This window comes from Peromyscus leucopus, chromosome 5 (assembly GCF_004664715.2).
Source record: "Peromyscus leucopus breed LL Stock chromosome 5, UCI_PerLeu_2.1, whole genome shotgun sequence".
Classification (NCBI taxonomy): Eukaryota; Metazoa; Chordata; class Mammalia; order Rodentia; family Cricetidae; genus Peromyscus; species Peromyscus leucopus.
Window position 1 is genome coordinate 128,902,807 of NC_051067.1, and position 69,008 is coordinate 128,971,814.

Consider the following 69,008-nt stretch of genomic DNA (forward strand, 5'->3'; position numbering starts at 1 on the left):
AACATGAAAATAATGCCACCATTACCTAGCACAGATGGAGGGCTGTGGTTTGGACAGTTCAGTGAATGCTGGAAGCGACCCCTGGGCGAGACACTGCTGCTCTGCCATGTTAGAGAGGGAGGGATTGAAGACCAAAGATGAGGTTTCATAGGGCACTCACTGACCAAGCCAGGACGGGACCCTGGTCTGCTATCAGACCCCACTGCTCACCATAATGCTGTGTCTCCACTCATGATGGGTCATATTAAATTATAGCACACAGATGAAACCACACACACACACACTGGGTCTCGGGCTGTCCATATATCCATAAATAAGCTAAGATAGACTCTTTCTGGCAGTTAGATAAAAGCCAGCATTCCTCAGGAACCTGTGAAACAGGTTTTGAGTCCCCAGGAAGGAGTCCATTCCCTGATCTCTGGCAGAAGGGACATATGGCTCTCCGACATGACATATACCTGTAGTATCTATCAGTGTATCAAAACCCACGCTGGCCTCCAGGCTCCCTCAGTATCACAAGTACCTGCTATACATTTCAGAATCCATACTAGCATACTAGCTGACCTCACCTCCTCTTCTACGACCTCCTCCCCCCAGCTACTAGTTCTCTGTATAATCTGCCTAACTGTCCATGGGATGGACTTTCTCTCTCTCTCTCTCTCCTCTCTGTCCCCCCTCTCTCCCTCTCTTGCTATCCCCCCTCTCTCCATTTCTCAATCTCCCCCTCACTGTGCTATAGTCTCTGTCTCTTGCTCTCTCTCTATCTTCCCTCTTCTCTCCCACTTCCCAAGGCCTGACCAAGTCCAGTCTGCTTTCTTTTCTCTCTGCTCTGGACTCTTCCAGATGCCTCCAGATATTTCCTTTCTCTTATTCACAGTAGAAAAAACTCCCCACTAATAATGGAGAGTTCATGTCAATAGTTATTTTATTTTGCTCCCTGGCATACAGCACACACACACACACACACATACACACACACACACACACACACACACACACACACACACACACACACACTATTCCAAGATGGGATCCAGGGCGGGCAATGACAGCTGATGTTTCTGAATTCTGAAGCTCTCTGTCAACATTCCTTCTGTCTTGACGTTAGCCATAGGACCCAGCAAAGGCAATCCCACTAAACTGTCGCCTTTCTGCAACTCTGTTTTCTGAACAGAAATATAAAAGGAAAGATGGGTGCTGTACATAAGTAAACATTGAGGAAAGCATTTTTCTATTCCTAGCATCTTTTTTTCCAGATTAAAATTTTAAATTACATTTGGGGTACATGTGTGTATCCATTCAAATATGCACATGCACCGTGTACACTTGTGGAGGTCAACTTGAGGGATCAGTTTCGTCTTCCACCGTGTAGACCCTGTGGATTAAACGCAGGTCATTATGCTGAGCCATCTCACCGGCCCATCCCCTCTCCCCCCCCCCCAGATTTTAAAACACTTCCTTGTAACAGGAATTGCTATGTTTAACATAGTGGCTGTTCTGTTTCCTGACCCCCAGATAAGTTTATTGGGATGCACAATGTACCAACCACACTCCCCCTGCCCCCAGGTCTTGAGAAAATACTTTCCTTACTCTTCGGCCTCTCTGGCTTCTAGTCTCTCCGAAATTCGAATGCAGACTCAGCCTTAAGATCATCTGTGCTCTAGTTTCCTCCTCGGCTCTTCTCAGGCAAGCTTCGGTCCCTGTCATCGAGGGGCATCAGGGTTGGCCACAGCAGGTTTCCGGGTTGCCTCTGTTCGGGTTCTCTTTTCGTCTCTCATCCACCCTACGCCTTATCTTTGGAGTTATTTCCTCAGGCCTGTGTTGACCCTCTCAGATCTCAAAGTCAAGGACAATGACTTTTCACTGTCTCCATTTCCTCACCCCTGCAGTTCTTGGTTTGTGATTTTGAGACCAAGTCTCTTCGTGTAGCCTACACTAGCCCGGAACTCATGATCCTCCTGCCCCTACCTCCTAAGGGCTGGGACTGAGGTGTGTGCCTCCAGGACCAGTTCATCTCTTGTGTATTTGGTTTCTTTCCCCCATAACACTACACTCCTTCCACACTACAGAAGCAGGTTTTTATTCTTATCTTTAATATTTATTTATGTTCATGCCTGTGTGCCTAAGTGTATATGCACCATGTGCATGCAGTACCCATGGAGACCATAAGAAGACATCAGATCCCTAGAACTGGAGCTACAGGCTTTTGTGAGCCGCCATGGGAGTGTTGGGAAACCAACTCACATTCTCTGGAAGAGCAGCCAGCATTCTTAACTGCTGAACCATCTTCCCAACCCCACAGAAGCTGAGATTTTAGACGTTAAGCTCTCCCTCCACTGGCAACATTCCCTCCTCTTCCTCTGCAGGACCCTGGCTCCTCTCTGAGTAGCATGAGTGTCCATGACAGAGAAGCTCTTAGCTGTAATGACCCATGGAGTTCCTATCAGACCAGAAACTGAAGCAGAAGCAGGCTGCAGAGGAGGGTGAAGCCACTTTGTAGCCTGCACCCCTAAGTCTTTTCATGGAAGTCTTTGCCATCAGGCTTCTGTCCTGGTGATTTTGTTTTATCCTTGTGCCAATGGAGTTTCCACAAATCCTTTTCTTTTAGGGTGATTCACTCTCAGCTTCATCACATGACTCTTGACTTCACCACTTGGAGCTGAAAATCCACATTGTTTGTCAGAGGCAGAGGCAGAAGGCAACTGCAGTGTGAATATTAGAAAAGCAGAAAAGTTAGGGCTGAAGAGATGGCGCAGTGGGTAAAAGCACTTGTCACAAAAGCAGGAAGATTGAGTTTGAATTCCCAGGACCAAATAAAATGCCTGGTGTAGCCATCTCTGTAACACCAGTGCATCATGGGGCAATGAGAGCATCCCTGGGACTCACTGACTGTCAATTTAGCTCCAGGTTCAGTGAGAGGTTTTATCTCCCAGGCATAGGATGGAGAAAGGTGATCTCAAATGTCTTCTTCCAGTCTCTGTACCTGGGCACACAAGTGCACCACACACACACACACACACACACACACAGAGAGAGAGAGAGAGAGAGAGAGAGAGAGAGAGAGAGAGAGAGAGAGAGAGAGAAAGAGAGAGAGAGTCTAAAAAGTATATTCATAAAAATAATAGAAAAGCTAGAAAATGTGTTTGTGAAGGGGGTCCTGGCAGACATCTGCTTGCTCTATTAGGAAATGCTGAGCTTGGCTGCCGGCTCACACCCATAACCTCAGCATTCAGGAGGCTGAGGCTGGAGCATGGCTGTGAGTCCCAGGCCAACCTGTGTTCTAAAGTGTGTACAAGGCCAGAAGGGGCTATGTATAAAACCTTGCCTCAAAAAAAGAAGTATTAGTATTGGTACCAAGCACTATTTGAGAATTACTATGCAGTAAGCACCCTCCAGGTTCTTCACAGCCACCCCATGAGGAAAACACCACCCATTGCCTTTAACATTTTACAGATGAGCAAATTCAGACACCAAAAACAAACAAGCAGACAAACCAAACCAAACAGGAAGCAGCAGAAACAATACAAAACCTCCTTGTAAGGAGGCTTATAAGGCTTTAGTATTAAGGCTCATCCTTCTTTGTCACTGGTCGGGAAGCCCTGTCTTAGTATATTCTGTTGATTTCCTGGGACGATTTTGTAGCTGCATTCTCTATTTGTTTTAAGCTTCATCGGTTGCAGCGCCCTGGCAACCAGTAGCTCACAGGGGCCGCAAAGGCAGCTGAATGAAAAAAAAAAAAAAAAAAAAAAAAAAAAAAGATAAAAAGGAAAGGACATACATGACGGCTCCTAGGTATGGTGGAGGAGAAAGTTTATTGTAGATACGCGGGAGAGCATAGTCAGAGGCAGAGACATGTGGGAGAGTCCAGAATGGACATGGCCAGACTGAACTGGGCCGCGTGGGCGAGGGGAAAGGATAGGGGAGAGAGGGAACCACGTGCAGAAGCCGGGAGGTCAAAGGTACAACAGTGTGGGTAACCAAAATGTCCGGACTATGTAGGGAAGAGTAGCCACATGCCTGGGCTAGAGAGTTCAGGGTAGGAGATGGGGTAGCCAAGTCAGGAGGACCCTGTAGTAGGTAGAGACTGAGGGACACCCAGAAAACCTGGCTGCTAGTGTCCGCTTTGACATGTTAAATAGGCAACTCAGCAGCTCTTCTCGGGTGTGAAATTTAACAGTAGCCTACATCGGAGCCGGTGGGTGCACCCCGGCTAGGTGCGACCTGGAGATCCATGACACCGGAGCGCTGCAGGCACAGGGATGCTTCAGCTTTTGGGGTTATGCGACTGTGGCTCGCCGCACTCGGGCATCTGGAGACTTTCCATGCTTGCAGCCTGGTGAGACCAAGCATTCCTGGCCCGGAGACGAGCATCTGTTTCTAGGATGATCTGTCACTTTACATCTGGAGCGCAAGGATCCTCTTCTCTTTATCTTCCTCTTTTCACAGCGGAGCCCATCCATTCTTATGCATCAAGATCTCTTTAAATCTCCGGAAAGCTCTAAGAGGTTCCAGGCTTGCTCCGCCCTCCGGGCCACGTGAGCGCGGCTTTCCTAGGCCCTGGAGCGCGGCGAGGAGGGCGGGTTCAGAGTAAGACACAAATGGACGTGAAAAGATTGACAGTCTGGGGGGCGGGGTCAGAATGGACTTAGAAAGCAGGTGCGGACCTTGAAGGGCGGTAGAGGGGACCGAGTGATCTAGAGGACCGTAATAGATTTGGAGCGGGTTGGTCAGATCCTGGAGACAAGCGCTCGCCGGCCATGTCCAGACTCCTAAAGGACCTGTAGAGGGAGGCTCCGGGGTGAAGATTCAGGGTTACTCTTGAACTCAGAGTGGAGGGAAGAGCCGAGAAGGCAGGCACCAGGGCGAGGTAAATGAACCTTGAGGTGTGGCTCCAGGAGCACCAATGAACTTGGAGAATGAACTTGGGAAGGGTGGGCACCAGGGAGGGGCTAATGACCTGGAGGGGTGGATCCAGGGGCACCAATGAACTTGGAGAATGAAATTGGAAAGGAAGGGCGGGCACCAGGGGTGGAACCAGGGAAGCTTGGAGGGAGGACCCGGTCCCGGAGAGCAGAATTGCAGGGACAGAAGTGTTCACTTGGCGGAATGGATATATAGGGGGCGTGTCAGGTCCAGAAGGCGGGTTCAGGTCAGGCTCCTGAGCTAGTTCCAGGGGCTAAAGAACCCGGAGGGCGGGACGGGCACTAGGGCGGGACTAATGGACCTGGAGGGTGGATACCAGGGGTGACGAACTTGGCGGAGACAGGGCTGGTGCCAGGGGGAACCTGGAGGACCGAGTCGCTAAAGGAGGCGGGGCTGGGGGGCGTCTACTGGGGAGCGCGCGGGAGTCCACGGCAGGCCCAGCACCGCCACCCGGCATCTGCGCCAGCGGCAGAAGGAAAGAGCTAGCCAAACAAGGGGCAGAGCTGAGGCCAAAGCCCTCGGGCAGTGGGCGTGACCTCTGTTGTCCCGCTCAATCCCTGCACCCCTTCCCTGTTGGCTTGGACCGATGAAGCGCACCGTTGGAGGCCAGGGAAGCTGAGGTGGTGGCTAGGGCTCTTGGACCACCAGCGACCTCTCAATCGCCCCTATGGCACTACCTGGAGCCGAGGGCACGGCAGACACGCCACGGTCCCCAGGCCGGGGCGACTCGGGGTGCTCCTCCTCCGGGATGTGGGCCGCACTTTATGACTACGATGCGCGCGGCGAGGACGAGCTGAGCCTGAGGCGCGGCCAGCTGGTGGAGGTGCTGTCCCAGGACGCGGCAGTGTCAGGCGACGAGGGCTGGTGGGCCGGCCAAGTGCAGAGACGTCTGGGCATCTTTCCCGCCAGCTACGTGGCGCCGTGTGGCCCGGTGCCGCCGCCTGCGCCGCCCCTGCCGCAGCCCTACTCACCGGTGCATGTGGACTTCGAGCGCCTGGAGCTCAAGGAGCTGATCGGCGCCGGCGGCTTCGGCCAGGTGTACCGAGCCACTTGGCAGGGCCAGGAGGTGGCGGTGAAGGCGGCACGCCGGGACCCTGAGCAGGACGCGGCGGCGGCGGCCGAGAGCGTACGGCGCGAGGCGCGGCTCTTTGCCATGCTGCGGCACCCTAACATCATCCAGCTGCGGGGTGTGTGCCTACAGCAGCCGCACCTCTGCCTGGTGCTGGAGTTCGCGCGCGGCGGGGCACTCAACCGCGCGCTGGCAGCCGCCGCACCGGATCCCCGAGCTCCAGGCCCCCGCCGCGCACGCCGCATCCCCCCTCACGTGCTGGTCAACTGGGCGGTGCAGATTGCCCGCGGTATGCTCTACCTGCACGAGGAGGCTGTGGTGCCTATTCTGCACCGCGACCTCAAGTCCAGCAACAGTAAGTGAGGCTAGACCCAAGGGAAGGGGGTGCCAGGAGCCAAGAGAGGGGTCTGGTCTGCCCAGGACTCTGAGAGCTGGAAGACAGGCCCTGATTAACTTGTTTTAGGTCGGTTTGTGCTCACCCTGGCGTTATTACCCTTGGGCATCTTTTTAAAAGACAGGGACCGGCTTGGTGGTAGGTAAATTCTTGTTACTCTCTGGACCCGCAGGAAACCCCAGGGAGTGTTTATATGTCTGTATAGGTCTCCCAATTCGTTTGCACAGGACTTCGCCGGCCCTGACCTTAAGCCGAGTATGTCTAGCCTGCTCTCCATCATCAACCCCCACCTCCCCATTTCCTTCCACTTTACAAGTTTCTAACGCCTTTTTCTGGTACACACTGCAAACACAGGACTTAATGCATTCCAAGCAGGCACTCCCTTGGGGTGCTTTGCCCCCATATCATCTCACTGTGAACATGGGTTCTTGTCCTTTGGGCTTCCCCAAAACTTTACCATTCAGATGTCTGTATATGAAACATGACCTTACTGTTGTTTGGAGGAATCTTTCCTGCAAATTGGAAGTGCCCATCTGGGCTGAGAACAAGTGCATGGATCCTGTACTCTACTGGAAACCTGAAATATCTGATTGGTGTTAGTTACCTTATCTATAAGTCAGAGTGGATTTCCCAGATATTAGCAGAGAGCTGGCATGTGATCTAAACACAAACTCTACTAAGATTTGCTGTGTAAGCGAGCTAGAGGATTGCTGTTTGAGGTTGCTTTTTCCCTAATGAAGAGCCTTCCCCTCCTAGAGTGAAATGGAGTCTCTTGCAAGACTAAAGGATTCAACCAGAGGTGGTGCTGACCAGCCAGTGTTGCATGTCCATCAGACCTCTGAAACCTGTTGGGACAGGTGCTAGCTGGAAGGACATCAGTGTCTTCTGCAGAAAGACAGTAGTCAGGGGAATGAATGGTACTTTCTTTTATATGCTAGCATGGATTTTCTTTTGCTATCAAATCCTTCAGTATAGAAATGTATTTGAGAGTTACAAACATACTCTTCTCCATTATGCAAATTATAAATAAGTTGAATGTTGTAGCTACGCATGAGCATTGAATGGCCCTCAATCTCTTCTCCCAGCCTATCTAATTTAGATCTCAGCTGTTCCAGTGATGAGTAGGGAGTCTAAGGAAGCATGTCGTGAAGAAGTGATGGTGGTCATTGCGTGTGTCAGCTGACTGAATGAAGGTCCCTGAAGTGGTTTGCTTTAAGAACTGTGTCATACTATTGTGCAACATGTTTTTCTCTCATGTGTATGTAGTTATGCATGTCCAGGTGCACATGTGTGAGGGGGGTGCATGTGTGTGCTCCTGCATGTGAAGGCCTGAAGTAAACCTTGAGTGTCCTTTCTTCAAGTGCCTTACACCTTTTTACTGGGATAGAATCTCTCATGTCCCTGGAATTCACAAGATTTGGCAAGGCTGGCTGACCCATTGAGCCCCATGAATTCTGCCGTCTAGGCCTCCCCGCTGCTGGGGTCATAAGCGTGTGCTGCCACACTCTTGTGGGTTCTGAAGATGGAACTCAGGTCCTGTCCTTGCACTTACACAGCAGACACTTTACTAAGCTGTTCTCCTGCACACAGCATGATCTTCAAGGAGCTTTATTTATATACATACCTCATAGTTACTACCATCAACGGTTCTTAGTTCCTGAAGTATGTTGTCATTGAGAGCAGTATGTATGTAGCCTGCTGCCACAGAACAAGGTAAGACCCCAGCCTGACTCTGGAGGGCCTCTGTAGAACAATGTTAGTGCATCATACTATCCCCTCCTCTGCAGGAGCTCCATGATAACCCAGAACCTGGTATTCTGCAAGTTAATTCTGTCCAAATTAGTGCTCAAGATGCATTAATCCTCACCCCGAAGGGACAAGGCTGTAGCTACTGCTTTTGCATTGTACCCAGTCTGGTTTGGTGGATGGTTCTTTATTTGAGTATGCAGTTGCAAGCACACGCATGTGGAGACCAGAGGACAGCCTCGGGACTTTTTTCATTCCTCCAGTACCTTTTACCTTTTGACTGAGACAGGATTTCTGACCTAGAAACTCGCTTATACTAGACTAGGCTGACTGGCTAGTGAGCCTCAAGATTCCATCCGTTTCTTTCCCTGTGCTGGGATTACAGGAATCCACCGGCACTCCCAGCTTTTTGCACATGGGCTCTCAGACTCTCTCTTAGGCACACATGATCACAAGCAAGTGCTTTACAGTCTGGGCTATGTTGCTAGTCCTGGCTCGGGGCATCTTGAGGGCCATACCACATGTTCACCAGCAGCTTATCACAAGCAGTTTATGTCTGTCAGGTGTGATTAAAGCACAGGAGGGCATGGGAAGCCTTGCTTACACTCTCTCACATAAACGGTGAACTTTTAAAGAATTCCTAATACTTTGAAATCGTTCTAAAATAAGTTAAATGGTTTCTGTTGACACCAGCCAACATGAGGCTGCTGCATGTCTGGGAGACACTTTGTACTTCGGAGGCAGTTCCTTCCTAACTTAGCTTTTGGAAATCTTTTGCCCTTAGAACAAACAGCTCCACACCCTAGGGTGTTTTTAATCTCTTCAAAGACAGACAAGGCTTCCTTTATTTTAAAATGTTGCCTTTGTAAGCAGCAGATAGAGCTCAGTTCCTAGAGTGCTTTCTTAGCATGAGGCTCCATCTCCAGCACCCCAGAAACTGGGCATGTGGCAAATTCTTGTGATTACTGTACTCAGAAGGTGGAGGCTGGAGGTTCAGAAGTTCAAGGTTATCCTAAGATACATGCTGAGTTTGACACCAGCTTGGGCTATATAAGACCTTGTCTCAAAACACTGAAAAACTTTAAATAAAAAAAGCACTTTAAATGGATTAGTTGGCCAGACTCTAGCTTGGCCAAGGATTTGTTGTGATATCACCATAATTGTAATTACTTAATTAGAATGAAAAGAGATATTTGAATGTGGCCTGCAGTGTCCAAATGACGATGAGGCGCACAGGGCTCTGTCCTTGATGTCTGTTTTATCTGTTTAGTGGACAAATGAGGTATTTTAGAATTCCCTCCTGTGTAGGAGGCTTTCCCTTCTCACTCTGACTGTGGAGTGTAGCAACATGGCTTCGGCAGACTGTGTTTGACTGTATTGTTTGCTGACGGTGGTAGTGAGTTACTGACTGCACACAGGGCCTTGAGTCAATATTGAGCTTTGCTTCGCTCTGCAGTCAACCCTCGTGACTGAACAGTAGGAGAGGGCTCACACCCCACTCGGTGGGGGAATTACTGCTTAAACAAAGGTTCGAATTCGTTGGAAGAGTACACGCTTTTTTTCTTTTTTTCTTTCTTTCTTGGTTTTTTTTTTTTGAGACAAGGTTTCTCTGCAGAACAACCCTGGCTGTCCTGGATCTCACTCTATAGACCAGGCTGGCCTTGAACTCACAGAGTTCTACCTGTGTCTACCACCCGAGTACTGGTATTAAAGGCATGGGCCACCCTAACCAGCAATTCTATACCTTTTGACAGATTTTCTTTTCTAGTGTGTTTTAAGTCTTGGGGACTTGTCTGTGGTGAAGCATCAATGACATGGACAACGTTTGCCTTTTTTAACTGATGTTTACAAACTGAAAGTTGAGCCGAAGCTGCAGGTGTGTGTGTGTGTGTGTGTGTGTGTGTGTGTGTCTGTATGTATGTGTGTGTGTATGTCTGTGTGTGTGTGTGTGTGTGTGTGATGTCTGTGTGTGTGTATGTGTGTATGTGTGTGTGTGTATGTGTGTATGCCTGTGTGTATGTCTGTGTGTGTGTATGTGTGTGAGTATGTCTGTGTGTGTATGTGTGTGTGTGTATGTGTGTGTGTGTGTATGTGTGTGTATGTCTGTGTGTGTATGTGTGTGTGTGCGTGTGTGTGTGCATATGTGTGTGTGTGTGTGCGTATGTGTGTGTACGTGTGTGTATGTGTGTGTGTGTGTGCGCGCGCGCGCACGGAGGCCAGAGGAGTCAGCCTTAGGTGTCATTCCTCTGGACGCTGTACCTTGTATTTTGAGACAAAGTCTTCCCAAATTGGCTAGGCTTGCTGGTCGCTGGCCCCAGGGGTCCGGCTGTCTCCACTGCCCCAGCACTGGATTATAAGTAAGGGCCACCATGCCTGGCGTTTTCATTCGGGTTCTGGGAGATCAAATCTGGTCCTCATGTCTGCACAGCAAGTCTTTTACCCACTGAACCACGCCCCCTGCAACCCTAAAGTAGCGGCAGGTTTGAACTTCACAGTGGCAAAGAGACACTGGGCCCCGGACTCCTAGGGAGCACAGCACGGAGCAAGCGTGGCTGGCTGAGCTGTCTGTCTGTCTGTCTGCCCTTGTGCCCTGCTGGAGAATGAAACAAGGCAGTTCTGAGAAACCATGGAAACTGCCCCCTGCCCCACAGGGATGGAGCCCGGGGTCTCCCGAGAAATTCCTCAGTCACTCCCTTAGCTGCATCCTCAGACCTCCTTCTGTTTTTATTCTGACACATGGTCTGGCCATGGAGTGCTAGCTGGCCTTGCAAGAATTCTGTAGCCCAGGCAAACCTTGCACTTTCAAATCCAGCCTTCTGAGCAGCTGGAATGATAGATCTGAGCCAGCAGAGCCAGCAGGCTTTACGTACACATCCGGAGAAGAGGCAAAAACAACACCTTGTGCTCCAGGACACATTTAAACCTCCTTGGCCCTTTCTGGGTCACGGGGACACTGTGGCAAGGCAAGGGACAGTGACAGTGTCTCTGCCATCAGAGTCCAATGTAAGGCCTGGCAGTCACGCTGGGTCAGTGTTAGCATGTCTGCCGGGTAACAATCAAGCTGGTGAGAGGGGGTGGGGGTGGAGGAGAGGGAACCATCCCAGAGCAGGGCCGCAGGAAGCAGCCTGGGGTGGAGAGCTTGAGGCCAGGTACACATGGTCAGACCTGTGGGCTCATGGAGCTCTGATGCCTCTGCCTGGGAGCCTGGGAGTGAGCACATTGTGCCCAGAACTGGTGTGATCTGACTTGTGTTGCTTACTTGTTTATTTATCGTCTGTGTGTATTTTCCTTGCTGGGTGGCACACAGGGCTAGTGTGTGCTAGGCAAGTGTGTGCTATACACGTGCTCTACCGCTGGGCTGTATCCCCAGCCCTGACTCCTCATGTTTTTAATGACCAGCCAATGAGCAGAAGGGATCAAGGTAGGTGTGAGGTGAGTGAAGGCTGTCATTGCTGTCCCATGAAGATGGCTTCCAGGAATCTAAGGGCAAGGCCTGAGACCCACAGTGTAGTCCTTGCTTGCTCACGCTAACCCGTGAATGCTTAACATTTCCGGACTCTTCAAGAGTCAGAGCGTTCACTTAAGGTCACTCAGGTCTGAATTTGTTTTCTTTTGTTTTGAGAGAGAGTCTGATGTATAACAGGTTGGCGTCACCTCTGTACGCAGACAGGCATGACCTTGGACTTCTGATCCTTCTGCCTCTACTTCCTGACTGCTGGGATGGAATCCAGGGCTTGCTGCATGCTAGCCAAGCACCCCACCAACTGAGCCACGTCCCCAATCCTGGATTTGAATATATCAGTGTCATCTCCTGGTGGCTGTGTGACCACGGTCAAGTTACAGAACATCCTGATTTGTGGCATTGTGTACAGAAACCCTCTCTTGGAGTCTGACTCAAGTCCTGCGGGAAAAATCTGTCCCCTGGTTCAAAGGCAGTTGGGTAAACATTGCCATGGGGGTGAACGGCACTATAAGGAACAGTAGCAGTTACAGGTGTGCCTGGATGGAGAGGCCGGGATGGGGCTTGTGGAAGGAAATGCTTCCAATGTGGCCAGGCACCGAGCCTTGATGCCATGCAAGGGTGTGTGTGTGCACAGTGTGTGTAACTTAGGAACAAGATGCCATTGTCTGCTTTATGATGGTGCAGTCAGAGATTGCCCGATAGCAGCAGTGCAAGGAAAGTGACCCTCGGACATCAGCTTCACACACATGGTTGATAATTTATGAACAAAGCACGGTATGCTTCGACTTTCGATTCCCTGGAGACTTGGAGTATATTCATTTGGTTCACTGCCTGGTTGAAATTTTTCTTTTCTTTTTAAAAATCTCCTTTCTTTCTTTTTTATTTTATGTGTATGGGTATTTTGCCTGCATGTATATCTGTTCACCAGGTGCATGCCTGGTGCCCACTAAAGGCATGAGAGGTTACCAAGCCCAATAAAACCGGAGGTACAGGTGGTCTTGAGTCACCCTGTAGATGCTGGAATCAAACCTGAGTCCTCTGGAAGAGCAGCCAGTGCTCTTAAGCCCTGAGCCATCTCTCCAGCCCTCATTTTCTTGTGTGTGTGTGTGTGTGTGTGTGTGTGTGTGTGTGTGTGGTCTGAGCATCTGTCCACCTTGGTTTTAGTTTTTGAGGGTCTCTCATCCACAGGTACTTCACTGATGGAGCTGCCTCTTTAGCCCCCAGCCTGCTTTCTATAGGTGCTTCCACTGTTAACGTGCTGAGCTGATAAAAATGTCCATATAAAGTTCTCATGCCATGAGCCATGAACAGTTTTCCATGATGACAGAATACTGTTGCAAAGGCTTGTCTCGTGCATTTGGTTTGTGAGTGATGTGGGGGGTCTATTTTAGTTAACTGTATCTGGATTTTCTTTGCAGAAGTCTGTCTTCTTGTACTTAGTAAGCAAATTCATTCGTGTACACACACACACACACACACACACACTGGTTATTTATTGACTGTATATTAGGTGTCAGGAATCTTTCCAGGCTCTTGGCTCTCCGTAGTAGACAAAGGGGAAACAATTTCTTCCCCCTAGTGTGTGAGACAGACATTAAATCAGTTGGTTGCTTAGTCTAAGGTCTTAGGTTGGAAGGGAGTTGACAGTCAGGTATGGTGAGCTCATGTTTGGAATACTAGGATTTGGGAGGATGAGGCAGGAGAATTGCTACAATGGTGCTACAATGGTGAGTTCTGGGTCAGCCTGGGCTACACAGTATAAGACTCTCTGTCAAAACAAAACAACAGCAAGAAAGCTGGGCATGCTAGCATAGGCAGGAGAGCCAGCCTGGGCTACAAAGTGAGACCATGTCTCAAGGAAAGCACAGAGAATGTGCTTTTGCCAGGGTGGCCGCAATGCTCTAGACTGTCCTCCCAAAGAGTGGCTTTTAGGAAAATCCCACATCTTGAATTGTGTTCTCGTGGGAGGGGAGGGAAGCTGTGTCGAGGTTCTTAGCAGGAAGTTGGCATGGAGGGAGGGAGTGAAAGGGAGAGACGAGAAGGCTTGTCTGAACCCTCGGGGTCTGCAAAGCTTTGACTTGTCTCAGGAGTCAAAGGTGTGTGGTCTCGTGTTGTCTTGGGTATGTTTTCGGTTCTTTGGATGTCACGGGCAACAGTGTGAGAGCAGATGCAGAGGGCCCTGTTGGAGTGAAAACTCCGTGGGTCAGAATGAGGGAAGGGAGGGAGTCAGGGGAGCCAGGGGAAGAGAGGACACAAGCAGGAATAGCTTGCAGGCGAAGCAAGGCGGGGAAGGGGTTCTCTGAGGCCAGCGGAGGTGGGGCTGGGGCAGACTTCTGGGAGCAGTGCGCTCTGAGGACACCTGCTTGGCTGTGATTATTTTTACAGCCTCTTCCTTTATGACTGGGTTGTGATCCTTTCTCAGGAGGGCAGAGGTGAGTGCTTTTACACTTGGCAGGTGATATAAGGTGACAGAGCTTATGATAATTTCCCTTCCTCCCAACCATTCCTCACGTACAGTCTTGGTTATTTGGTTACCCATTCAGCCAACAAAGACACAACAAAATACATGAACATGCCAGGTCCAGGTGCTGTGTTCCCAGCACGCACAAGGTGGCTCCACTTCCAGGGGGTCTGACTCCCTGTTCTGGCCTCTGAGGGCACTGGGGAGGTACATGGTGCACATACACACATGTGGACAGAACATTGACACATACAATAAAAATTAATTGTTAGAAGAGAGGAACCTTCCATCAAGTTAGGGGGAAGGCACCAGGAAAGGGCTCTTTTTTTATTTGTTTGTTTTTGTTTTTGTTTTTCGAGACAGGGTTTCTCTGTGTAGTTGTGGTGCTTGTACTGGATCTTGCTCCGTAGACCAGGCTGGCCTCGAACTCACAGAGATCTGCTTGGCTCCACCTTCCCAGTGCTGGGATTAAAGGCATGCTCCACCATCGCCCAGCTGAAAGGGCTCTTTATAAATTCTTCAATGCTGAGGGATCCAGTCGGGATCCCAAAGATGAGGAGTTCAGAGAGCCTGGCTTATTGGAGGGTTTTCACACAGTGAGCAGGTGCTGGGAGGTGGGGACATGGAGACGATGCTGTGGTTTTTTTATTTTGTTTTAAAATTTGCAATGACTTTGGATACCAGAATTGTCAGAACGTGGGGTTTGTGTGGGGAATACAAGAAAGAGCTGGAAAGATCATGTCAAAGGATGGCAGATAGACTTGAAAGCCAGGTCAGACTCAGGCCCTTCTTCCATGGCTCAGGATTGAGATGAGAAGAAAGACAAGGATGGTATAGTAAATATAGACAGCTCCCTTCCATCCCACACCCAGTGCCCCCCAGCGTGTGCAAAATGGACATTCGTGAGGTGACCTTGTGACCCTATGCCGAGATTAATGGTGCTTGTAAATGTGTTCTACTTTGTCCCTTTTCTCTACTTGTTGATTTTTTTTTTAAATAATACATTCCTAGTTAAAGATTAATTGAGACCCATCTGTCTCACAGATAGAATGGAGTCTGGATTCAGTGACCCCATAAATGTCGGAGAAAACAGAATGGGTATGCTGTAATTGCTTTAAGAAATGCTTCATGCCAACAAATTCACAAAGGCCAAGAGGAGAGAGACTTCAGAGAGGCTGGAGGACTCTCCGCCTCATGGTTGGGTAGGTGGCCAAGCGTAAGGCCTGGTGCTGAAGAACGGAGCCCACAGACAAGGCAGAGAGCTCTAGCCGCAGTCTCGGGGAAGGTCTGCAAAGGCTCACAGCTCAGCTGCTGAGGAGAATTCACGTTTCTGAGGCCAGACAGCCCCCCTGCTTGATGCGGCTCTGATCCAGACGGCCAGCCCTACCTATGGCCGTTCCTACTTGGAGGGACCGGAAGTGAAGTAGGCCCAACCTGTGTGCACCTGAAACCTGGTGAGACTTGGAGGGAGGCCCAGGTCTGATTTACCTGTTGAGGTGGCAAGTTGTGGTTTCGGTCACATTGCCCAAAAGATAAGGAATTTCAGGAATTCTGCCATGCCAGTTGGAAACGGAGTCCCACACAATGGGCCTTTCATGGAGCCCTGGCCTACAGTTGGTACTGAGGTGTTATTTTAACTTGTTTTGTGTTGATCTGGAGTGTGCAGTGCCAGTTGCTAGGGGAACTTTGGACCCGGGGAAAGAGAGGCTGGCTTCTAAACAGTGACAGGACAACTGCTAATTGCACAAGCTACTCTCCTGCCAGTGTAGGAAGGAAGCTGGCTTGTTGCTGGCCAGAGCCCTCTTCTTCCTCCCAGCGGCTCTCCTGTGTTCAGGAGTCCATGCTCTGGCCTTCACATGTGGTGTGGATCTGCGGACAAGGCTATTTCGAGGTCCGCTTTCATTGCTGCTGCGTCTTCCACATTGTGACTTTTCTCATTGTTGTGATCAGATTCCAGATAAGGCCCTTCAGGGGCGGCGGGTTTATTTTGGTTCATATGGAGACAGATCAACTCCACCATGATGGGGAAGGCCCAGTGGCAGGAGTGTGAGGCAGCAGGTCACTTTCTGTCCATGGTCAGAGAGCAGGAGTGTGAACCGGAAGTGGGGTCCAGTGATCAAGCCTCAAGGCCCACCCCTTCCAAAACAGGGCTGCCAGCTCAGGACCGGAGAGCTGAAGCACATGGTTCTGTGGGCGGTCATTTCTCATGCAGACCACACCTTCCTGTCCACTTGTGACAAGAATGACGTAGTAAGTGGAAGAGAGTCCGTGAAATCAGTTTTTACACAACGGCAAGCCTTTGTGATGCCTGGGCCTTTGCAGAAGGATCATTATTCCTTGCAAATGAAATCAGTGATGGTGTGTGGGGGGGGGGAATGGAATCTGGTGAAGGTGCTTGTTTCCGTGGTTAAGAGTACCCACTTAAAGGATCAGGGGCTGCATTTCTTCTTTAATAGGGTTTATTTTTTCTTAAAATTCACAAGGACAAAATAGGCTTTTAGCTTACAGGGAAGTACTGTTCAAGCACCCATGCAGTCAGCAGGTGTTTTTGGTTGCCTTGCCTCCTTGGGACAACATGACATGGCTGGAGGATGTCAGAGATCTCCCATACAGGCACACCTCTGTGTATAGCCTTGGGATCATGGGTGGCATTTTTAGGCTATAAACTGAAAGTTTTAATTCTTCCCTGACTGACTGGCACGTTAAGAGCTGAACTGTGTGGAAACAGCTCTGCTTAGTGGGAGATGGCTGATGCTATTTTTACTGTTAGAATGGGTGCTGTATCATTGCTGGAGCTAGCCCAGCATATATTGAGGCTTACAGAGGTCAGTGTTGCTGTGGGCACTTGGAGGAATGGTACAATAGTTTCTGGAGTTAAGTTTTTTTATGTAGTTGCACAGAGAAATGCTAGATAAAAGAAAAACTAACACCCCAGCACAAAAAAAAGATGGGCAGGCATCATCAAGTGTGGGCTGAACTGGGTGGTCTGCCTCTGATGAGTTTGCCTTCTGAATTTCCAATTTCATGAAGTCATGGTATCTCGCAAATTATCTCCATGGGTTCAGACGTCTGTGAGAGCTTTGCAGAAGATGTTTGATAATGAGCTATGTTAATATGTCATCTATTGGTGGCGATCTCTCGTGCATCCAGCAGGAAAGACACTCTGCTTTGATTAGGATGGAATTTCTTGGAGTGGAACGTTTAATTTTCCCGCTATGGTGTCTTTGATAACTGATCCTAACTGAGATAACCTGATAAAAGGCTCTTGCCCCTAAGAATCCTTTACTTTCTGTGGAAGCTGCACCGTGCTGGAAGATTTTCTTAGAACTTTACCTGGTCATGGCTGTGTGCTGCTGTAAGCTAAATAAAGTGTCAGAAGGCAAATTCATTCTCCTTGACTCTGGTAGCTACCATGAGAGTGTATTTTATTTTGTTTACCCGAAAGAGCCGACAATATTATGTTCACATCTCACAGTGCAACGAAAACTGCATTTTAAAATTCGACTTCTCCCCTCCAAAATCATTCTTTTTGCTAGGAAGCTGGGGCGGGGTTTCCCTGTCAGGCTCAGCACTGTGCCCTCCTGGTGGAAGAGAATAAAAAACATACAGAACTGACAAGGAGCCCCCTCTACTTTCATCTGTCCGGCTGAGCCATTCCAGCCAAGTGGGCACCATTGCAGAGTGAGTGGGAGTTCTCAGTCTTGAGTGCCCAGGTATCATGGACATGTGACTGCTCCCATGGGTGGCCTCATTCCAGGAACAGATCCCTTGGATATCATTCCAGGAGGAGGAAGGCCGCTTCCATGGGGTGCTGGGATCGTACTGGATGGGGACTGTTCAGGAGACTGAGGGAGGGGAAGAATCATGACCCATGCAGGAAGAGTAGAGTTGGAGGGAGGCCGCTTTCCTTGTTGACATGCATCTGAGAGCCATGGGTAGAGTATGTACTGTGGTCAGAATGCAGGCCTGGGCTGCCCAGTCAAGACTGTGTTTTAGACGCCACCGAGAACGGCTGAAGGTGGAGCTTCGTGGTAGAGCGCTTCCTTGTTGCGCAGAGCTCAAGGTTCACACCTTGGCATGGTGAACCAAAGATGGAGGGTAGTGGAAGGTAGGTGTGAATACAATCGCGGTGTGTTGTATACAAGTATCTGTGGCCAAAAATAGCTTTTAAATGGAAAGAGTTTTGCTACTCAGACTATAAAGCATAACGGAACAGATGGCTTGGAAGACTGGGGCTGGGGGTGGAACCAGGTGCTGAGGTCCTTCTCATCCTTATCCCTGCAGTTTTGCTGCTGGAGAAGATCGAACATGATGATATTTGCAACAAGACACTGAAGATCACGGACTTTGGGCTGGCGAGGGAGTGGCACAGGACCACCAGGATGAGTGCCGCAGGGACCTATGCCTGGATGGCTCCTGAGGTCATCAGGTCCTCCCTGTTCTCCAAGGGCAGTGACATCTGGAGGTGAGCATAGGCCTTTGCCTTGTCTGTCTGCAACCACAAGTTGTATTTGATCCATGGAGGCTGCAGGGCTTCCTGAGTCTGTGGTGAATAGCAAAGTGCTTATGAGGGTGTTGATCCAGATGTGTGTTGGGGAATATTTGTTTAACTATGTAAAGACGTGCTACATTTAATTGTGTAAAGATGTGTTGCTGTTTTTCCTTGCCTGCCTAAGACACCTGATTGATCTAATAAAAAGCTGAACAGCCAATAGCATGGGAGGAGGTGTAGGCAGGACTTCCGGGCAGGGAGAGTAAGTAGGAAGAAGAATTTATGCTCAGAAAAGAAAGAAAAAGAGATGTCAAGCCAGACACAGAGGAAGCAGGAAAGTCGGCCGTACAGAATGAACGAAAGGTAAAAAGCCCTGAGGATAAATCTAGATGAAGAGAAACAGGTTAAATTAAGTTAAAAGAGCTGGTGGGACAAGTCTAAGCTAAGGTCCAGCATTCATAATTAATAATAAGTCTCTGTGTCTTTATTTGGGAGCTGGTTGGTGACCCAAAGAAAATTCCAACTACAGATGTGATGACAAAGAATGTCTCTCGGCTTTCTGTCCCGTGGTCTGAGCTCTGGGATAATTAAGTTAAAGGAGCAAAGTTTGGTTTGGCTCAGGGTTTCGGAGGTCTCTGTTCATGGATGCCTGGACCAAATACGGCTTGTTGGGCTAAACTGCAAGTGTTTAAAATACTTCCACTGTTTTTTGCTCCTGATCTGAGTTGCTGAAAGCAGCCAGTGATAAACCATGCCACAACCCCAGTGTTAGGCTGTGTTGAAATTTTCTCTCTCAGATTACCGAGTCTCTTGCCTTCCAATTTCAGCCTCATTCAAAGTCTCAGGATGTGGGGAAAATGTAGACATTGCTGGAATGTGACTCAAGTGGTTTGTAGGGTGATTTCTGCCAGAGTCCTCATGAGCACAGCGGTTACTGGCCACATTTCCTTCAGCATCCTCCTCTTGAGTCTCACTAGAAGTAGTGACTTCCAGAACTCTAGGCTTTCTCTAGCTCCTTCTACAAACATTACCAAAGGCTTCTGAGAATTCAGGAAGTGGTTCGAGGGCAAGCTTTAGAGCCTCCAGGTGCCACTGGCAGATAGACCTGAAATCCACCCGGACTTGGGTTTCAGTTATGCAAAGACGATCCAAATTTTCATTAAAAGTCACCAGTTAGGAGAGAAGGAGAGACACCTGACTGGCGAGGGTAACGAGTGCCTGAGACCAGCGTGATGGCTCTGTGGGTCAAGACCCTTGCTGCCAAGCCTGAGTCCAATCCTTGAGATTCAGATGGTGGAAGGAGAGAACTGACTCCTGGGAGTTGTGTTCTGACTTCCACTTGCAAGCTGCGGTGCTCGCTTGGATGCACGCTAAATTACAAATAAATAAAAAGTGAAAACCAACAAAAATGACAATTGTGCAGGCACAATGGTGTGTACCTATAGCCAGCCACTCAGCAGGCTGTAGCAGAAGATCCACTTAGCCCAGGGTTTGAGGGTAGCCTGGGCAACACAAAAACTCCCAACAATGTATCTCTTTTATGACTCTGTCAGTGTAAAGCCTAATGAATCATCTAGAGCTGCGGTTATCAACTTGTGGGTTGAGAACCCTTTGTGGCCACATATCAGATACCCTGCATATCAGATATTTACCTTATGATTCATAACAGTAGTAAAATGACATTTGTGAAGTAGCAATTAAATAATTTCATGGTTAGGGGTCACCACAACACGAGGAACTGTATTAAAGGGTCACAGCATTAGGAAGGATGAGAACACTGCTCTAGAGTAACAGAACTTTGGGGGGTTAAAAACAAGTATCAGTATGATTGTTTAGTCTGAGTGTATGTTATCACATGCATGCAGTGCCTGTGGAGGCCAGAAGGGGGCATCAGACCTCCTAGGACCAGAGTTGGAAACAGCTGTGAGCTGTTATGTGGGTGCTGGGAATAGGACCAGAGTCTCCTGGAAGAGTAGTCAGTGCTCTTTTAACTGCTGAGCCATCTCTCCAGACCCCTTCTGTGGAGTTTTTTGAGATAGGATTGCACTGTGTAGCCTGGAGCTCACAATCCTCCTGCCTCAGTCTCCTGAGTGCTGGGATTGCAAGTGTGCACCATCATGTCCAGCTGTTCTGGGGCAGAACCATCTCCCGCCCTGGGAGAGCAGTGGCTTTGGGTCAGCTGGAAATGCTGATCCCTGTGGGAGTTGAGCCAGGGTGGGGCAGGCTCTGGAGCCCAAGTCACTAACCGGAACTTTGTTTTCCAGCTATGGGGTGCTGCTGTGGGAGCTGCTTACAGGCGAGGTCCCTTACCGTGGCATCGATGGACTGGCTGTGGCATACGGGGTGGCCGTCAACAAGCTCACACTGCCCATCCCATCCACCTGCCCTGAGCCATTTGCAAAGCTCATGAAAGGTATTGTGCAGGCCCAGTCTCAAGAGTCCAGGGTCAAGGAAAGTCGTGCCTAGGAACAGTAACATTTTCTATTTTTCTTAAAGCAGTATGTGTGCTAGTGAGTGACTCAGCACATAAAGACATTTACCACCAAGGCTGACGACAGTCTGAGTTCAATTCCTACATGGTAGAAGAGATCAGATTCCCATAGGTGGTCCTCTGACTTCTAACTATATGCAATGGTACACTTGAGCCCACACACATAAATAAATGAATAAATAAACACATAACCATATAGAATTTTAAAAGCAAAGGAAATATTAATCTGGATGCAGTAGCTCACATGTCAGTAATCTCAATATTCAAGAATCTGAGGCAGAAGAATTGCTTTGAGTTTCCAGGCCAGCCTGGGCTAAGATGAGACCCTGTCTCAAAAAAAAAAAAAAAAAAAAAAAAAAAAATCCAATTGCTTTTAAGTGAGCTTTTCTGAAAAGTTCGCCTCTGCTACAGAGGTGAGTTGTTGGCATGTCCAGATATGCAACTCAAAGCCCCCAGTGTCTTGCCTTCCCTGTCACTGTCCCACTGTCCGCCAGCAGACAGCACAGCCCCGAGCTGGCTCCAGGCCTCCCTTTGAAGTCCCAGCTAGTGATCATGAGCATCTTTCCGGTCTCAGCAGTGTGGCTGTACTCCGACCTTCTGATTCTACCCTCATCATTAAGCTTGCTGCCTGTCTCTGTGAGCTGTGAATTGCTTCATCAGTTTCAATTTTTGATTTTTTTAAAATAGGGTTTTGCTATGTGTACCAGGTTGGCCTTGACCTCACTCTGTATCCCATCCTAGATGAAAGTTTATGATGTATTTCAGGCTGTCCTCAAACTCACTCTGTAGCCCAGGCTGGCTGCAAATTCACCACCGTGTTATCCAGGCTGGACCTGGATCCTGCCTCGACCTCTCTAGTGTTGGAATTACTGGCATGTGTCACGGTGTCCAGCATTAATCTATTTCTTAGAACTTCTGTGGTAATTATAACATCCTTCAGACGTTGGCTTGGGGACTTGTATTTTATAGATATGTAATTCTGCGACAGCAGCTAGGCCTCAGCATTGAAACCATGCATCTGTGAATCAAGTGTCACAGTGAACACAGGCAAAAGCAGGCTGGTCTCACTGTGTCTGCTCACCTCTGACATGGGTGCCTGGGACCGGGGACACTCAGGCGCTCACTGATATGCCCTTAAGATTTCCAGGAGTCAACACTGTAGACAGGGGCTTCTGCTTTAGAGCGACAAGTGTCAAACTGGGAAGCCTGCCATCTTGGAGATCATCCTAGCCGTACTGAGAGGGGAAAGTAATGTGATTCTCATTTGTCGCAGAATGCTGGGAACAAGACCCTCATATCCGCCCTTCGTTTGCCTTAATTCTTCAACAGCTGACTGCCATTGAAGGGGCGGTGGCGACTGAGATGCCCCAGGAGTCTTTCCATTCCATGCAGGAAGACTGGAAACTGGAGATTCAGCAAATGTTCAACGAACTTCGAACCAAGGAGAAGGTAAGAGAGCAGACGCACTGCGCAGTACACCCGTAAACCGTGGGGACACCAGCCGGGGACCACTGTTAGCATTCTGCCATTTGTCAGATGCCAGTCCTTGTTGATGCTTGCTTTCCTTCGGGTTAAAATAAAGAGTGCTGAGAACATACAACTGGGAAGAAAAACCCTTTTATCAGGAAATCTCCAAGTCGAAAAGAGACAAGAAATAGCATAACAAACCCGTACGTTAACGAGTTGCCAAATGTCCAATTTGATCACTTTACATGCTTCTTCTTTCCATTTTTTTCCCCTGAAACTGGAGTATTTTAAATCAAACCCTCACCTCATACTACTTCCATATTTATCTTGCTTGAAGATTTTGGTGTGTGTGTGTGTGTGTGTGTGTGTGTGTGTGTGTGTGTGTGTAGGCTTGCATGGTACATGGCACAGATGTAAAGGTCAGAGAGAACTTTTGAAATTTCCTTCTCCTTCCACCTTGTTGAGACAGGGTACCCCAAGCTGGCTGGCCCACGATCTCCCAGGTGATTCTCCTGTCTCTATCTCCCATCTTGCTGGGAGAGTGTTGGGATTAGAGTTAGGAGGAGCCCCTGTGTCTGGCTTTTTGTGGGATCTAGGGATTGAACTCAGGTTTCGCCCAGTAAGCAGCTTACTGACACACCTGACCTTTTGACAGTTTCCTCACAAAGTTCCCGCTCTATGCAGTCCAGTCACAAAACCCACTTACAGAGTTTTAAGTTTGTTATTTCCAGCCGGGCTCTGTTCATAGCTGTCCTCAGCTGCATGTGACCCACGGTGCTCGGGTTGGGCATGGCTGAGCCCTCGACAGCAGTGTTGCCCCTCACACCATGGTGTGCCCTGTCAGGTCATTTCCTGCTTGCTCCATGTGCAGATGGACCAAGGGAGTCATTTCACAGTTGGCTTTGGCAAATCAGAGCCATATTTGGTCCATGTTCTTCTAGGCCATGTCTTGTCAAGTTTTTCAGATGCTGGTCCTTGTAATATGTCCTCTCTGATCTCCAAGGCTATTGCTTTGTGGGGGAGATTAGGAAAATGTGTGCATTTTGAACTCTTCAGTATGGGCTCTGCTGTACTCGGCCGACAGACTTTATGAAGGGAATAAAGTAAGCCAGCAATGAGGCACACACCGAGCATTGACCTCACCATGCTCACAGTGCACCAAGAGCCATGGGAGCTGGTGTGAGGCGGATGGCTGGGGCTGTGAATTGAGCAAGCCTGGTCTCCATGGGGGTGGTGACAGAACCTATTAAATGTCACTACCAGGTTTCAAAGCCAGATGTCAGGCATGGCTCTGTGACATGGTGATGGCACCTACTCTTTTAAAAGCATCTTTGTAGTATGTGAGCATTTTCAGGAATCCAGGTCTGTTGTTGTTTGATAAGTGTACGTGTTTAATAGTTTAAATTCTTCCGTCATACGTGTGATGATACACATCTGTGCATGTGCACCCATAACATAGCAAGCGTAATATTTCAAGTCACTCGTCAGCTTGAAGTTATATCCAGGGAGGAATTTTCCCTCCCTAGGACTCTAGGACAGATGAGGAGCAAGCATCCTGCCTACTGTCCGAAGGGTTCCACAGTGGGATTCGTGCGAGCATCCTGGTCCCCCAGACTGAGTTCAGGGACGATTCCGCCGGTCAGAGGACTCTGCTGCCTGGTGCCCAGCCTCCCTCCCTGGTGCTTGTGCAGAATGACCAGGAGTGCCTGTCTGTCATACGCTGCGTGCCTGGAGCTCTGGCTCAGACAGGCTGGCTGCCTCTGGGCTCAGCTGGGTGCTGCCGAGTGGCCTTGGTCCCTGTGCCACTGCCCACGGAGTGTCACAGAAGAGAGTGGGAACTGTGAGGAGGTGCCCAGCACAGGCCTCCGGCTTAGTAAGTACCATGTAAGCATGTGCCTCAGGACAAAGACGAAACCTGCTGGAAGAGGAAGGCATGACGGCCGCTTCTGGAGGGATGCCTTTTGGCAAGGTGTTCTGTAGGGTTCTGGAAACATTTACACACTTGGTTGGCTTAAAATGATAGGAAAATTTTGAGAGTTTTATTTTTTTGTACACTTGTCCAATTCGTTTTCAAGCATTCTGAAATGAGGTGTATAAACCCACAACTAAACTGATTTTATGGAGCGACAGGAGATTTTGAGAGAAAACGGCCTTAAATCACACAGTTGAAGTTTGAGAGTGATAGTATTCAGCATAAGTGTTCTGGCAGTGTTTTGTTTAACTGCTGATAACCAGTTTTGAAACTGCAGGATGTGAGCACAGGAATGGGGCAATTCTCATGTTGTCGAGCAGAATAATAAAATAACGCTTCCAGAATGGTCACAGCCTTCTCTGGGTGCTGGCGTCAACCTGGAGACTTAACAGTTTCTTCTTTTTCCCTCTTCCTGGCACTGCGGCAGTCTTGTTTAGTATCCTAGGCCGCTCTGTACTCACCGTGTAGTTTAGGCCGGTTGTGAACTCACCGCAGTCCGTCTCCTAAGCCTCCCGAGGGCTGGGACCACAGGCACGCTACCCATGCTCAGCCGTTTTCTTATTATCCTTCTGGATTTTTCCCGTTGGCGTCTGCTTTGTCTCTGTATTTGACTCTTACTCATGGCTCCTCCACGTGGCCCCTGTGGCCTTGTGATCTGTGATTAGAGAATCAGCAATAGTGTTTCTGTTTGTGCTCTAAGGGTTCTAATCTCATCTTCCCGAGGGGTGGAAAACCCTCTGGACGTGCCCTATCTCCCTTTCCCGACCACTGGCTGGGGGAGGAGGCCTCACATCCAGTTAATGCTCAGCCCTTGGCTCTCGTCCACATGGCTCTGTAGATGGTGAATCCTCCCCACACTCCGGCTGCTTATCGCTGCTGTCTGTCTCTGGGTCCCCTGTGTGCACCTGGCACCACCGGCCCTCAAAGAGTGCTGGTCCTCATTAACCATTAACCTTTCTTGCAGGAAAATGGTTTTGCCATTACCAGAAAGTCCCCACTGAGCCTTGAGGCAAATGCTCCTGCTAGTAACCACATAGACAGAAGGAAGGCTTTTGTGTTTCATGATTTCAGAGTATTCCTGTGTGTTCTAACACTCCAGAGGTCTTTTTCCCACTCTACAACATGCTTCTCAAGCTTACTTTATCATTATTATTATGATTATGATGTTATTGTTATTATGTGTGTGTGTGTGTGTGTGTGTGTGTGTGTGTGTGTGTGTGTGTAGGTAAGAGGTCAACCTCAGTTGTCTTCCTCAATCTTTCTCCACCTTGCTTTCCTGAGGCAAGGTCTCTCACTGGAATCTGGAACTCCTCAGTTCAGACTGGCCTGCTAGCAGCCCCAGGGATCCTCCTGTCTGTAATGAAATGTGTGTTCTCAGGCCTGGCTTTTACATGTGGGGTCTGGGGATTGAACTCAGGTCCTTGGGCTTGTGTGGCAAGCATTTTCCCAGCTGAGCCATAGCCCCAGCCCAGCTTTTCCAGTTTTAAAAATCTACTTAGTAGGACGCATAGTTTGACTGCTTTTCCACCAATCATGGCCTCTAACGCCTTACAAAGTCTATTTGTTGTTGTTGTTGTTGTTGTTGCTCATGAAGTTGTTGTAGGGGTGAACCCTTTGATAGGGACTTAGAAATAAAAGTGTTTGCCTACTCACTTTATCTAGAAAGATGCATGAGGGATGGCTGACCCCAGTTAACAGCAGCGTGAGGCCAGCACCACTGAAAACCAGGGAGTCTCAGAGAAGGGGGGATGCGTGTGATGAGTTCAAAACCATCCCCTGTCCTCAAGTACTCTGCAGTCAATCTCCAGTGTGGACTCGCCTCAGAACTGCTTTGCAGCTGGATGGGTCGCCCTCACCTGTGACCCTCGCACACAGGAAGCGGAGGCAGGAGAATCAGAAGTTCAAGGCCAGACAGGGCCAGGCGAGTCCCTATCTTAAAAAAAAAAAAAAAAAAACCTACAGATTTTTCAAAATTACACAGCATTTCTTTTTCTTTTCCAGTGATAAACAGCAGGCTATTCCTGGCATGTGCCAGTGAGGAGATACTGGCCAGTCTGTACGTCAGAGCCAGCTGGCATGTGGTGGGGCGGGCAGCTGAAAGGCCTGTGAGTCAGGGCGAGTCGCATCTGTATCTCTGTCTGTGTGAATTACTTAGAGAAACAAATCAAGATCAGAGCACTCAGAACTGAATTCTGGTCCTCTTGGCTGCCACAGCCCCGAGGACCCTTTGCTTCAAAGGATACATTTCTCTGTCATGTGGACTCTTGGTCTCACTTTCATTCTGTCCTGTTGTTAGGACAGCGGTTTACTGTGTTCCTCTTTTCTTTCTGATATGTGTAGATTGGCTCAAATGACCCCCGAGCCCATCTAGAAAAAGTCCAAAGGCTTGGAGATGTGAACTGTGTGGTCTCTGGCTGGCTGTGGCTCCTCACAGTGTGTCTTAGTTGGATGAGTCCCTTTGAGTGGTTGCTGTTTAAACTGGTCTATCACATAAAGCCACGAGTGTTTGAATCCCTATCTCAAGGTTCTGGAAGGTCACAGCCCTACCCAAGAATCTTCCACAGCTCCTCCTAGAGCTTGGCACAAGGCTCTGCTGAGACGGAGTGTCTGGATAGCGACGGTCGGACTGCACGCACCGATGTCTGCTGGGTGTCGCAGCAGCAAGAGCTACATAGACAGACGCAACCACCCCAAATGCTTTTCTCTATAAAGAAGAGAACATGCTAGAGAAACGTTGAGATGCTTTAAAACTGTGCAGGATTCTCAGTTTTCCCCTAAAGGATCATGAGCTATAGTCATGTGTAACATGTAACTACAAGGATTAGCCTTTAACTTAGGAGTTCTCAATCTGTGGGTCGTGACCTCTTGTGGGAGGGGGTGTCAAAAGACCCTTTCCCAGGGGTCTACTAAGGCCATCAGGAAACACAAATATTTACACGGACAATTCATAATAGTGGCAAATTTGCAGTTATGATGTAGTAATGAAAAGAATGTTATGGCTGGGTTCACCACACCATGAGGAACTGTATTAAAGGGGCGCAGCATTAGGAAGGCTGAGAACCACCGCTTACCTCATTGAGTTATAACTGTAGGCTGTATTTGGAAACGGGTCATTCACAGGCCTAGGGATGTAGCTCACTTGGTAGAAGGCTTGCCTGGCATTCTTGAAACCCTGGGTTCCATGCCAGCAAGCACCTCATAAACAGGAGCCTGGTAGCACGAGCTTCTATTCACAGCCCTCAAGAGGTGGAGGCAGGAGGATTAGACATTTCAGGTCATCTGGGACAACTTGGTGAGCTTGAGGCCAGCCTGAGCTACATAGACTGGGTCTCAAAACATAAATGAATGAATTAGTTCATTCACAGCTGTTCTTTGTTGATGAATGTTGATGTATGTATGATTTATTTGTTAGTTCAATGGTTCTCAACTTTCCTAATGCTGTGACCCTTTAATACAGTTCCTCCTGTTGTGATTCCCCCATACCATAAAATCATTTTGTTGTTACTTCATAGCTGTAATTTTGCTACTGTTATGAATCGTAGTGTAAATATCTGATATACAGGACAGCTGATGTCAACCCTGTGGAGGTTGCAACCCACAGGTTGAGAACAGCTGTGTTAGACGCTCAAAAAGACTAGAGGCAAAGATCCAGTGGTGATAACCTCAGGTGTGAAAGTGAGCATTGCCTTTCCCTGTCAGGAACTAACAGAAGAGAAGGCACCAGCTTTGGGGGGTGGTTTCCCCTAGGTTAATAATAGACTGAGTAACCGGCAGCTCAGGTCATCTTGGATGCAGTGAGCTTGCGGTGAAGAGCTTCAGGAGCAGTTCAGGAAGCCCATGTTGATCTCCTCTGGGACCTGACTTTGCAGGAGCTGCGATCCCGGGAGGAGGAGCTGAGTCGAGCCGCCCTGCAGCAGAAATCCCAGGAACTGCTGCTCAGACGCCGGGAGCAGCAGCTTGCAGAGCGTGAGATCGATGTGCTGGAGCGGGAGCTGAATGTCCTCATCTTCCAGCTGAACCAGGAGGCTCCGCACGTGAAGAAGAGAAAGGGGAAGTTCAGGAGAGGCCGGCTGAGGCTGAAAGATGGCCACCGCATCAGCCTGCCCTCAGGTTTGTGCTGTCAGAATTGGGCAAAGGTCGGGGGTTAGAATCTGAAAATGTGAATGAATAATTTTATGAATGAATGAGTGTGCAGATGCTTGCCAACCGTGGTCCTGACACACTGGCGTAGGGAGTTTGGTGGGTGTCATCTGAAAGAGAAGTTGGGCACTATCATGGCCCCTGAGTTTTTGGCTGTCATCCAGTGCTGGTGATGGGCAGATGGAGTGGTGGTTAGTATCAGTCGCCAGTGTGACCGCATGTAGACTCACCTGAGAGACAAGACACTGGGTGTGTCTGCGAAGGAATAAAGGAATTTTTTTATTAACTGGGAAGACATACCCTAACTGTGAGTGACTATTGTGTGGGCTGGGGTCCCAGACTGAATAAAAAGGAGAAGGCAACTGAAAAATCAGAATGCATAGCCCCTCTTTTGTCATAGCCTGGCTTTTCTCAGTATTTGTGCCATGTCCTGGGTGTTCTGCCGTAGTTAATTCTCAGCATTTCCTAGACTTGGGTCGGGGAAACGAGCAACAGAACCAGGATGGAAATGGCCCAACACTGGAAGAAAGTATGAACTCTTCCTTGCTGGACCCCACTCTTCAGTGACAGAGGATGGAACAACACCCCTCCCTCCTAGAGGCAGCCGTTGCTCAGCTGATAACGAGGAACATTCAAGACAGATTGACATAATTAACTATTTGTGCCAGATTCTCAAAAGTTCCTGGATTGTAGTATTTAGAATTTTCCTTTCTGAAAATAAAGAGGACATTCCAGCTACATGTTTATTTGCTTTCTGGCACCTGGTACAAGATTTCAGTCAAAGAAGATCTAAACATCTACTGTTGTAAGGACTTTAATACCGTGGAAGGATTTAACATGCAGCAGCTTCTTATGACCACCAGATGGTGCCAATGCTGTAATTCTGGCACAGGATTGGCACCAGCTGGCATTTGGAGCCTTGGCCTTTACTGTGTGTGGACACAGAACCCCATGCACATACACACTCTTACTTGTGCAATACCCAGAACAGGACAGCTTTAGTGATGAAGAAATAGCAATCATTTCTGTCCTCTTTTCCCAAGAGAGTTATGTGTGTGTGTGTGTGTGTGTGTGTGTGTGTGTGTGTGTGTGTGTGTGTGTATAATGCATGTGTATGCAGGTGAGGGGTTAACATACCAAATTTCTTGGATTTTTGCAGTCTTCTGTCAATCCCTACACTACTTGGTAAAAATACTTAGTATTGTTAGTATTTTCTTCAGAATTCGTGGGAGAAAGCTTGGTCGGAGCAGAAGCTTTGACTTGGTGATGGGTGAAACTCCTCTGCTTTGTGCTCCTTTTGAAGTTGTATTCTGAGCATGTATAAAGTCGAAGAGGTTCTAGGCTTCAGGGGTTGGTACATCTCTGAGCAGGGAATTTTAAGTTGCACCTAAGCCAGAGGGAACCAGAGCCCACTGAAGAGGAGCTGTTCATGTGTGTGGAAGAGCGGGAGAATGGACACACAGGAGAGCAGCTGTTTGTGTGTGTGTGTGTGTGTGTGTGTGTGTGTGTGTGTGTGTGTGTGTGTAAGAGGGGGGGTGGGAGACAGGGGAGGACACACAGGAAAGCAGAAGTGAGTTTTTACACTTTTAAGCCACCCTCCCCCCAAGTGATACACTTCCTCCAGTAAGGCCTTAGCTCCCAACCCATTCAAATGGCCCCACCAACTTAGGGCCAGGTATTCTAACACTCAGGGCTTTGGGGGACATTTATCATTCAAACCACCACACAGAACATATCCTGCAATGTTTAACTTGTGTCTTATGGAAGAGACACTCACACTCTAGGTTGGATGGCTTGGATACTTATTCCTAACGCTCGTCTAGCCCTGTTCCCCAGGCCGCCAGCACATGAAGTTTCTGGAGTAAAACGGCCCCACAGAGGTAGCCTCAGGACTCCAATAGCAGGTGGCCATCCATCAGTGCAGGGAACTCAGGGCAGGAACTGGAAGCAGCTGGCATATCCACAGTCAAGAACAGAGAGAAATGAACACATGCCTCCTTGTGCCTATCAGAATAATGTGTCATTTCTGTTGACTTGAGTCTTGGAGACATTGCACAGGGTCACCTGAGAAACGTGCTCAGAAATTAGCCAGTGCCTGGAAGAGTTGCTGATGACTCTGTTGTTCATGACTGTGCCAATGACAGTGAGGAGATCATGTAAATCCCTGAAAAGCTGATTCTTTCTTCCTCAGATTTCCAGCACAAGATCACAGTGCAGGCCTCCCCAACCCTGGACAAGCGCCGGAGTTCAGACAGCCGACTCTGCAGCCCACCCAGCAGCCCCTTGATGCTCCCCCGCCTCCGAGCTATCCAGTGTGAGTGTTTGCCCGCCGTGCAGCGGCCCATCTCCTCATCAGCGTTATCTCTGCCGCGTGGTCACGCTGAGTGGGCTGTGCTCTTACAGTGGGTCTGAGTGAGTGGGAGATGGTGAACAGACAGTGTGAAGATCTGGAAATAACAGTTGACCTTTGGGCCTAGTGTAGGGCACACTCCTATAATCCCAACACTTGGGATGTGGAAAGAGGAAAATCAAGGACAGTCTTAACTATCTAATGAGTTCAAGACCAGCCTGGGCTACAGGAGACACTGTCTGAAGGAAAGGGAAAATGAAACAAAATGAAAAACACGAAGAAGTTGGTCTTGGCTCTTAGGCCAGTCTCTCATACTCTTGGCTGTAAATGTGACATTGCCTCAATGCAGTGGGGACCTAGAGCCAGGAGTCCAGGCCATCTTAAAGACACTGCCACATCAGAGAGCATCCCTGTCTTCTGCTAGAGTGGTTGAGGCTGAGGAGATCGTCAGATATGGGTGCTCACTTGTTGTCTTCTTTTTCTTTTCTTTTTTCTTTTTTTAAAAGTATTTATTTATTTAATGTGCATGGTGCTCTATCTGCTTGTACACCTTTCTGCCAGAAGAGGGCATTGGGTCCCACTAAAGATGATTGTGAGCCACCATGTGGTTGCTGGAACTTGAACTCAGGACCTCTGGAAGAGCAGCCAGTGCTCTTAACCGCGGAGATATCTCTCCAGTCCTACCTGTTGCCTTCTTTGAGACAGGTTCCCACACTAGTTGGGGATCCCCTGTCCCTAAACTTTCAGTTCATTCCCTTTTTTCTAGTCTTCTTGACTTTTTAAAAAATTTTTTTTATGAATACAAAAAGCAGTTTTCCAAGATGGGTGAATGAGTTTCTGTCAGGCACCTGACTGGCTTCTTGGACTTTTCAGTAAAATCAGTATGTAACCATGGTTCTCCATGTAGTGACTTCAGATGAAAGCAATAAACCCCGGGGGCGGAATGTGGTCTTCCGACAAGAAGACTTCGAAGATGTGAAAAGGAATTTCAAGAGAAAAGGTTGTACGTGGGGACCAAGCTCCATTCAAGTGAAAGAAAAACCAGAGGGCCGAGAGCGGTATGTGAGTGTGTGTGTGTGTGTGTGTGTGTGTGTGTGTGTGTGTGTGTAGAGGGGGCACACTGCATGCACTGGGGTAGTAGTGCTGTTGTGCGTGTCAGTGCTACTAGATCTGCCTCCTGGGAAGCGATCAGACGGATGCAGAGACATCTGGATAGTAACTTAGTGCTCTGCAGTGTGTTGGACAGACTTTATGAAATGATTATTAGTTCAGTAAATAATTTGACATTTTTATGTATCATTTCGTGATTTGTGTGTGTGTGCGTGTGTGCGCGTGCGTGCGTGCGTGCGTGCGTGTGTGTGTGTGTGTGTGTGTGTGTGTGTGTTGGGGGTGGGTGGGGCTGGAAAGTTTGCTCAGTCCTGCAGAAGACCGGAGTTTGATTCCCAGCACCAACTTGATGGCTCACAACCACCCCTAACTCCAGTTCCAGGGGATCCATCACCCTCTTCTGACCACTGTGGGAGTCAGACATGCATGTGGTTTGCATGTATACATTTGGGCAAAATATTCAAGCATGTAAACAGATAAATAAATCTAATATATTTTAAAGATTATATTTGTACTTTGTTAGGTCTTCAAAATTCAAAAGCACAAAGGTACTCCCTTTGCATCTTTAAAAATATCGCTGCTGGGCTGAGACGCTCAGCAGGTCAAGTGCTGTCAGGCAAGCCCGAGGACCAGCGTTCATCTCCAGCATGCACATAAACGCTGGCAGGCATGGCAGCTGCCTGTAAACTCAGGCCCACAAGAGGAGGAGACTACAGGTCTCTAGGGCAAACAGGCTTGCTGCACTAGCCGGAATGGGTGAGAGACCCTGCCTTGATACAATAAAAACAGAGAGCAATTGAGGAAGACTTACAACATCAACGTCTGTCCTTCATATGCAGGCACACCCAGGAGCAGTGGTACACACAAACACGCATACACGCACCACACACAAGCAACCATGTGCATGCACACACACACACACACACACACCACATATACATAACAAAAAATACATTGCTAAAAGTTATTGTGTTTGAGTGTCCTGCGGTTCCATTACATGATATGAACGAAAATGTCTTTCTCTCGCAGGGTCAGGCCTCTCTCAGATGGCAACAGCCCTTGGTCGTCTCTTTTAATAAAAAGTCAGAAAACTACACCTTTGGCTTCATTGTTTGTGGACCAGCCAGGTAACCGTGTCCCAGAACGCAGGATGTGCTGGGGTGTTCTTAGCTCTGGAGGGCCCCGAATCATCTCATATGGTCCTTTAGGTCACTGAAGGGGCAAACAGCAGGTCCTTTAGAGCTTTACTTAAGTCCAGAGGTTATTTTGCATCCAGACTTCATGGCACTAAGGATGTGTGCTCCAAGTGTTTGGGGAGATAGAGTGTATACCTCCGTATCTTAGGAGAAAAAAAAAAGTATCCCACTTAACCATATAGACCAGATGAGTTTAGCGTGGGTGGGAGTTGGCCTGGTTAAGGGTGAGCTGGGCTGTATTCAGTGTAGATTGAGTTCAAGAGATGAAACCATTGTAAACCTTCAAAGATGGTTGGTAGTAAAGAGAGCTGGTCTTTTATACCCATGTGTTTACGAGGACCTTTTTATACTGTGAGAACATCGAAACGTTTCAGCAAATCTGGAGGTGCATGCCTTGAGTGTATGCTGGGTGCTCTGCTCACCCACCATGTCCCCTTCTCTGAGGGATCCTTTTAATAAGCAAGGGATTTGGTGAACAGCGCCAGAAGGGGGAGTCAGCAGAGGAAAAGGGGCTGCATGAGCAGAGCGCTCATGGGAAATGCAGGCTTGTGCAGATAGAAGCCAGTGTCCTGCCGACTGTCTTGAGACCGTCTTGAAGAGACTGGCTGTCTTGATGAGAGCGGGTTTAGGTGTCAGAGAACACCACTCTGGGGAACAAGGCAGTTGTGTTGTGGCTCACCTTGGAGCCCAACACAAGGAGGTTGCTGTCACCTCCTGCACACATGAGAGCTTCACCCTTCTCCTTAGCCAGTGCACTTGGTGACGACCTCCAAGGTGCTCCAACTTCTTCGGAGTTTCACCTCCTCATACCTCATTGTACTAGCCCCAACTTTGGGACAGGCCTGTCACAATGCAGCCTTGTCTTCACTCCAGGACTTTCAATTTTGTGCCAGGTCTGACAAGAACTTGAGCATCTACTATCCACTAGTTGCCACTGGTTTAGGTGCTACACTTGGGAATCCTTGAAGTGCTGTGTAGCAGATGGTATGCAAAATGAGCAGTGGACAAGGGCTGTGCACTTTGTTGAAGCAATGAAATGTGTACATTTTGTGCAACTCTGTGTGTGTATGTGTGTTTATATCTTGACGCTTCTGTCGCCACACTAATTTCTGTCATCTATATTGATGAGAAACACTTTCCCAAAGGGCAGAAAGCATACAACCTGTGGGGGCCTGCATGCCAGGGTCTGGACTCTTCACACCAGAGTTCTCCTACTGAAAGGCCTCTGCGTGCTTTGGTTTAGTGTGGTGATGTGTGTGTGTGTGTGTGTGTGTGTGTGTGTGTGTTTATATCTTGATGCTTCATGGATTCTAGTGTGTATGTACACAGGTAAATGGTGGTGTTTGCTATGCCCTAGCTCTGCAGTGTTTACATGTGTGCCTTTGTTTAGGATCTTGCGAAGAGCTGAAACTTGTCCCTGATGGATTGGAACATAGAAAACCAAAGCAGATGAAGATCCCTGGCCAGGCCTATGTTGGTCTGCCTCTTTGCAAAGACAGCCAGAGAGAGCACCCCGTAGAGGCTGAGAGTCGGGAGGAGGAACCCTCTAAAGGTTCCCCAGTGAACAACGTGGGTGCACCCATGCTGAGGAAGAAAACAGAGACTGCTCTGTATGAGTGTGGGGTGCTGTTGGCATCGCTGGCTTTGGGCCTGGATGTCAAGAAACTACACAGAACCCAGGCCCCCAAAAAGCCATCACTCAAAGAGGGAAAGAAGCCAGAAGGCACTCTTCAGTGGGTCTCTAAATGCCAAACAAGTACCAGTCCACTTCTGAGACAGCCATCTGCAGGCAGGGCACCCAGCGATGACCCCTCTCTCCTGGCACCAAGTGCCACAAGCCTTTCCTCGAAGTCTTCTCTCTCCACGAAGTGCTTGCTGCAGGCTGATGAAGAGGAGCCATCTTTGGGGAGCACTCAGATCTCTTGTGGTCCCACAATGCTCACTCCAGATCCCTGTTCTGCTACCCCAGAAAGCAGCTGTGAACTCATCCCTGAACCAAGACTTAAGAATGACTATGGTGTCTTGAGAGGCATGTCCCCTGCCTTACTGGAGCAGACAGGGGAGAAGCTGCCAGCCTGTACTACTGTAGGAGACAAAGAATGCCATCATGCATGGATGGGATCCAAAGAAACTCCATTCCTGCCTCAAGGTAGGTGGCAAAAGTCGGGTCACAGTGCAGATAACATTGCAGAGGGTAGAGGAGTGTGGATTGGACAGTTTTTTCCTTTTTCTAATGATTTCAATTAATAGCTTAATATTGTTCAAGTGGATCTTGAGTGTTATTCTTAATTGTTATAATCTTAAATATTACTAAATTTAGATTCTGAGAAGAGGCTTGATTGGGATCTAGTAACTTCAGATTATAAGATCATGTAAGCACAAAGCATGTGATGAATGACACATCAAACTGGGGACAGAGAAGGGTCATTAAGGCCAGATCTCAGCAAGTAGACGGTAGAAAAGCTGACCATAGTTCCAAACCAAAGCCATTTAACTCTAACCCTAAACCACCCACCCTAGCACTAAACACTTAGCCCTAACCCTAAACACTTGACCATAACCCTGAACATTTAACCCTAACCCTAACCCTAAGCACTAATAATAACCTTCAACACTAATCCCAAGCACTAACCTCTAACTTGAAACACTAATCCTAATCCTGGCCACTAAGCCTTGTCTCTAAACCCGAACTCCATCCCTAATCCTAACCCTCTAACCCTAATGCTAACCAAAAGGTATCTTCAGGCTTCCCTGAGACAGTCCCAGGTCACACACTGTGGTTGTGTTGGGACTGAGGTCTTGTCGTCTCTGTGATTGGTGGCTGGTATGTAACAAGGCTGCAGCTGGAATGGCTTGAACCCTAGACCCCATTTCCCCACTGTGCTGAGGGTGGACGTTCAAGGCAACGGTGTGGGCAGGGCTGGGTCTTCCTTGGGCCTCTCCCCTGGGCTTGCTCACACCCTCTCCCTGTGTCCTGACGTGGTGGTTCTTCTGGGTGTGTTTGTGTCTGGATCTTAAAGGCCCATGGCCAGACTACACTGGGGCCTGCCCATGTGGACTTATTTTAACTTAGCCACCTGTGGGGAACCCCCTCATCTCTAGGGCTGGCGAGATGATTCCGTGAGTAAGATGCTTGCTCTACATGTAACAGGGCCTGGATCAAATCTCCAGAACCCACATCAAAAGGATGGGTGTGGTGGTGCAGACCTGTAATCCCAGAATTGATAGGGCGGAGACAGGTGGGATGCCTGGGGTTTGCTGGCCAACCAGTCTAGCCAAGTCAGTGAATCCCAGGTCAGTGAGAGATGCTGTCTCTGAAAATAGGCGGACATGCCTGGAGTTGACCTCTTGTGTGTGTGCACGCATGCACACACACACACACACACACACTCACACACACACTTGCACATACCATGCACAGGTCATGGTGATGTCACAGTTAACTGTGTAGAAGTTTGTGCTCAGGTTTGCTGTCTGTGGCTTTGGGCACATCACTGTAACATGTCTGTCTACTAATAACCTTAAGTCACCTCTCCCGTGGTTAGGAGTGTGGTAAAAATCAAGTGCACAGTGCTGCTGTGATTAGTTACATTAACGTCATACAGGTATTCTCTGAAGCTGTGGCTATGGAAAGCCATTTGAATGGGACATGGTGGCTCATGTCTGACATCCTAGCTATGGGGGAGGCCGGGTGAAATGGCTGGAGGAATTCCATAGGGTGAAGTCCTCTTCCTGTTCTAATGGCGTATTTTCACTAAGGAAAACATACCCCAGCATGAAAGGTTTGTGTAATTACAGTGTTGAAACTCTAGGCAACCCGTCATCTGGTTGAATAGACGTCATCTTTCCCTTCACTCATTACTTCAGAGTCTGTCTTTTCATTGTGTACTATCTGTCTGTCTGTCTTCACTCACAGGTGCCCATGGAGACTCTGGACCACCACACTCTGCCTCACCTGGCCCTCAGAGTGAGCTGGCAAGCCAGGACTCTCCTGTGAAACCCCAAGGTGTTCTGGCCAAGCATCAGGCATGCCCTGCTGCACCACAAAGTTCACATACTGCTTCGTTGAGGACAGCATCCCCACCTGTCTGGGCCTGTGACATGGAACATGCAGTACCAACCCTTGCCTGTCTCCTTGGTGCCCAGGAGAGAAGCAGGTGCCAGGCACCTTCCTTGCTGGAAGCCAATGTGGAAGGTCAGAGGAAGGACTGTGCCACATCCTTGTGTAGAGTGAGGAGTGTGACGTGCCAGCCGTCCATCTATGCCCTGGAGAAAGACTTTCTGACCTGAGTGCCTTTGCCCTCCCAGCACTACCATTTGAGGTGGACACAATGAGGCACTGTGCCTTTGTGCCTTGGCTCACACTTGTGGCCCAAGAGGCTAGTGGTAGATGTGACTCTGAGGTATACCAGTGACTGCCGTGGGCTGTCCATATTATGTCCACTGGATGCTAGTTACCCAGTGACTTGAAATGCACAGACGTTCAGTCAGCTGAGGCGGGGTCATCGTGGCCAGCTTCCACGCTTCGTTCTCGTGGGTGTCCTGCCCACCGGGACACGGCAAAACTGCAGTGACCAACCCTCTTTACTTCCTCCCCTCATCCTTGTTCTCTTCTCTTGTCCTTTTGGGTGTTTGTTCGTTTTTTGTACAATAAAAGCCAAGAAATGGCTATTCATGTCTTGGCAATAATAATGTGATGTTAGGAAGTAAAGATATTTATTTATAGAAGGGAAAAAGGTTCTATTGATTGGAGTTAATCTGGAGTCCTATTTAAACTACCCAGAGAAAGCAGTAGCCTTGTAATGTGAAAGTATGTCCAGTTGACTCCTGAATTCACAGACCATCCTCTTCCAGGAGGTTCTACTAAATGTAACTTATAAAAGTTTTACTGAGGCCCAGAGAGATGGCTCAACAATTGAGCATGCATGTAGCTCTGTTGGAGGACCCAAATTCAGTCCCCAGCACCCACGTCAGATGGCTCACGACTGCCTGTGACTTCAGTTCCAGGGCATCTAATGCCCTCTCCTGGCTTCCACGGGAACTGCACACATGCACATGCCACCACACAGACACATAATTAAAAGTCAAAATATTTTTTTAAAGTTTTATTGAATGTAACTATATTGCTATTTTTGTGTCACGTGACTAAAATACCCTTAAGGGGGGGGGATTACTTATTTTGTTCATGATTTCAGAGGGATCAATTCAGCCTTGAGGAGGGAGGACCTGGTTGGGTGGCTCACACCATGGTGGACAGCAAGCCGAAACAGGCAAGGATGCACCCTCACTGAACTTCTCTCCCCGGTTTCTGTAGCCTCCCCAAACAGTACCATGACCTGAGGACCAAACGTGAGCCCATGGAAGATGTTTCAGATTCAGAGCTCAGCAGTAATTGCCAAGCATCAGCTGAGATCAGAAATTACTGTTTGGCCATCATCACATTTTGTGCCCTGCACAAGGCTGCTCTGTAGGTTTCCCTACAGAAATGTCTCTTCCTTCATTAGTAGCCAGAGGTGGGAAATTTCTTCACGCTGCAGCCGAGTCTTTAAAAATTAAATTATCCATGGCTAGCTGTGTTTGAAGAGCCTATGTGCTGTGGACATACATATTGTGTGATTTTATTTTTCTCTGAGCCTGCAGTTTTCCTGGCACTAACCACACTGCCAGCGCAGGAGATGGCAGGACTTTTGTGTGTGTGTGTGTTCCACTCTGAGCCATTTCACATTTCATTTAACTCCGAGTAAACTTGGGCATCTGTGGGGCTGAACAGGCATGGCCGGAAGACACTATGATTTCTGGAAGCACTTCTAAAATGTGTCTTTGAGCCGGGTGGTGGTGGCACATACCTTTAATTCCAGCACTCGGGAGGCAGAGCCAGGTGGATCTCTGTGAGTTCAAGGCCAGCCTGGTCTACAGAGCGAGATCCAGGACAGGCAGAGAGTACCCTGTCTTGAAAAAAAAAAAAAAAAAAAAAAACTACTAATAAAAAATAAAAATAAAAAGTGTCTTTGGATAGTAGGTGGGATTGGAAACAACTTCAAGTTATTTATGTATCACTTTCATAATTTCACAAATAGAGTGCCACATTGTTGAGAAGGGGTGGCTTTTCCGGAGCTTGGTGAATTTGCCTGGGTCTTGTGACTACCATAATCCCCTTCTGTCACCAGAATTAGTTATTTGAGGGACAGGCAGTAAATATTTAAAGTGTGACACACAGCAGGAAACTAAATTATCAATAACCCTTTCATTTAAAGGTATTTTATTTAAAGTTGTGTCTTGGTTTATCAAATAATGACAGAAATCTGAAGGGAATGATATCAGGTGCGTGACATCTGAGTCACATAGAGGTTTGTGAGCAGGTGACCTGCAGGGAGATCTCATTGCCGGCTCTAGGCAGAAGGTTTCAGATTCTTGGAGCAAAATCTCAGGCTTTCACCAGACCTGTTCTGTTGTTTTCTGCCCTCCGATTCTGCTTCTCCTCAGTTGTTATTAAATGGTGTGAGAGGGATGTGGTTTGCTCGACATTGGTCACGTTGGATAGGCCAGTGGGCTGCTTCTTTTCAACCAATCATTTGAAGGGAAACTAAAATTTAAAGAGATATCCCAAATACCCAAAACATGGAAGGGAAATGCAGAAATGGTTTTTAAATACAGAACTTAGCTTTGCTCCTGTCCCAGCATCCCATGCGTGGGGTGTGCAGGTGATGGAGATGGTGGAACTGGGACTGTTAGCTGTATCTGTCTTTCCACCGTGCCCTTTCCCACTCTGTGTTCCAGCCTCCTTTCCCGTCATTCTGTTCAACTCTGATGAATTTAGAAATGAAGCCATGCGAAAACGATCATTTCCATATAAGGAGTCAGTCTGACTCACTGTTGCTGGGGGTTACCTGCGCCGAGGGTTGCTGAGGGCACACCTGTGGTTTTCTGTGCATGCTACACACCTGGCAGAACCTGGTTGTTCATTTTCTAGACCTCAGCAAACTGAGGGATCCTTTAATCTGTTCCTGTTAATCCATACTGAGCTTTCCCCTCCCACTGCAGCTACAGACAGCTGGGGGCTGATACGCTATATTCAGAAGCCCGTGGCTGACAAAAATGTTTACATATGTTGTCTATTTTTTAATAAACCTTTTATAGCTTGTCTGTTGGCTTAGTGGCTTTGATCTACTCTTAAGTGGTTACAGTGGTTTACTTTGTATTCAGTGAGGAAAACATGAAGGAGATGAGTGCTTGCTGTGTGGATGTGGAGACCTGAGTTCCACCCCCAAGACCTTGTGAAACAGCAAGTCATGGTGGTGTGCACTTGTGGTCCCACAGGGAGGTGGGGAGAGGCTAATCCCTGGGGCTCACTGGCCAGCTCGTCTAGCAAGCTCCATGCCAATGGAGACCTTGTATAATAAAACAAGGCAGGTGCCTCCTGAGGATTAACACCCAGGGTTTACCTCTGGTTTCCATGTGAGGACCCAGCCCACTGTAGTCAGGTGGTCCTGGGTGTTATAAGAAAACAGGCTGAGCAAACCCCAGAGACCCATTAAGCAGCACCCCTCCATGGCCTCTGCTTCAGTTCCTGCCTCCAGGTTCCTCCTCGAGTCCCTGCCCTGACCTCCTGACATGACAGACCATGCCTGGGATGTGATCCAAACAAACCCATCCCTCTCCCAGGTTGCTTTTGGTCATGGTGTTTTATCACAGCAACACCCAGTCACTAAATCCACTCTGAACAGGGACACACTCACATTTATTTTCACCGGGCCCCAATGGCTTAGATAAAATGCCAGCTTTGCACCCTCCCTAAAGCTCTCCACCCATCTTCTCAGTGAAAAAACCACCTGAAGTGCAAGTCAGAGGCCTCCAGTAGTGGAAAAACAACTTCATAGGGACGTCCCTATGGCTGGGGATTGTTCCAGAACTACCTGTAGGGTCAGTGAGTGGATGTTTTCCACTTTACTGGTAAAGAAGCTGAGCCTTAGGGAGATCAGGTGAATTATTGCCCTTTAGTCCAGCCTGCATTTCAACCTCCAGCTGGTACCCCCAAACCATGGGGGAGGGGCTTCTGCTTACTAGTTGGTTTTCAGTAAATGTTACTGTTAATAAGCTCATCAAACAGCAATTCAAAGAAAGCAATGTGGACCGTGCTTGGAGCTTGGAGGCCTCTGAATGCCACCCTGAGAACCTGGCAGTGGGTTTGGCATGAACTGTGAGGGATTTCAGGCTTTAATTTGGAGTATGCATTTTTAGAGAGGGTTGTCCATAGAGAGGAGGCCAATAGGATATACATCTAAACAGAGACATTTCTAGGAATTGGCTCATGACATAGTTAAGGCTGCCAAGTCTGAGTTCTGCATGGCAGGCTGCAGACCCAAGGAAGAATGGAAGTTGCAGCTCATGTTGAAAGGCCATTTAGGGTCCAAGGTCAAGACAAGGTCCAAGGTCAAAGTGAGAGTAGTTTGCATCATTAGAGTTTTCTCTCGATGGCTTACAGATAATTCTCTCTTGTGCTCTCTCTCTGTGTATGTATGTGTGTTTAGGTGTGTGTATGTATGTGTATTTGTAGGTTCACAGGCATGTGTGCACACATGTGGAGGCCAGAATTCAATGTTTTTTCTCAGTCTCTCTTTACCTTATTTTTTGAGTCAGAGTCTCTCTCACTGAACCTGGGACTCTGATTCAGCTAACTGGGCTGACCAGCAAGCCCCAGCGATCCCCTCTCCACTTTGCCAGCACTGAGCGTGCAGGCGAGCACCGCTGTGCCCAGCTTTGTGTGGTGTGGGGGCTGAGACTTGAACTCAGGCCCACGTGCCCACGTAGCAAACACTCATTGACTGAACCATCTCCCTAGATGGGTTTTCTTCCTTCTGTGCCCTAACATGGTTGTTAGTTGTGTGTGTGTGTGTGTCCATGTCCTAATCACATCCTACAAGAACACCGTTAAAACTGAATTAGATCCACCTCGGAGGTCTCTCTTTGCCTCTGAAAATACACTTGCCAAAATGCTGGGGGCTAAGCTCAGCACATGTGGAAAAGAGGCTACAACTTGGCCAATAGCATTGTCCTGTTGGCAACATGAGAGTTAGGTGCAAAGAAGATCACAAGGAAAACCCAGACAATGTCACCAGCTCTTACAATAAGGAGGAGGAGAATGGGAGAGAACGGAAATGGATACTTGCAGTGGTACAAAGGGAAAGGATGGCCCTGGGTTCCTGGCCAGACTCAGCCACTATTCCTCAATACACCTATCAGAGAGACACATCAGTGAAAAGCACAGGAAGGGACTTCATCACTGCGACCACCTTGAGAAGAAGAGCAGATAGAGAAGAGCTGCTGTGATGCCCGTCTTCAGGGCACTGACAAGAGGTTAGGTTTTAATACAGGGCAAGAGATATGCCTAGCTAATGAGTCCTGGTCAAGATGTTGTCCTTCTTATCATTGGCCCACCAATGTCCAGGCTCCAGGATCCCCTGCAAGATGGCCTGACAAGTTTATAGAACTGTGTGAAAGCTCTTTTGGGGTGACAAACTTCCCTACCCTGGCTGGCACCTCCCTGGCCTGAGATCCCTGGGGGAAAAATTTCAGTTTCTTTAGGGTCTGTAGTTTCAATAGTCAAGACAGCTAAAGGGAGAGACAGTGTGTCACTTTAGAATACATCCTCTCCCTCCAGGGCATTTCCAGAAGGAAGGCTCATAGGTGGAAAAGATCCAGACAACATGCAAGGGTCACATTGAACTTCTCAGATACTTCACCCAGGGCAAGATGAAAAGCTACTGTCTGAGACTCCCGTCAGTTTCTGGAGGCACAAACACATCCTTCCAACCTGAACGGAAGTGGGAAGAGATGCAGTTGTTCCTATCTCCTTTAAAGCAGTCCCATTGGGTTCCACCTGACCCCCAAATCCCAAGGCCCAATGCCAACCCCAGAACATGGAACTGTGACACCCCGCCCCCGGCTCCCTGTCTTCCTCCTCCTTCTGAAATGTAAAGAGACTGTACTATGGCACCTTTTCTAAATTTTCCTGATCTAAAATCAGAGGGTGTGGATATTCAATATGTCGTCACTGTGAACAAAGTGAAGCATCCCAAGGGAGGGGTTCTCATCCGTCTCACCGAGGGATGCAGTCCTTTTGGGGTAAAGGAAGGTATGGGGCCATTGTAGCTCAACTTGTGGCAGAGGGAGCTTGGAGAGGCTGGGCATCATGGCGGCAGAAGGAAGCAGAGCCGGGATAAAAAGCCAGTGGTCTACATCTGCCAGCTGTGCCCATGTCCGGAGGGCTCCACGGTCTCCCAAAACAGTACCAGTAGCTGGGAACCCAGTGTTCAAACCCATGAGCCTGTGGGTGGACAGGAAGGAACTGGTGTTGGGCTTAGCCACTGTCTGCCTCAGACATACTGATTGTTAGTTCAGGTCCCCAAACCACCTGGGTTCCTGATGCTCTGAGGCCTCGGATGACCATGTCGGTTGAGCTCAGCATGATGTGCCCCAAAGCAGGAGATGGCAGAAACTCAGGCTGTTGGGACGCACCTGAGTGTCCTCCACCTGACACTGAGCTCAACATCCATGTCTCTCTCTCTGGAATCAGCAGCTCTGCGTGGGATGCAAGAGTGATCCAAGCCCACAAAACTTGGTGGCACTGGTTTCTCCACACCCAGACTCGAGGCAACACATGAGGAAACCACTTTTGGATTGGGCTTTATGCTTTCTGTCCACGAGGTGGCACCAAATACACATGACAAAGGGGCAAAGGGGCTTGTGTGGAGAACCAGCCAGTTGTCCTTTGAAGCCAAAGGCTCAAGAACGGCAGGAGCAGGGAACAGGGGATTGAGTAACATGCAGTAGATTCACACCATGAATGCTAGGAAGTAGGGGGAAGCTTCTAGTTTGACACCAGCTTGACTTTTCTATCTTCAATGACATAAGTAAATGCTCTCTTCAGTAGTCTTACCATCAGGTGACTGGTGGCGTGGCCCTGGCTGCCGGGCACTGAGAGGTGTGCAATCTACATTCCGTAAAACACTCCATTTAAATGTTAAGTCTAGCGGATTTGGGCAAACAAATACATCCAGGCCAGCACCATCAAAATAAATGCACAGAACTGGGCTGCACTTTGTGCTGTTTCCTACTCAAACCCTAGACCACATCCAGTCACAGGTGACTCTGGTGACCTGGAACCCACGCCCTTCCTGAATGCCAAGCCGGGTGTGCTTAGCTCTGGGTGAACTCCGTCTGCACTGTTGTTGCTTACGAGGGCAGTGGGCGTCTTCTCTCCCAGCAAGTGTGCATGGATCTCCTTTATTTGCCATCTTGCAGCAGCTGCCTCCACTAGAGAACACGAGCGAGCGGAAGTGAGGGTGCGCAGTCCTCTCTTGTTAGTGACACAGTGCTCCCAGATCCAGTCTCTCATGTTAACTGACCTGACATCAGGGCAGGGTTTGTGTAATTGCTCATCTGAGGAGGGAGGCATTTCGCTTCTTTTCCTAATTTGTTCCAATTTTTGTATTATGTCCATAAATTGACAAAACGGAAGAGAAACAAGAGAGAAAAATAAATACATATTCAAGCATAAGAATCGATTTGGGGACAAGAAGGTTTAAAGCCGGGCTGCAGACCCACAGGTGCTCCTGGGAGGGAAGGGGACAGGAAGTTCTAGATCTTTGGGAGTCCTTATTGACCAGGTACCCGGGATATGTCCCATAAGCCTCTTGTCCTGTGTATATTTAAGTCATGCAACAAGAGGTAAGTGTAGCTTTAAAAGCTGTTTAGCTCAGGGCTGGGACTGAGCTCAGCTGGTAAAGGGCTTGCCTTGAAAACACAAGGACCTGAGTTCATTCCCCAGGATCTACATTTCAAAAGGCCAGGCCTGGTGATCCCTGCTTGTAATCCAGACAGGCAGAGACAAGGGCAGCTCTGGGGTTTGCTGGCCAGCCAGGCTAGCCCTGCTTGGTGAGTTCCAGGCCAAGGAGAGCTCTGTTGCAAAAACCAAGATGGGCCGGGCAGTGGTGGCGCACGCCTTTAATCCCAGCACTCGGGAGGCAGAGCCAGGCGGATCTCTGTGAGTTCGAGGCCAGCCTGGGCTACCAAGTGAGTTCCAGGAACGGTGCAAAGCTACATAGAGAAACCCTGTCTCGAAAAACCAAAAAAAAAAAAAAAAAAAAAAAAAAAAAAAAAACCAAGATGGCTGTCTCCTGAAGAACCCTGAGGTTGTTCTTGGACCTCCACATAAGTGTATATACCCCTTCCCTCTCCCTCTTTCTCTCTGTGTCCCCCCTACACACTCATCAAATTGTTTCTGTCCCTCTAGAGAACCCTGATGTGGAGGGGAGCACTTTCAGCTAGTGTCTGAGGAGGGGTAGCATGTTCTACTTGAGACACTTTGGTTCTCTTCTGCCTAAACTGAGCACAAACACTGGAGACCTGAGCTCTGCCTGTGACAGCTAAACTAGAGAAAGGTCATAATCATTGCCATCCAGCCACAAACAATGCAAGCAAAACAGGCCTGCATGCAAGATATCCTGGTGCAATAGTGAGACAAAGTGTATATGAGCAGCCAATCACTTTTTGGTTGGACTTCAGGCCCACTTCATGGAATAGAACCCACACCTGACAGTGCTAAAGTGGCCAAGAAGCTAAGACTACACAGGGCATGTGCACAGGGAAAACCTACTGCTATCATTCTGCCAATGGAACACGGCACTACAATGACTCCTAATGACTCATCCCTGCACCCATAGATCACTGTCTCACCCAGCCCTCATCAGAGAAGCCACTTCTTGCTGTAGATTGGAATTAATACAGGGACCCATAACTGGACAGTGTATACAGAGAGTGAGAGACTTTGGAACACTCAGTCCCAAATGAGATGTCTTCATCAACCCCCTTCTCCTAAGGTGCAGGGATTTATGCAGAAGAAGCACAGAAAGATTATAAAGGCCAGAGGTGGTTGGTGGCTTCAAGGAAATAGTTTTCCAGACACAACAGGACCGATGCACATAAGAACTCAGAGACTGTGGCAGCATTCATAGGACCTATACAGGTAGAAGTCAAATGGGGCCCCAGCACTGAGGGGGAAGTGGACACAGGGTCCCACCCCAACCGAGATTCTGTTTGTAACCGATACCTGCTGGCATGCCACCCATATTTGTTTTCATTTACAGACTGCTTCTCTTTGCTGTAATTTCTGACTTTAGAAGCCGAAATCTTCTTAGATGCTTAAGTATTTTTTCCCTCTGCCACTCAGAGGCCATAACTTCTCCGTGGTGATACCCACCTGAAACTCAATCCACTTTGCAACACGAAAAAACACGGTAAGGAAGGTCTACTGATGGTCTCATCTAATCACACCATTTACTGGGGATGGTTTCAGTGGGAGAGAGAGATGCTACAATTAACACCCAAAGCTGCTTTGTAGGGGCTTGTCCTGGTGGCTGATTCATGCTGGGGCCTGGAAGCTGAGTACTTAATAACAGGTTTATGGAAAACAGATTCGCTAAAAACCTTTCTTTCCCTTTGTGTTCAGATGTAACTGCAGCCAGATTTCAACAGTCATGCTCCACAGAGGCCACGATGGCTCCTGCAACACAAAGGGCAGAAGAAAGGACCTTCATCCAAGAAGGTATTCCCAGAGTTCCAGAGAAGCAGACTTACTAAGTTAAGACAAAAACAGCACATGGAATGGAAGAAAAGGGAAGGGAGGTCAGAGAGAGAGTCAAGCCTTCAGGCAATCGACTCCATGGCCCTTGAACGAAGGCACTGGTGGCCTGGGCTTGACAAGGGGTGTCTATGTGTATTCGCACTGTCTTCATCTCATAGGCACCTGATGTCTCCTTACAGGAGGTGCTGGGTGCTGTAACCCACTTAATTAGTTGGACATCTCTAGAGGAACATAATTGAGGGAATGAATATATATATAACAAAGGCGATTTATTAGACTGCCTTACAAGATATGAGCTGGGTAGTCTACATACTGGAGAAGCTGTGAACCCTGTAGCTGCTCAGACCAGAAGCCCGTAGTGCCTCACCTCAGTAGTTCCAATCTGTCCTGAAAGCCTGGGGGATCCTAGGGAACCACTGTCTCCAGTCCATGTTGGAAGACCAAAGAAGCTGAGTTCTGCTGTCAGGGAAGGGTGGCGGCAACAGCGACAGGCTGGATGCACTTAGTAACAAGACATAAAGACAGGCTGGCAGCACTGATTTCCCCTCAGACCTCTTGGTATCTGGGCTACTGCTGGAAGGTGCTGCCCACTCTGGGTCTTCTCTCCTCCGTTAATTCTTCCTGTAAATACTTTCACAGATACATCCAGAGGCTTATCTTAGAGTCAATTCTAGATACCATCAAGTTAGATTCCACCCACGGTTAGTCACCACACCACCACAGGCTCCTGGGAAGGTGAAACTGGTGACCAGCAAACACTTAGAGCATCACCTGGAGCCAAAACTGCACAGACCTGCAGGTCTCCTTGGGCCTTGACTCTGGTGTGTCCCTCCATGGGGCCCCAAGATGAAAAAGGAAGGGAAGGGAATCAGACCTGTGCACTACAGTCAAGAAACTTGCTCCTGTGGGATGCCAGACACTTGGTTAAAAAATAAAAAAATAAAAATAAAAGAGAAAGAAAAGGCCAGTGGCTATCCACATCTGTCATGGAAGGTTGTCCTTAAGACTGCTGACGTCACTATGTTCAGAACATTCCCTGTTGTTTGACGTAATCGCCCCTCGTTTAACTCCTCCAACTAGAATATTCACATAGTTTAGAATTCCCCAAGCAGATAGATTTAAAATAATAATAATATTAAAAAAAAAAAACCAAGAAGGCAATTAATTTAGACCTTCTGGTCAAGGTGCAGAAAATCAAAGTGTTCGGCCCTGAATGGGCATGTCTGTGTCACATTCCTACAACCAAAGGCTCTAGGATCCTTGTGGAAGAGGGAGTGGTGCTACAAGCCACAGAAATATGAAGTAGGAATTCAGCTGATTATGACAGAGCATTCACCTGGAAGAGTCAAGGACTTTTCAGAGGAAGCCGAGACTCAGGCAATATTGGTGCCATTGGCTTTTGAATACATCAGCTGTCTCCTGCAATGAATTTCATGTGTGCTTTTACAGCTTTCCCACTTGATTCTTCTAACAGTATGACTGATCATTCTTTGGGCACAGTTTTTCTCTATACAATTAAGGTATTTGGATAACTTCCCCCAACTGTGTTGATAACAATCACACAGGCAAAACTTCCCTTTTCCAGGCTTTTGTCCCCTCTTTTTAGCATTAGAATCAGATGTCTGCCCTCTGTAATTATCTCCTTTAGTAATTATCCAAGGCCAGGGCCATCTCCAGACAAAAAGTGTTTTATCTGAGATACCTCTCAAACATCCAAGGACAAATGGCAGGCAGAATAAGTGTTCCGACCACCTGATAGTCTCCTGAATTAAGGTAAATATCCACACAGAGACACCACTTAGGCCAGGTGGACGTTAAGTACATAGCTTTGTTTCCTGTGCAAATTAAACTCAGACCCTCCTTTCTTCCACAGCCCAAGTGGCACCTCTAGACTTCCCCTTTTACAATTAACTCAGAGCAAAAGGGCCTTTTCATACCAGGTACATCAAGCTGTGACACAGGCTGCCTAGCTACCTCTGCCCGGCCAGAGAATGGCACAGCCAGATTAAACTGAGACAGACAATGGCTCAAAGAAAAAAAAAAAACGCAGCTTTATTTTACTTATGACTTATTAGTGACATATAACTCCTAACATTTTATCTAACCACTTCTAGGAATGTAGATTGAGCACATAAATGTCCTTTTTCTGATCTATTCACTGATTTTAGCCCTTAGTTAACCCCACCTCCTTTAACCACTCCCCTTTTTGGGTTGTAAGGAAGCTGACAACCACTGTTTCTGGTGTGGACCCCTTCACCTCCCTTTAGGACCCTGAAAACCTCACATTGCTGGACTGATTTTAAGTGTATAAAGACTAGTACCTCCACTGCGCAGGTGGATTTTGACTTAGAAGAATAAAGTGAATGGACTAAAGAGCTCGGTGTACTTAGATTCATTCGAGTATCCTTCAGATTAATTCTTGACATTGGTAGCATCTCTTCTGGAACCCTGGGGAAAGGTTATTTAGGGCCTGAACCCCCCAAAAGTCTTTGATAGGAGTGGGAAGACTATGAGAGTTGCAGGTAGAGGGTGGGGGGCATCTTCTGGATGTGACAGGACAGCTGTACACCTGAACTCACAGCTGGGACTGCAAGCACAAGACTTATACAAAATCAAGCCAGTCAAAATCCAAACGTGGAGCTCACAAAATCCTACCCCTAGAGAGGAGCTGTTGGCAACTGACGGCTTCTGGGGAAGAGGGAGTCAGTATCCTTCGGAGATTCTGCTTCTCATAGGTCACCCACACCCCAGTGAATGACTCTACATTGTGCACACACACATTAACAGCACCAAGTGAACTCTGTGGTTGACAAAAGATTATGATGAAGTTGAGAGGGACAAGTGTTGCTGGGGATATGGAAAGTATTGGAGAGGGAGTGTGGGTGAATTTGTCAAAACACATTATATGCATATATAAAATTCTCATGTAATATTTTTTAAAAGAGATTTTAAAAAAGATACCAAAATTTTTAAAAAGTTGATGAAAATATTAGGCTGAAATAAGCAAGCAAACAAACAGATATTTTAAGTCTATGGGTCTGTCTTCAAGTACTGCCCTTGAAGATGTAGTGCTTCTGTGTGAATTCTATGAGTGTGTGCACACATGCACTTGTGCATGTGCATACATGCATGTGGGTGCATATCTGTGGAGGCCAGATGTTGAGTGTCATTTTGCCCAGTGCCATCCATTTAATTCTTGGCTTTTTCAAATGGAGTTCTCTTACTGAACCCAGTGCTCACTGATTCATCTACTGGTTGGTCAGTGAACCCCAATCCCTCGCCCCAGCATTGGGATTATAAATGCACACCAGCACACCCAGCTTTCTACATGGATGCTGGGATCAAACACAGGTCCTCATGTGCATGTAGCAGTCACTTTGCCCACGGAGGCATCTCTCCAGACACTCCTGTGCAGATTTGACAGAGCCAGTAGCAGGGACCACCTTGTATACGTTCAAATCCTGCCCATGAACTTGATGTTGCTACCTCATCCTGCCACTTAGCAAAGCCTAGTGGATCCCACATTCCAGAAACGCTGCCCCCAGTGCTGGTGACGTGGGAGTCTACAGCTCCTGGTGGCTGCCTCTGTGCTGGGCCATATGGGTATTTCGTTCGCTTCTTGGGCAAGAACAACTAGAAAGACCAAACACAGTCTCTAGTGAAAGCAAGCTGCCTGTCAGTGACCACATTTTTGCAGCTAGCCCTGTGAGAGTTTTTCCAGGATTCTTAGGGATAATTGCTGTCTGCTGGGAATGGGAACTGTGAGCGGGAAAAGCCGTGGAAGCAAAGCATGGAGATGGACATAAACAACCTTGGTTGTCAGCAGAGAGAGGTTAGGGAGGGGCTTGTACATCTCCAGAGACACCACACAGTAGCTCTCCAAACCTGGATGACTCTTTCAGCCTTAGCTAGCCTTCAGCCCTCAGGCATAGAGATTTAATTTGCTGTGTGTCTCTTGGAGGCAGGGTCCTAATAACCAAATTCAAAGCAGTGACATGGAAAAGCTGAACAAAAACTCATTGATTGATTTGAGAGCCAGCCATTGAGGACTCAGAAGGTTTGAACACGAAATGACCCCCATAGACTCATTGGTTGAGGCTTGGTCCCTGCGTGGAGACCCGGTTTGGAGTGTTTGTGTGGCTCTGTGAAGTCTAGCTGGCACAGGTAGATCATGGTTTCTATTTCTACCTGGATTAGGCAGAAAAACCTTGGGCTGAGCTGGTAACGATGGGGCATCTCACTAGTGGGTTTGCTTTTGGAGGGTCAACTGGGATGACAGGGCTTGAGTTGAACTTTGCTTTAGGGGCTGTGTGGTAACAACAGGTCATTTCTTTCTTTCCACCAAGTATTGTTCACACATTTTTTCTCCCTCAGAGGTTCTGTGGAATCATTCTCAGGTTGTCATGATTGCAGGATAAGTGCGTTACCAATCAACCCACCTCCCCAGTCCTGAAGTTGTTTCTTATTCAAGCCACTTATTGGGGGTTAACAAAAACACAACACAACTTCCTCTTGGGTTGGCTGCCATATTGGATCAACAGTCAATTTCCAGCTTTCTGTATATTCTCCAAAATTCTTCCATTGCCCAAGGTGTGCACAGAGTACGTAAGAGCCCCTTTATCACCTGTCCTCACCAGGCCATGTGTGCTTATGGGAAAGTTACAGTAACTCAAGTTTTCATCTGCCCTGTGGCTCCTGCTTAACTATTTCCAGATTTTAGAATCCAGGGTGACATAGTGGGAAATCTACAGTTTCTGTGAGGCAAGCAAGGTGTTCTTTCTTCCTGCCTGGTGTCTTTGAATACATTGCGAAATTCTTTACCACTGCACCAAAAAATGACCCCAGGAAGCTTTCAATGTCTAGACACTGGGTTCTCAGCAAGGATGAAGAGAAAGACTCCCTCTTATTCCTGTTTGCTTTGCTTCTTGCTTGTGAGTGCTGCTGTCATCCTCCACTGACATGGGAGCCCAGCCTCTTCAGCTTTCCAACGTGGACTGTAGGCCAGCAGCTCTCCGGGAATCCTCCTGGTCTTCAGTACGGATTGGAACTGGTGAGCCAGCTAGCCTCCTGGTTCTCAGCCATGGCTAGATTATCCAGCCTGTATCCTATCTCTTAGCCAACCTAAGAAATTCAGTATATATGCAGACAATTATTTCTGTTTTTCTAGAGACCCCTGACTAATATACAAAGTGTATTTTGTTATCAGAGATTCAGGGCTGATGCCCTGGGATGTCCTAGGACATCGTGGTTGGACTCTGGACACTTGGTCCAGATTGTCTTTAATGATGTCATAGTAGGAACTCAAATAAAACCCATTTTTTTTCTTCTAATTCTTACTAAAGCTTAGATTAAGTGGAAGGAGAAATAAGAAAATGGACATAATTTCCAGGGGCAGCGACAGAGCCTCTGAAACTGGTATTGATTCACTGTGTGGGACTCCAATGAGTGGATCGATCCTGTCCTTGTTGTAAAAGGTTCCAAGTTCTATTTTGCACCCCGCTGAAGTCCACGGGGTGTGGGTGTGATTAAGTGAACCAGTGCAACTCTAACGACTTGCTGTTAAGCTCTCACTGTGTGGTCTGACTTGCAAAAAGAAAAAGAAAAGGAACGAAAAGGAAAAAAAAAATTTCCAATATTTGTTAGGTCCCGAAGGAAAAGCCCAGCTGCACTGGCTCTTCAGTGAGCGGCTAATACAGGTTTCCTGACAGTCGCCCCGACTTCGTTAGGGGAAAATGTAAACCCTGACTGCCCTGAGAGGCTTTCTCTGCTCAAAAGTGCTTGGCGCCCTTCTGTGCCTCCCCGCAGCCAGCTGCCATAACTGAGGTGCCACACAGGAAAGGACATCATTTGCTCCAGTCGCCTCTGGTCGACCTGTGAGGACTCACAGTCGAGTATGAGGATAATGTCAACAGTCTACGCTGGGTGAGCAAGAAGCAGGACTTCGTCATGCAGGGTGAAAGGAGAGTGTGGAATGAAAAGCAGTGGTGTGTGGACCTCATTCCTCTTTTTAAATGTTGATTTTTTTTTTGAGGTTACAAAAACACCCCTTCTGGGCTATTGAACAGCTTATTTCAGAAATCAGGGTCATGCTTCAAGTCTGACACCAAAGGGGCCTTTTTCGAGGCTTAGAGAAACCAAGCTTGAAGGGGAAGAGCTTCCAGATGGCAGTTCTGCAAATGTCTCCCTTCCCTCAGGATAGATCCCTGCTGGGGACTCTGCATGGAACTGGCCGGAGAGCTCCTGAACTCTGTAAGCACAGGGTGGGGTGGTCTAGAAAAGGAACCACTCTTTTCGCTCCTTCGCTGATGTAACAAAATAGCTGTATTCTTTTAATTTTTTTAGATTTTATTTTTATTTTCATTTGTGTAAGAGTGTATGAACACACACACACACACACACACACACACACACACACACACACACACACACACACACACGTTTTTGCAGATGACCACAGAGGCCAGGAGAGGGCATCAGATCCCCTGGAGCTGGAGTTACAGGCAGTCACAAGCCAGCCAATGTGGGTGTTTGGAATGGAAGGCTGGGAAATGCCCTTAGTGACGGAGCCATCTTTCTGGTGTCTATGTTTTAACATACATAAACATAACATTTTTTTAGTATTAAGTAGAGGGGCAGTGCTCAACCGTCTCAGAATGGCTGTCTTCATGACTGGCTTGCTTGAATTTGGAGCATAATCGTTCTCCCATTTCTTAGTTAGTGCCATGTATTTCTTTAAAAATGTCCATCTTTCTTTTCATTACAGAGGGTTACATAGGCCATTTTCATGAATGTGTAGCATACTTTGAGCATAAGCCCCACCCCCCCGCTGCCTTACCCCCATCACCTCTGTCCATCAGTTGTTCTCTCGTCCCTCAGCTTCATATTGCTGCCATGCCATGGGCACACATATGATTTTATGAATCTGTGATATCTAGGGCCCGCAGTGAGAGAAATGCCTTTATTTATTTACTTACTCATTCATTCATTTATTTTTACACACTATCTGGTCTCAAATTTCAGACCCCCTTGCCTGTACCTCCCCAGTGCTGGGATTACAGGCACGTACCACCATGCTTGCATCGGTTTTTCTTTCTTTCTTCTTCTTTTTTTAAATAGCAGCAACCATCTGGTTTGGCAGTTCTGGGTCAGAGCTGACAACTAGAGGACACAGCATTTACTCCTAGCGTGAGCTGCCATGATAGAACCAGCTGGTTCTCCCACGGGGCTTTCCAGTGACTCACGAGCATCTGTAGATGTGGGATGTTTCTTTCTGCCCTTCTGTTCTCTGTGCATCCTTTACAGTGTGCCTGGCAAGGTGGCCACAGTGAGAGGGGACAAGGACAAGCCATTGGATTGGCTCCCAGCAAGCAAGGGCTTTTCCTGTGAGGACCAGGTGGCTGTCTCTAGATAACCATGTGGTGCCAGGTTCTCGCACCCGAGGTGGGCAGCTCACTCTTCCCTGGAACACAGGAGCAGCAGATGGCCATGAACGTCCCAAGGACAGATCCCCTACAGCCGTCCCCCAGTCAGTTCCCAGCATGAATCTGGACAGAAAAGCATTTGGGATAGCCTGGCAGAGATGCAGCTCTCCCTGGCCAGGCATCAAGCCTTCCTGACAGAGACCCTGAGCTTACCTTGACACAGTGGGGCTCCAGGAAGAACACAGAAGCATCCAGGTAGCACATCTGCAAAGTTGGAGTGTCAGTAAGTTGGGAAGGGGAGGGGGGGCGAGGCTCATTTCCCCAGATGGAAGTTTCTGGTTCTTTACACAGAAAACACACTGAGAGAAAGTTAAAATGGAACGGCTCTTTAGTATAGTGAAATACAGGAAAATATAATCATGATGATGGCCTGGGAAGAATAAAAAATCCTGGCAGAGGTGGGGATAAACATTCTTTAGGGAGAGAATGTGCGGTGGATTGGATGGGAATTGTCCCTCCGCAGGTTCATGTGCTTGAGCGCTTGGTCCCTGCTGATGGCATTGTTGTGACAGACTGGAATCTTTAGGAGGCGGGGCTTGCAGAGGAAGTAGATCACTGGAGACAGGCTTTGAGGCTTGATAGTCAGGTTCTACTTCTTGTTCATTTTTCTGATTCCTGAATGCTAAAACCATGTGACCAGCTGCTCCAGGCTCCCTTCACCGTGGCTTCTCCCTGCATGGACTGCATCCCCTCTAACTGTACACCAAGATAAACGCCTCTCTCCCTTAAGTCATTTCCTGTCATGTGATAGCAACAAGAAAAGTAGGTAACACAGAATGGTAAGTGGTTCATGTGGGGGAGGATGTGAGGCCGTATGTAGTGGCTGCAGAGTGTAGGATGTACCTTCTTTGCTCTTCCAGTGGGTTAGGAAAGCTGCTGAGCAAACCCAGGATCCACCCGAATCCACCTCCCAGTCCTGGGATCACATGTGTATTGCCACACTTGGATTTTTTTCCTTTAAAAATTATTTTTATATTTATTTTATGTATATGAATGTTTGTCTGTCTGTATGTATGTGCAGCACATTATGTCTGATGCCTGTGGAGGTCAGAAAAGGCTGTCAGATTCACAGGAACTGGAGTTATGCATGACTGTGAGCCACCTTGTGGGAACTGAACCCAGTCCTTGAAAGAGCTCTTACCACCGAGTCATCCCTTCAGCCCCAGCTCTTTTCTTTTTTATAAATAAGAGTTCTGGGTCTTGAACTCAGGTCTTATGCCTGCAAAGCAGACACATTTTACCTACTGAGCCATTTCTCCAATACCTGTTTTTTTCTGTATTTTGAGCTATAAATTTCCCTCAAAGCACTGCTTTGTCTGCATCCTACAAACACTGCCTTTATCTTTCATTCAATTCATCCAAATCAGTGAGCTCAAAGTTCAGCGAGAGATGTTGGTAAAAATAAGGAGGAGAGCAATAGAGGAAGATGTTTGATGTTCTTCTGGTTCCATTCCTGTTCTGTGTAAAACTATTTTGATGAAAAGCAACCTAGGGGAGAAAGGAGCCCACTTCAGTTACAATTCCAAGTTACAGTCCATTATTGCAGAGCAGTCAAGGCAGGAATTCAAGCAGCTACTCACATCATATCCACAGTCAAGAGCAGAGAGAAACAAATGGACCCATGCTGTCTACTTGGTCACTCAGATAGCTTTTTCACTCTTGCGCAGCTGAGAGCCCAGCCTAGGGAATGGTACCTCCCATGGTGTCACTTGCAACCAAGGCAATCCCCCCCAAACACACCCACAGACCAAACTCATCTAGGTAATTCCTCACTTCAGACTTTCTTCCCAGATGGCTCTAGGTTGTGATAAGTTGACATTTAAAACTAAGCATCACAGATATTCACTTCTGGCCTACACACACACACACACACACACACACACACACACACACACACACACACACACACACACTGCTGAGGTTTTACTAGTGCTAGGTTTTATCAGAAAAGCTCATTTGCTGGATTTCCTGCAGTGGTGGACATCTCTCTCTTTTATTGGACCATGGACAGCTCCTTTACATCTCAGAATAATGAGGTTTCCAAAGGGCCACAGCACCTGGTGGTTATCTAAAGAGTAAGTGCCACAATCAATTGTCTGCTTGGCTCCTAGACCTTCTCTATGGCACAGAGGGGCATCTGCTGTCACCACCAGCATGTTCTACTGTGTTGAACATGGAGGAAGCTGTAAACGAAGACACGCCCCCCAGTTCCGTTCTAATTAAAAGCGTCATAAAATGCTCTTGAATTCCCTGATCCAAAATATTTGTCTCATTAAGAGTTTTCTCACACTGGCTAACGATGTAATTAGCTAAGCTCCTTAAATTAAATCCTTTATCAGCATTGCAGGTTGGCAGAGCTCCAAAATTATCATCCTTACATTGTGTAGAAGTTCACTGTGTGGCATCAGGAGAGTGATGGCCTGTATATGATGAAGGATGGATTTCCACATAAACTCTGAGGAAGGAAGTTGCCCACCATCACTGGGTGCTCCTTGGTACTTCCTGCCCACTGCCTAAATGCCTGTCACCAGCTAGCAAACAGGATGCTCTATTGTTTCTCTCTATGGCCCCTTTGTTTATTTAGATATTCACGTTCTTTAGGCTGTGTCAGTACAGAATGAGCAGTAAAATGTCCCTTACCTCCAAACAAAAAAAGGACCCAGGTAAAGAGCAAGGGACAAACCAGAAGTATCAGTAGATATGCTAGTAGTGTGTATCTTTTCCAATTAAAAGTGACATTTAATTAAATGTGTATGATTGAATAAGTCATACACTTATTATTATTTTTATTACTAATAGTACGTAGTGTGTGGTGACATAGACAGTCACATGTCATGACTTACCACATGTGGAGGTCAGAGGGCAACTTGGTGGAGCTGGTTCTCTCCTTCCATCTCACAGGGTATGGGAATTAAACTCAGGTTTCCAGGCAACTTGAGGGAGAAAGGATTTATTTTGGCTCAAGGAACACAAGCTATCATGGTGGTCAAGGGATGGCATTGGCACCAGCTCCTGTCTGTGGCTTGCTCATGTCATATCTCATTGGGCCAGGAAACTTTGTCTATAAAACGGAGAAACAATATGATCCGGATTACAGTTGTGGAAAGGATAATAAGACACAATACATCTCAAAGGGGAATTACGATTGAGCAGCTAAAGGTGTTACTGTTGAGCCAATTCCCCTGATACCTCTGGTCATTTCCTCAGTAAATAATTGTGGAGATTCATTTCAAATTCTCAGGCAATCTATCACACTGGATGAACTTCATTAATAAATTTTCATAAGCGTATTAAGTCCTGGGTCACAAAGCATTATTCTCATTTCAGATGACATTTCCCTGGTTACTCAAATGACAAATCGCATTGTTACTTTATATTCAATGCTTCCAATACCCTAACTTACAACTGGTTCATCAACACAAAATTGAATTTACAATTTTCTCCAAGTCACTTTCAAGCACTTATTGCAATTCTTTTATTACAGCAAAAAAATAATAATGTTAGCATTGAGCATCTCGCTTCTTAGAGTCAGCTGCTAGGGGAATGTTTACTGAATGTCTCTGCTGTCCCTGAGTGGAAGTCACAAAGATGAGAGGCCTCAAAGACTTGCTAATATTTCAGCTGACATTCAACCCATTTATTCTCTAAATTTATCTTATTTAGATTAGCAAAACAAATGCTGAAAATAATGTGTAAATGTGATGGTGATGTGGTTCTCAGCAGTCCCCACAGCATTGAACAGAATCTGAGGCCAGAAAAACAAATCATGCAATCCCTGGGGGATGGATAAGAGAGGGGTTTTGTTTCCACCGGAATTCATAGCTAAGACATCCAAGGAAAGGAAATGTAACAATGAGGTCTTGCAGGGGCAGGCTTATTTTTCGTCAGCAGTGTCAATCCAGATGTTGCAGCCTTGGACTAGCACAGCCTCTAGGGTGGTCAGTGAAGATCTAGGTTCCCAGGGTCAACCTGCTCCTCTGTTACTAAACTCTGGCTCTTGATTCTGTTTATTGAAAGGCTATGACACCTCCTGGGGTTGTGTTTGCATTCAGTAAGAGAGAGCAGGTAGGGAAAAAAAAGACTAAGGGGTATGCTGGCTGACGCCAATGGTTCCATTTTATCAGAAAATAATTGCTGCGAAAGATAATTCTTCTCCATAGGGACTCCCTTACATTTCATTGGCCATTACTGGATTATAATGAAAGGCAGTCCCCACTGCGCATGAAGCTGTCACACCAAGCGCAAATGGGGATTCTTCTTTGGGAACAGTAAAGAGAAGGAAGGATGCTCAGGGTGTTGAAAGCTTTCCACCAGGGGCAGGTGAGACTGGAAGGACAAAGGAAGACATCCTAGAGGTCTTGGAAATAGCATCCCAGCTTTTCAACTTCCCTTCACTGTCTGTCATGAAAGCTCCTAGAAGCCCCTGGTGTGAAGACAGTTACCAGCTCCCTCTACCACCCTGCTTTCCAAAGGGCTCATCTCCACTTGGCAGCAGAATTGCATGCAGGGCCAACTTCACTGCAGCAGCTTCAAGGAGGTAGAAAAGGCTCTGCCGGGGCTGGAGAGAGGGCTGGACAGTTAACAGCACTTGCTGTTCTTCCGAAAGTTCTCAGATTAGAGTTCCAGGGGGACACTGAGGTGGATTGTTATAGGTATGGAGTTTATTAGAAGTGTTATTAGTGCCATGGAGAGACAAACAGAAAGCAGCGTGATGGGGGCTCTGAAGAAAGGAAGCAGGACCCAGATGGCAGAAGTGGGGGTTTCGTCTTACAGCTTTCTGTGGATGGGGAGGCTTCAGAGCACAAGCCAGTGGGCAGGCTCTCTGATTCCCAGGTAGGAGACAGGGAAGGGGTGGGGAGCAAGACATGTGGCCACCAAGATTCCCTTTGATATAAACTCTGAAACCCGATGTTTGAGACCCTGAAACCTGATGTCTGTTACGGATTCACAGACCGTGTCACAGTCAGCCTGTCAGTATCTCTGAGAGGTGAATGCCTCTGCAGATACTGGGGCCAAGTTGCAGTCTTCTTTAAATTCTAACATTGCCTTCGTCCAGGGAGAGCCCTCCTATTTATTAATGAACTTTCTATTTCTACCACTACCCATGTGCCGATGGCCTAACTCTTTGTTCCAGGACAAAAGAACCTGGGAATCTTAGCAGGTGCGCTCTGGACTCTGATCTCTGCCTGTCACATGAGCAGTGCAGAGATGGGTGAAGTTCCACCCAGCTGAGGACGTCTGGCTTGGGTCTTAGCAGGCTTTGCAAAGATAAGGTCTGCCTGAGAACGTGCAGACAACACCTACCTTGACAGTTACATGGCTTCATAGATAATAAAAGATCTTTCATGAAGATGACAATACAGAAGGAGAGGCTTGACCACAATGAAGAGACCATGCTGTATGTCTTAGAGGAGAACCAGGAACCCCTGTGCTGAGCTGCATGGGTGGCCAAGAACACAGGTGGACATGGTATGACTTTATCTCCTAGGCGATTATCAGAGTCAGACAGATGTGTTCCCTACTTAGAAAAATGGAACATTGGCCATACTGTGCCACCCTCTGTACTAAAAACATACATTAAAAAGAATTTAAAAAGCAGCTATGACAGTGATTAGCAGGCATTCACAGTTGACCTGGTACTCACCCCCAGATCACAATGCCCTGCTGGTTTCTGAGTGATTTCACAAGTTGCCACCATGAAGTGGGTCACTCTGTGATCATGAAACCAGTGGCACAATGAGATTCCCTCACAGTCGTGGACCCAGTCTTCTGCAGTAACTGACTCAAAATTCATTGTGAACTTAATTTGTGGACATAAGATGCAAAACCATATCATTTTCTTTTTTAAAAAAATAAATAAAATCTTGCCGAATATGTGAGCAAATATTTCAGCAGACAGAATACACAGAAGATGCTATGCTAGTGGAGACAGTTCCACCTCATTAAACACTAAGGAAGCAAGTTAAAGTCCAATGGTGATGTCACCACACACCATCAGAATGGATGCATTGGTGGTGATGTACTGCACACCATCAGAATGGATGCATTAGCGGTGATGTCACTGCACACCATCAGAATGGATGCATTGGTGGTGATGTCACTGCACACCATCAGAATGGATGCATTGGCGGTGATGTCACTGCACACCATCAGGATGGATGCATTAGCGGTGATGTCACTGCACACCATCAGAATGGATGGATTGGTGGTGATGTACTGCACACCATCAGAATGGATGCATTAGCGGTGATGTCACTGCACACCATCAGAATGGATGCATTGGTGGTGATGTCACTGCACACCATCAGAATGGATGCATTGGCGGTGATGTCACTGCACACCATCAGGATGGATGCATTAGCGGTGATGTCACTGCACACCATCAGAATGGATGCATTGGTGGTGATGTCACTGTACACCATCAGGATGGATGCATTGGTGGTGATGTCACCACACACCATCAGGATGGATGCAATGGTGGTGATGTCACCGCACACCATCAGGATGGATGCATTGGTGGTGATGTCACTGCACACCATCAGGATGGATGCAATGGTGGTGATGTCACCGCACACCATCAGAATGGATGCATTGGCGGTGATGTCACTGCACACCATCAGAAGGGATGCATTAGTGGTGATGTCACTGCACACCATCAGAATGGATGCATTGGTGGTGATGTCACCGCACACCATCAGAATGGATGCATTGGTGGTGAAGTCACTGCATACCATCAGAATGGATGCATTGGTGGTGAAGTCACTGCACACCATCAGAATGGATGCATTGGTGGTGAAGTCACTGCACACCATCAGAATGGATGCATTGGTGGTGATGTCACTGCACACCATCAGAATGGATGCATTGGCGGTGATGTCACCACAAACCATCAGAATGGATGCATTGGCGGTGATGTCACTGCACACCATCAGAAGGGATGCATTGGTGGTGATGTCACCGCACACCATTAGAATGGATGTGTTGGCGGTGATGTCACCGCACAGCCATCAGAATGGATGGATTAGTGGTGATGTCACCACACAACCATCAGAATGGATGCATTGTTGGTGATGTCACCACATAGCCATCAGAATGGATGCATTATCGGTGATGTCACCGCACACCATCAGAATGGATGCATTGTTGGTGATGTCACCACACACCATCAGAATGGATGATTTGATTTCTGAAAGCTGAACAAAGTGTCGGTGGCGCCAAATGCAGACAAAGATGGGGAGAAGCTTGATGGCTCGTGTCTTCCCAATGCAAGCCTCTCTGGTAAGCCTATCACAGTTTCTAAATTGCAACCCTATAGCTGCCATATATTCTAGCAATTGCACACCTAGGTTCTCACTCCAGAGAACTTAATCACATTCATAGGAGAAAATGTCTATAGTTTCTTCATTTTCAAGAGCTTAAAACTTAAGGCTGGAGGTCTTCAGTGCATGGGTGTATAAACAGAGTATGGCACATCAGTATCACAAAGTACTATCCAGTAATAAAAAGGCAAAATGTTGATACACAAAACCACCTGGATGGGTCTCCAGAGAATTATTCTGATGGAAAGGACTCTCAGAAGTTTATAGACTGCATAGTTGATGTCTTATTGCATTTTAAAAATTATAGAATTGTAATTTTTATATAAACATCAGAGAATTATAAATCAGAGTGGTTTCAAGAGGCCAGGAAAGGGTTTTCAGGGCAAGAGTTAGGTGTGGCTATAGACTGGCCACTTGAAGGATTCTGGATCATGGAAATGTTCTCCAATTTGTCTTCATGGTAAGTAACTTCTGGGCTCTGGAAGATGCTGCCTTTGGGAGAATGTGTGAAAGAGTCCATGAGATCCCTCTGGGTCAGTCCTTGCAACTGTGTGGGAACCTGTGCTTCTTTCAAGATGAAAGGGCTAATTTACAAAATGAGCCTGCCACACCTCATTCACCACAGGCTGAGCAGAAACAGCAGTGTTTTTGTTTGGGCCGCACTGGTTGTCTTGACTAGTTGAGATCTATATGAATGCAGGACCAAAGGGAGACCTAAATGAAGGTAATTGTAAGGAGTCCATGGTTCTATATAAATGTCTGTACAAAGGAATTTGCCCCAGGAAGCATTGTGTTAATCTATGTGTGGAAATCTTAACAGAGACTAAGACCATCTTGCTTAATTTTCACACATAAGGAGTTTGTAGTCCTTCTGATAAGCATTTTTAATAAAAATTATTCATATTTGTATCTCTCTCTCTCTCTCTCTCTCTCTCTGTGTGTGTGTGTGTGTGTGTATGAATATATGTGTGCATGCATGTAGAGGCCAGAGGACACCCTTACCCTCAGGTGTTATCCTCATGAAATGTCTACCTTCTTTGAGACACTGTCTCTTACAGGCCTAGTGCTCAATAATTAGACTGGATTTGCTGGCCAGGGAGCCCAGGTCATCTGATCTCTACTTCGCCAGGACTGAGATTACAAGCACATGCCCCCATATCTGGCTTTTCACATGGGCTCTGGAAGTCAAATTGAGGTCCTCAAACTTGCAAGGCTAGAGCTTTGGTGACGTCCATGTCCCTAGTCTAGGTAGCTTTTTAGAAAGGAAAAGTTCTTGAATGATAATTTCTGGTCAGCCAAGAGAAAATGGACAATTAAGAGACAGATGCAAGGAGAGCAGTTCTGGGCTAGAGGGATGGCCCAGTGGGTAAAAACGCTTGACACTCAAGCCAATGGTTGGCAGTCGATCTCCAGAACCCACAGGAGAAGGAGAGGACCGACTCCTGAAAGCTGTCCTCTGAGCTCTGCACACACGTGTGCAACCCCATTCACACATGTCACACATATATACATAGTAGTAATTAATAACTTTTTAGTGGAGAGCTCTTCCTGGCCACTCTCCTCACACAACTAGTTTGATGAATAACACAGTGTGAAACAGAGCATCAACAGGAAGTGAGGCTGGGCTTTAAAGTCCCACGGCCCACTTCTAGCTACCCACTTCCTCCGGCAAGGCTCCACCTCCTAAAAGTTCCACAGCCTTCCCAAGCAGTGCCACCAGCTATTGACATCATATTAATAAAAAACACTCAGGGGACACTTCATATTCAGAGGATAATACCCTTCACCCAAATTTTACTCAGAAATAAAAATTAGCATAGTCTTCAAGGATCTTTCCAGGTACCCCTTCCACGCCACCACAATACATTCTATCTTTCCCATTATCCTGGAAGACACGAGCTGCATCTTGGTCCTTCTTACAGCCTCCAGGAGTACATGGTCCTTTGAACACAGGACCAGTTCTACACATTTTGGAATGGGGTATATTAAAGATAAGAGGCTCCACAGCCCCTCTGGAGTGTGCCACCCTTCTTCTGAGATAAAGGACTTTACCAAAGCAGTGATTAGCAAAGACAACTTTCAGCTGCCTACAGGGAGAAAACTTGGGAAGCAAAGGTTCTGCTATTTAGAATAAAGCAAGAAGCAAACAATAAAAGATGAAATGTAACGTGCTTTCTGATCCCCAGGACTAGTTGAAAAAAATAGAATGTGTTGGAGAAAGTACACTGTGTCCTGCTCAAAGCACTTAATATTAGGTTACTTCAGAGGATCTGCTTCCACACAGCAGCCACCCAAAACGACTCCCACCCAGGGAGAAGACAACGACAGTTTTTTTTTTTTTTTTTTCAATTCCAGCTGCCCACTTTCCACATCCATACAGAAATATACACAGCGTGGAATGTCACCTCCCACACTCACATTCCTCTTGCCTAGGCAACTCTAGTGCTAGCAAAACAAAAACCCTTTAAAAAACCCACACAGTGTGGCTGGGAACTGGAGTTATATTAGACCTCTGTCTTCCGTCGGCAGTATTCAGATAACTAACTAGCTGTGGAATGCTAACCTCTGAATGTTTTGAACCCTCTGCTTTCTGGCAATTCTAAAGAAGAGAAGCCAGTTTGCAGAGCCCACAATATCCTATTCCATGTTCTGTGGGTAGAATGATCGATTAACCATGTCTGCCACCCCCACCTCCAAGACATGAGATCACTCCTCTTGTATTGAACTGAAATAAACCAAACCCTTTATCTATCCAACCCAAAGAGGCAGGCTACCATGCTCTTACCATCTTTCAGGGAGTAATTTCAACAATTCACCTGTTACCTGCCAAGCACTAGGCAGCTAGGGAGGTGGGAGTGAGGGAGAACTCAGCCTGCTGGAGCCTGGCTGAGACTTTGGCACAGAAGATAGATTGAGGGCTATGAGGTAGGCCTTACACTGGCGTTGCTGGCCTATTATCACCATTATTTCGCCTTTGTTAGTGGTGTCCCTTAAGTATTCCTGATAATGAACCCAAGCCTTTACCAAGTGTTCCCACTTACCTGGGGACCTGTCAGTCATCACAGTAATTCTTCAGAGTGGACACCGTTCCCCATTTGGGTCAAGGACATAAAGTGACTACTGGAGGCCTGTGAAGGAGGGGAGGAGCAGAATTCCAGATCAGGTGTGTCTGGATAACTGCTATCCAGATCTAGCGAAGGTGCTTCTGGGAGGAGGAAGACAAGCCCATGTCTCCCAGTCGCCCAGGTTTGGGCTGCTCTGCCCACCGTCATCTCCATTGCCTGACCCCATGCTTCTCTTCCTGTGATCATGCTTCTCCCTGACAAGTGAACCAAGAGCTCTGCAGCATGCTTCTGCCCTCCTACCCCTTCTCTTCTTCCATCCTGGCTCATGACATTGCGGCAAATGAGCCGGCTAATAACCCCTGCATAGGAACAACGGGACGCTAATGTTCTCAAGGTGGATAGGATCTTGCAAGTCAGGTTGCCACTGGCTCTGATTACTGTGAAGACCTCTGGGATCGACAGCTATTTTTAGAGGGGAAAAGTCCACTAACAGTGTCACTGGAGTTTCTAGGATCAGAGCCCGGGCTCTGGCAACCCTACTACCAAGGCTTGACTCCCCAACCTCAGAGGCCAAGCAAAGAGAAAATGTTTGAACTTCCCATAAAAGAAGCAGATGGGGAGTTAGGAGATCATGGGCATAGGCAGTCATGATGAGACCCTGAAGTGAGACAGCATAGGACAGATAGCTACCGTGTATGGCATGATGGGTGTCCTGAAGGCAGGCAGACAGATTTTACAGTTCCCAGATTAGGAGAGTTGGTACATCATACCATAGGTGACCTACCAGAGCAGTGGGGGGCCAGAGAGAGTCTTGGGGGCAGGGAGACTTCAATGTTACAACATGAAGGGAGTTTCTGGTGCTTACAGGTTTTCCAGAGTGGTGTGGTAAGAGGTTCCATGTGACAGTGATGTAACAGTGTGTAAGCCAGAAGTCAGGAAGACACTGTAAAGAGCAGCTGTGGTCCAAGGTAGTGAAACAGGCCTGCAGTGAGCTATGAAGAAGAGGGAGACTGCAAGGGCAGCGAGTCTTATCAACGCCATCCAGGGAGAGACACTGGAGCCGGCACGGTCAAATTTCCATGTGCATGACTGTGGTGGTGGTACGGTGATCTAACAAAATGTAATGAAGAAAAACAGAGCAAGGGGATTTATGGATGTGGATGTGGTCACAAAGGAAAGAACAACAGATAAAGAGGTGCAGTGATCCCCCAAGTCCATCACCAGGGTCCTAACAGGAGGTTTGGGTTTACAGAGGGCAAGATGAAGTGTAGCTAAGCAGTTCTGGTCAAGGTGTGGTCCTGCCCATGATCCATCATTGTCTCAGGTCCAGATTCTCCTGCAAGCTGATCTGACCAGTTCTGTCTGGCACCATGATTCTCCTAGCTTGAGATTCCTGGGGAAGTTCCAATCTTCTGGGGTCCACTGTTTAAATACTCTGATAGCCAGGAGGAGGGGTCCAAGTGTCTATAAAGTTATCACTCTCGCTGTGATGGTCACAGAACCTTGCTCCTCTGCTCAAGTCTGATTCAGGTAAGTCAAGTTCATGCACAGCCTGGGATCAAAATGAGGAAAATCCACCTGGACAGGCAGATTTCATACCAACCACGGTTACAACTGACAGTGCTGAACATTATATGAAGACTTACTCAGTCAGGCCTTACCCTAAATGATCCGTAATTCCAGTTCCCTTAGAAATGTTTCATGGAGCCCGTACATGTTAGCAGGTATATATGAGACGTGGTAGAAATCATCATTTTTCTAGCAAAGGTTTTTTTTTTCTCTCAATTCAAAATGAATCTTCCTTAGAATACAGGTGTAGGGGCAGAATGGAGAGATGACAGTCGGTAAGGCTTGCCATACACGCTTGAGAACCTGAGTTCAATCCCTGGATCCCATGTAAAGAATCTGGACAGAGTGGCATGCACCTGTAACCTCAACACTGAGGTGGCAGAGATGGGAGGATCCTTGGGGCTCCCTGGGCAGCTAGCTTAGCTGAATGGGGGAGTTCCAGGCCCTGTTGAGAGTCCCTGCTTAAAAATATTAAGTGGCCGGGTGGTGGTGGTGCTTGCCTTTAATCCCAGCACTCGGGAGGCAGAGCCAGGCAGATCTCTGTTAGTTCCAGGCCAGCCTGGGCTACCAAGTGAGTTCCAGGAAAGGTTGCAAAGCTACACAGAGAAACCCTGTCTCCAAAAACAAACAAACAAAAAAAGTGGCTGCCTCTTAAAGAAAAATACCTGAGGTTGACTTTTGGTGCTTTTGGTGTACACACACACACACACACACACACACACACACACACACACACACGAATCTGGAATATTCTCTGTCTGCTTTTCATAGATAAGCCTTCTTAGGTATCATGCTGCTCTGAAATGGTCCCTTTGGGTCACCTCCAGTTGTCAGAGTGACTTAATCATTGTTGATGGTATTAGCAAGCAGAGTCCTTAGAAGGTGATTGGGTCATGAGGGTGAAGCCATAGTCACCTGGGCTAGTAGCCGAGAGCTCTGTCACCTCTCCCATTATGTGAGCACTCAGTGAGAAGGTGCTTGCTATCTGTGTAGAGGAAGTAGGCCCTTGCTTGACACTAAGTCTCTCATATCTTGATGACAAAGTTAAGGAGGATTTCCAGGCTCTGGAACTGAGACAACTAAGCATTTCTTCTTGATAAAGCATCTAGCCTATGGCATTCTGCTATAGCCTTCCAAATGAACCTAGACATCTGTTTTCAGCGGTTCATTCAAAATATATAAGAAATGCACAGAAAGATTGTGTATCTTTAAGATATTGCTTAAAATATTGGAAAAAACCTAGGGGAGAATATGTTTTATGTATTTTTTATATCACATAATACTGTGTAGCTATTAAAGTATACTTCTCATAAAATATTAATTGACAGAAAATTCATAATGCAATGTGGGATGAGGAGAGTGTGAGGAGAGAAGAAAAAGCTGATCTTATTAACCATCATCATGGTTAGGTAGTGGAAGCAGAAATAGCTGAACTTGTTAACCATCATCTTGTTAGGTAGTGGAAGCAGAAACACTGGACTTGTTAACCATCATCTTGTTAGGTAGTGGAAGTAGAAACAGCTGGACTTGTTAACCATCATCTCATTAGGTAGTAGAAGTAGAAACAACTGAACTTGCTAACCATCATCTTGTTAGGTAGTGGAAGTAATTTTGGTTTCGCTTTTCTTTCTTATTTCTCTCTTTCATAAGTGTATATTTTTATCATTGGGTAACAAAATCTACATTTTTAGAAAGAGCTGCTGATGTGGGCAGGGGCTGGCACACAAACGGATCCATCAAACTGGCACCCACAGTCGAGTCCAGCTGAGTCTCTGCCAAACTTGGAGTAGGAAGGTCTCGGTGTTGTTACAGCGGTGAGCCCTCCACAGCTCTTCCCTGACCTCCCTAGACTGAGCTGACCTCCTTCTCTGTCATGCTCAGAGAATACTGCTGTGTGATGCTATTCACTCTCTCCGGAACTATCTGGTGTCAATATAAAAATTATACCTGAGAAGAGCTTTGAAGGTCACCTGGCTCAGCTCCAAAGTGCTGCTGCGGAGTCCAGTGAGCCCAGAGAGAGCCATTAAGTCAGCATTTGTTCCCACGAGTGGCTTTTTTTAGCCCGCAAAGGAGCAATGAGGGACTTAGGTCACCTCAGCTGGGAGTCCATAGATCACCTCAAATGGAATTCGTAGGTCACCTCAGGTGAGGACAGTCCATAGGTCACCTCAGATGGAAGTTCACGGGTCAACTTAAGTGGGGACAGTCTGTACTGGCTCATTTTTTTTCCAATTTGATACAAGCTAGAGTCTTCTGAGAAGAGGAAACCTCAGTTGTGAAAATGTCTCCATAAGATGGTGTGTAGGGGTATTTTCCTGGCTAATGATTGATGTACGAGGGTCCAGCCATTGCAGGTGCTGCTACCATTGGGCTAGGAGTCCTAGAGTGTAAGAAAACAAACTGAGTAAGCCAGGAAGAGTGAATCAGCTAGCACCAATGCCCCACGGCTTCTGCCTTAATTCCTACCTACTAGGTCCCTGCCCTACTTGAGTACCTGCCTTGGTTTCCTTCCGTGGACCTAGGCTATATCAGCCTGCTAAATCCTTCCCTACCCAAGTTGCTTTTGGTCACGGTCTTTATTATAGTACCAGAAACCCTAACTAAGAGATAATCCACAGGTCACCTCAGGTGGGAGTCTATAGGTCATCTTAGGTAGGGGTT

The 69,008-nt window shown here is 47.5% G+C and overlaps 1 protein-coding gene across 1 annotated transcript; it reads left to right on the forward strand.

Annotated features, from left to right (window-relative positions):
* Window positions 1-4,984: 4,984 nt before the first annotated feature.
* Map3k21 (mitogen-activated protein kinase kinase kinase 21) lies at window positions 4,985-38,272 on the forward strand. Its single transcript, XM_028889816.2, has 10 exons — window positions 4,985-6,347; window positions 18,341-18,521; window positions 20,813-20,961; window positions 22,313-22,488; window positions 28,348-28,588; window positions 30,810-30,932; window positions 31,876-32,026; window positions 33,105-33,202; window positions 34,662-35,420; window positions 37,188-38,272. Exons 1-10 carry the CDS (start codon window positions 5,591-5,593, stop codon window positions 37,559-37,561), a joined length of 3,009 nt encoding a protein of 1,002 aa, XP_028745649.1. The 5' UTR covers window positions 4,985-5,590; the 3' UTR covers window positions 37,562-38,272.
* Window positions 38,273-69,008: the final 30,736 nt, after the last annotated feature.

Bases quoted from the DNA above. Each gene is read 5' to 3' on its own strand.
- Map3k21 (XM_028889816.2), top strand. From the start codon at position 5,591: ATGGCACTACCTGGAGCCGAGGGCACGGCAGACACGCCACGGTCCCCA. The intron at 6,348-18,340 runs GTAAGTGAGGCT...TTATCCCTGCAG, and splicing joins CGACCTCAAGTCCAGCAACA to TTTTGCTGCTGGAGAAGATC. The intron at 30,933-31,875 runs GTGAGTGTTTGC...TTCTCCATGTAG, and splicing joins CCGCCTCCGAGCTATCCAGT to TGACTTCAGATGAAAGCAAT.